Raw genomic sequence first — 72089 nt, 5'->3', positions numbered from 1 at the left:
TTGCCAGTGGGTGTGCGTGTGGAAACTACCTGCTCCTCTCCTCTGAAGCATAGGTTACTGTATCCTACTGACAACGTTACAAGCATGATTCAGAAATTAGGGAGATATGTTTAATTTGAGAAGAATGGATTAACTTGTTCAATGCTAGTTAAGGATACTATAGTCACCACGTTTCACATTGGATTTATTAACGACATAAAGGTACGACCTGTTTTTAATTCTAGTGCTACACTGCACTGCACAAACAAGGTTGTTAGCTAGCTAGCTAACATCTGCTCTGTTCCAACGTTAAACCAACTCTGAAGTTCCAAGACATTCAAAGTTCCTCCATAGAAGCCGCTCCTCCGTAGGTATAATTATGTGGGCCTAATTCAGATAATGCAGGTCATAACACGATGCCCAGCTCTTCAATGCAAGCTTCCTCTATCCTCTAACGAGCTCTCCACACCCGCAAAATGTCGCACCTTACACTGTGATTGGCAGCACAGTGTGCTCTGAATGATTTTCCTATACAGATACTCTGTGGTGTACTAGTGTATTTATTCTCCCACTCGGATGTCACTTCCACAAGCTTTAAATTGAGGGCCAGGTTGTCAGGATGGGTAATGTACTGTACACATTCATTACAAGTACTCCTAAAGATACACTTAATTTTAATTGGCTAAATCCTGTGTAACAACTAGTAATTACATTGTACTTGGCTAACATTACATGTTCTATGCTTTGAAATAGTGTCTTATTCTTCATCTGGGATTTGGATTTGTAAAATGTATTATAACATGTATTTAATATATGTCTGATCATGCTCAGGTAGCATCAGGTTTGTATTTTCATGCTGATCAAAGCTCTAATCAAAACCGGAGAAGAGTGATTTATTCAACATTTGTATAATATCGAGGAAATATTAAACCCTGATGCGCATACCAGTTGATTCACAAGACACCAACTAAGTAACTTACATATACGGTATCTTCATTAGGCCTAATGGCATTTCATGTCCATGATAGGAAGTTTGTTGTAGTGACTCAGTAAGGCTAATTGTAAAAGTAACCCTCTAAAGTGCCATGTTTGTACAGTTTATTATGTGGAGGAAACATTTAGGCAGCCAGGACCATAACCAGGACCGCTCCGTAGGCCGCACTGTAGGCCTAGCTCTTACTGCAGTCCAGTGCCATGGACATCTTTGAAGTTTGGCCTCTAGTAATTTAGGAGGGCAACTTTATGAAGGCCTCTTCACCCTGGTCTTATCGTACAAGGCTCTACAGACATGTAAAATAAAGACAGGCTATTTTTATTGTTCACGTTATTTGCGTTGAATATGTATTGAAGTCAAGTGGTTCAACATTAAAATATAGTTGGATGGACCACACAGGACTGCTTGGAAAATGCGACGGTCGGTGGAACACTTGCGCCACCAAGTGGACAATTGCTTCAGTTCCCTTGTGACATCAACGCTACCAGAGATATGTGATATAAGATCAAATGTTATGTCAATATTATTATCTCCAAATTGATTCCCCCACCCGTATTTCATATATTATTATTCCGCTTTAGCTGTTAATCTGGATTTAATTTATAAACGCTTTCTGTCATTTCCGATTGGAGGGCAGATGACCACGTGACTTACGATCCTACCAATTTGTTACTTTGTAACAGTCAAAAGTGGTTATTCCCAACGTTGATAAACTCCCAATCTATTCCAAGATTTTTTAAAAGCATTATCTTTATAGCATTATCACTGTACCATTCACACCCTGTATCCTGTGCATGTGACGAATAAACATTGATTTGATTAGATGATTAACGCACCATTCACATCAGCTATCATAGTCAATATAACAGTGACTGACTTCACCATCACTTTCTATCCATCATTGGCATTGAGATGAAGATGGTCAAACGTGAAAATATAAAATACATCGTGATCCTAATGGAATATAACAAAGCAATTCTGTTGTCTTTGCCTGCTTTATCTTTACAATGACAGGGGGTGCACCGTTCCTGGAGGTACTGCAATACCAGGTCGATGCGCGGAGTGGACGGAGCAAGCCCCTATTCCATCTCCCTGTTCCAAAAATCAATTTAATATATGGTCCCCAGATAAGGGACGTATCAGATATTAAACTGATAAGAACAGATTTTTGATTTTTGATTTTTTTTTGTGGAAAAATAATTTTTATTTTTATTTCACATTCAAATACAAGTACCAATTCAGTGCATAACGTTGTACATAACATGGATTTACAAAAACAGTACCTTAACCGTATCAAAATAACAAAACTCCTAAAAAAAAGTGCTGTTCTGAGGGACCTGACCAGCTAAAAGGCCTACATTCAAGAGAAGCATGTAAACAATTGCCTCTAACAATCTCCCAAAGCTGATCTTTCAAAGGAATAAAAACTATTATAGAAATAAAAACATACACATATACCAAAGGGAACTCTGAATAAACCTCAGTGTATATCAAATATTTACAAAGCCTACATTTCAATTTACATGACAGAATACAGTTATACATAGGCCTATATATAGGCTATAAAACACGTTTACAAAGAAGGGTATATCCCTTTCCATCTATGTTTAACAGATGTGATGCCCCACTTATCTATTTCGAATTGTATTTTTTTCCAAATTTCTTATTTTATAAATTTAACCAATCCCGTCGGTGACCACTTGAGGGTGTCATTGACCGCACCACATCTGGCCTCCCAAAGTTTGGTCTTGATAAGGGACACCAGAGTCACTAATTCTAATAATTGCACCTTTTCCACATGTTTTAGTTCAAATTTGGCTACCCCTTCATAATCAATGTTTTTTAAAATATTAAAATCCATTTTAATTTTCTTCCAAACTATTTGGGCAAAAGAGCATTCCCATAAAACATGGGGAATTGTTTCAATTGCGAAACAGTTGTCCCTGGGACAAAATTTATTCAGGGTCAAATTATGATCATATAATGTTGAATGGACCGGAAGACGTCTGTGTAAAACAAGCCAATTAAAATCTTTCAGTCTGTTGTCTAAACCTTTTAATTGTGCCCGTAGCCAGGTGGAAGGTGATATAGGTAATCGGTCTCTAGGACAACAATTTTCTATCAATTTCACATATAGCAGTCTGTGGTTGATTACATTTTCTTTTACTTTGCAGACAGGGTTTTTCCTTGCCCATTCAACTATTTTCTTAAAATGTAATGGGATAATTTCAGCTTTTGGCTTACTATTATCCCACTCCACCATAAACCTTAACGGTATGGACAGCCAGAATTTGATTAATATATGACATTTATGTACAGAAGACGACAAAAGACAACAAACATTTGAGTAGAACAACGCATCTAGTTTGAGAGGAATATGAGGGAAATCCCTTCCACCAGCCTCTATAGGCTGGTACATCCGATCTCTCCGGATGTACTCATATCCCCCCCAAAAGAAATTAAACAGTACACGTATGAACATTTTCCTTAGAGACACCGGCATGGGAAACACATATGCAAGGTGGAGTAATGAAGGCAGAATGTCCGCCTTCAGCACTAACACCTTGCCACTAAAAGATAGTCGTCTCACTTTCCACAGTCCCAATCTTTTATTAAGCGAAAGTAGTTTTTCTTTCCAATTAACCATGTCATCTTTAATTTCATTTCCGAAAGATATCCCGAGTACTACCATTGGTCCTGTGCACTCAGTCAAACCACATAACTGATCAGATCTCCATTTCCACTGTCCCATATATTTTATTTCTGTTTTATTCTTGTTAATCCTAGACCCGGAGGCAACAGAGAACTCATCAATGACTTTGATAACCTCTTTCAAGCTCAGGTCGTCTTGTAAATATAAAATGGTGTCGTCCGCGTATTGTGAAATTTTTAGAATATCCCCTCCAGGTAATATAATGCCTTTGATGTTGTAATTTGTCCTAATTGCACATGCGAAAGGTTCAATATATAAAACATACAATAGAGAGGGTCCCCCTGTCTGACACCTCGTAATTGCTTGATTACATTTCCAATATTCCCATTAATATTTACTCTGCTTCCCACATTACTATAAAGAATTTTTACCCATTTCATAAAATTCTTTCCAAAACCAAATTTTTTCAGAACTCTAAACAAAAACTCATGGTTTACCATGTCAAAGGCTTTTTCCTGGTCCAAATTTACAGTAATAGCTGGCAGGTACCTTTCCTCTAAATATGCTTGAACGTCTCTGTGCAATTGCAAGTTCCAGGTTAACTTTCTCCCTACCACACCACATGTTTGGTCTAAACCAACAACATATGCCATGGCAGAAGACAGACGATTAGTTAGTTATAATTAATAATTTATAGTCTATACACAACATTGTTAAAGGTCTCCAATTTGCTAGTGTCTTGGGGTCTCCCTTTTTGTAAAGTAGCGAGATTACCCCCTCGCACATTGAACCTCCCATATGCTCCAAACCAAAAATAACTCTAAATACTTCCAAAAGATGACATCCAATTAAATCCCAAAAAACAATGTAAAACTCTTTAGAGAGCCCATCCAGTCCTGGTACTTTGTTATCTTTCATGCTCTTTAGTGCCATATATATTTCATCTAAATTCAATTCCCCTTCTAATTGGTCTCTAATATCTAAAGGTATCTGCACATCCACACATTTTAAAAAAGTAGTCCCCTTCTCATAATTAATTGTTTGCTTTTGGAATAGCTGAGAAAAGTGCTGGGTAGCGACACCAAGCATGCCATCTCCATCCTCAACCGTCTCCCCGTCTTGATTCAATAAAGCCGAAATGGTCCTCCTCTTTCCCCGTGACTTAATTTGTTTGAAAAAATATGCAGAGCACTTCTCATCATTATCCCATTTATCTTGTTGACTTTTAAACATGAAATCTCTAGCTTTCTTTCAAAAAAGGCCTGCTGCTTTTTCTGCAGGTTACACAATGTGTCTTTATCTAAACCACCACCATTCAAATTACCTTGGATGTGCAGATCTTCTAGTTCGTTCTGCAACTTATACAAATCTTTGTATTTATTACGTGCTTTATCTTTGCAATAATTCTGAATAAAAATCTTGATTCGTAATTTTGTGCTCTCCCACCAGTCTATGACAGTAGAATAAAATGATTTCATGGTTACACAGCCCTGGAAAAAAGACCTAAATCTAGTCTCAAATGTTTTGTCATGTAAAATGCCATTATTAATTTTCCAACATATTTTTCCAAATTCAATTGTTTTTAATTCTACTGTCACAGACAGGCAACTGTGGTCAGAATAAAAAACTGGAGTGACGCGTGCAGAGGACACACCGAGTCCACGCAGAACAAACACATAATCTATGCGGCTCCTCGCGCCCCTGCTGTTTCCCCAGGTGAAACCGGGATCATTTGCATTCGCCACTCTATAAGTATCAACCAAATTATATTTCTCTATTAGGTTTTTTACAAGATGCCCTCCCAGATTACCTCGGTCATATGATACATTAAAATCTCCCCCCATAATAACCTGTCTGTTTGTCATAAAAAAAGCAAAAAAGCGTCTAGGTTGTTCAGCATTTCCCTCCTTTCCTTGGGTGTCGATGGTGCATATACATTAATTAACCGAAGACATTTGCCCCTCCAATCAATATCTACTATTAAAACCCTCCCGTGTACTGCCGAAAAACGTCCCACTATTTTTAAATCCCTATTTCCACATAGAACACCAACCCCTGTAGAATGCACCCCGCCAACACTCCACCTTGACTCTCCCTGAACCCATTCCCTCGTAAATCTCTCCACATCATTTTGGTCTTTTAAATGTACTTCTTGTAAAAAACACACAGAGAAGCAAATGGAGGACAAATGGGAAAAAACAGTCGCCCTTTTAACGGGGTTCCTAAGCCCTCTAGCGTTTATGCTAGCTATGTTAAAAAGGGACGAACTGGGGAAAGGAGGGAAGCAGACAACTATCTAAATATGACATGAATTTCCAGACTCACTTTAAGTCCAGTTCCTCGTTAGGAGGCCTGTCTGGGAAACGGTGGTCCCCAGGGGGAGGACTGTCCACAAAGATATGGGTCGGGAAAACCCTTTCCTCCTCAGTCAGTGTGGGTGCTGGAACACCGCTGGGTGCCAGACCGCTGCTGTCGGTAGAGCTCGCGCCTGACAGGGAAAGCAGAGTCTCCTCTGCGCTGCCCGGGTTTCCCGCGCTTTTCTCCTCAGACTCCCCGCTTGCAAAACAACTGAAACGATTCCCCCCCAGGGCGGACTCCTCCGTCGCCTCCATGCGGATGAGTGGGGAAACAGGGCTCATCTGCTTCCTCTTGACCGAGCACTTCCTCCTCTCTCCCACCGTGGTCCAGCTCTCCGGAGCAGAGGGCGCGGTGGGCTCTCCCGTAGCCTCCTCCATCTGCTTGCTCCAGCTCCTGTCCCCCGCTCCGCTCTCCTCATGAGGTGATGATGGCGCCTCACTCCCTCTCTCCTCAGACTCTCGCAGTTCTCTCTCCATCACTAGCTCCTTCACGACCTCCTCAATAGCGCGTAGCTCTATAACTTTTCCCTCATCTGCTCTTTTCCCGCTCACCGCTCTGGCGTAGGAGGGGGCTGCCTTTGGGCAGTGACGGAACAGGTGCTCCTCTGAGCTGCACAGACTGCAGCGCTTAGGCACGGTGCAATCCCTCCTTACATGGCCGAGGGTCCCACAGTTTCTGCACCTTGTCTGCAGAAGCGAAGCTGCCCAGCATACATGAGGTAGCCCCTGTCTGCACCGATTGAAAAAGACGCGGGAGGATGGAGGTAGCCATCATGACCGCTCTCGTCCTCCTTTAGCAGCACGCGAAACTGCCTCTTCCCTGTCCAGATGCCTAGGGCGTCCTTAATATCTCTCACTCCTGGCAAGATGGTCACGTACCGGCTGAGGTAGCACACTAGTGTTTCTTCAGTGACCCAGGGGTTGAACATGTGCACGGTTAGCACCCTCAGATTGTGCCTGGACAGGGACTCAACTTGAAAACTACTGAGGGTGAGTGCTGTCGCGTTCGTTCAGAAGAGCCCTCTCACCTCCTCCCCCCTGGTGATGGTGTAGAAAGACACATCGTAGAACTTCTCGGGTGTGTTTTGTTGCTGATAGTGCACCTCATCTGCTGTCAGCCGTAGAGGTCCAAAAATAACTTATTTTCCAAAACAAAATCTCTCCATCAAACTTTCTTTTCCAGTCCATTGAAAACGCAGTGTACTTCAGTCCTCTTCATCCATCTTCTCCTTTCTCCTCACCCTCATCACCCTCTTCATCCATCCTCTCCTTTCATATCACCCTCATCACCCTCTTCATCCATCCTCCACCTACCTTTTCACCTGCCTATCCATATCTCTGCAACCAATACAACCGGTAACACCTCGCCAGTCATCTCCAAGACATTTTTTACAGTTTTACATTTTTAGTCATTTAGCAGACACTCTTATCCAGAGCGACTTACAGGAGCAATTAGGGTTAAGTGCCTTGCTCAAGGGCACATTGACAGATTTTTCACCTAGTCGGCTCGGGGATTAGAACCAGCAACCTTTCGGTTACTGGCACAACGCTCTTAACCACTAAGCTACCTGCCGCCCAAGACCTTCCTAGTAACATATCCCAGTAATCCCAGTGCTTATCTCTTTCCTGTGTGTGTGTGTGTGTGTGTGGCAGTGTTTGGCCCCAGCAGGGGTTATTAACCTGCTCCATATGGACCTGGATGTACTATTGCAGGCCGCCACATCTCCGGCACCCAAGGTTGGTGTGTCTCCCTATTGGTCAGGCAGCAAGGTCACCAGGTCAAGGTTCATGGGTCAGTCAGACACAGGCTTGTGGTCCTGGTGGTTTGAACCCTTCCCCTGGTTCAGTGCACAGTCTTTGCATGCTATGCATGGGTTCACTCAACGCATGCAAGGGATGAACTGACAGCCTTCCTCACATGGAAGTAAGACCGAGGGTACCGTCTGACAGACTGGGTACAGACTGACACAAACAGGGTACTGGAAGACAGGGTACAGACAGACAGACAGGGTGCAGTCAGTGTGTCTCTTCAGTCCAACCACTGAGATGGAATACGATCCATCATTGCAGCATTACCAACAGGCAGGCCACTGGACTGGACTTTAGAAAGGACAAACGTTCAGTTATTCATGAACATTTGTTCCAGTGAACCAAAGGGAGATTGATGCTCTATTATTGGATGCTATCATAATATAAACAAAACCCTGAGAGGATAATAAGTAATACGAACACAGAAAATCAGTGATTAATATGGCATACAAACACAGAAAATCACAAATGGAACAGCTGGACTGAAGAACACTGCGTTTTCAATGGACTGGAAAAGAAAGTTTGATGGAGAGATTTCGTTTTGGAAAAGCAGACGCCTGTGACAAGGTGGTCTGTATGAAGTGCCGGGAGGTGGGCCATCGCTACGAGGAGTGCACGAACGGAAGGTCGTGCAACCTCTGTGGCGAGTGGTCCCACCTCATCCGCAGCTGCCCCTCCTCCTGGGCCAATAAGGTCAGGGCTGGCAGGATGTAGGCGGCGGCTGCGGACCGGGCTTCCGAGCGCCAGAAGGAGAAAGCGGCAGTTGCCAAGGTGGCGGTAGTGGAGGAGGTGGTAGAGGAGGTGGTGGTGGCGGTAGTGGAGGAGGTGGTGGTGGCGGTAGTGGAGGAGGTGGTGGTGGCGGTAGTAGAGGAGGTGGTGGTGGCGGTAGTTGAGGAGGTGGTGGTGGCGGTAGTGGAGGAGGTGGTGGCGGTTGTTGAGGAAGTGGTGGCAGTAGTGGAGGAGGTGGTAGAGAAGGTGGAGTGCGCGGAAGGTGCGGTGGTGGGAGAAGTGGGAGTGGAGGCAAAAACCCTCCCCACCCCAACCCACCCGCCCCAGACTGAAGTGACCCCTGAAGGAGAAAGGGCCGAGAAAGACGGCTCTGGAGAGACGGAGAGTGAGAGCTCCCCAAGTGGGTTTGACAGTATGATGACAGTGTCGGAAACAACACTGTCAAGTGGGGAGAGTGCAGGAGAGGTGGGAGAGACCCTGGGCGAACACCTTCCCCTACGGAAGAGAAACGCTGAGGAGCTCTCCGACCCCGAACAGGGCGAGGAGAAGAAGGGAAAGTTGGAGTGGGAGAGCTCCCAGGGGGAGGATGAGTCTAGGGTCTTTCCATCAAACTCCTCCAACCAGGAATCGTTTTTAAACCCTGTTTTCACCTCCTCTCCCTGCCACCCCCCCTTACCCCGCAGGAAGAGAGAGAAAGTTTCTTAAAAATAACCCCTTTTAAACTGTTTTAATGCCTTCTTTCCTTTTAGCACTGTTTACTAACCTCTTTTATGGCTTTTAACATCACCACCATTAATGTTAGGAGTATAAAGACTGATTTAAGAGCACAATCTGTTTTATCCTTTTTAGAAAGTTTTAATTCAGATGTGTTTTTATTACAGGAGTGTGGTCTACCCTTTTTAACCTCTTACAGCAAATGGGAGGAGAAGTGGCAGCACGGGCCCTCCATTTGGAGTGGATCCAATTTTAATAAAAACGATGGTGTTGCCATTTTATTCAAGACCCCACAGGTGGTGGTGAAGGGGAGCACAGTGGTGGTTGGGGGACGTGCTCTTTTAGCCAACTGTACTTTTATGGGGAGGGATTTTAACGTGCTAAATGTATATGGTTTTAATAACAAACACGACCGTTGTACACTTTTAGAAGACCTGCAGTCCCACATGCTGGGGAGGGATCCTCTAGTGGTGGGTGGGGATTTTAACTGTGTTTTAAGTAGAGCAGACAGGAGAGGAGCGGGAGAAGATTTTAAGGTAGATAGGTCCAGTGTTTTATTGCAAGGGTTGTGCAGGGATTTTAAACTAACTGACTGTTTTAAAACCCTGCATCCAAGAGAGGAGGGCTTCACCTGGACCAGTGGTGACGGTAACAGAGCCTCTCGCATTGACTATCTGTTTACCCACGACTGCCCGCCAACTGATGCTAGAATAACCCCTGCTTTCTTCTCAGATCACGTAATGCTTACGTGCACCCTCTCACTAACTTCGGGTGTGACTGTAGGAAGAGGGCCCTGGAAACTGAACTGCTCCCTTTTAGAAGATGATAGAGTAGTTAGCCAGTACAGGGAGCAGTTCAGCCAGTGGCAGACGCTACAGGACTTCTTTGACACACGAGCACAGTGGTGGGAAATGGTGAAGGGTAAGACGAGGACCTTCTTTAGAGAGATAGGAAAGAGAAAAAGCAAAGAAAAAGATAGACGCATGTTGGGACTGCAGAAGCGACTGGAACGGTATTTTAATCTAAACCAACAGGGCTTTGATTTTAACCAAGACATTAAAGAAGTTAAGAAAGAAATGGCATTTTTAGCAGAACAGAAGAGCAAGGGGGTTATTTTAAGAAGTAAAGAAAGGGAATTAGAAGAGGGGGGAAAATGTACCAGGTACTTTTTTAAAAAGATAGTCAGTAAGGGTAGGGTTATGACGGGTTTAAAAGATAAAGATGGGTTTTTAAAAACAGACACAGAGGGAATTAAAAAAGTAATCGAGGGTTTTTATGGGGAAATGTTTGGTTTTAAAGATGTGTGTGAGGAAACAATGGAGGAGGTTTTAACATACATCGACAGGACTATACCAAACACAGACGACCTAATAAAAGACCTGACAATGACCGAACTCGACGAAGGACTGAGACATTTTAAGAGGGGAAAATCACCGGGGGAGGACGGCCTCCCTTTGGAGTTTTATCTGACCTTTTGGGATGTTTTAGCCGACGAACTTCTGACTGTTTTTACTGACTTTGAACATCTCGACAGACTACCTGACAGTTTTAGAACCGGAATCGTGACCCTTTTACATAAAAAAAATGACAGGACTGACCTTAGGAACTGGAGACCGATTACCCTTTTAAACTTTGACTGTAAACTTTTTACTAAGGTTTTAACACTCAGAATGTCGTCTGTTTTAGGGGAGGTGATCCACCCGGATCAAGCCTGTGCCACTCCGGGAAGGAAGATCACGGACAGCCTAGTACTGATCAGAGATGCCATCTGTTATGCGAGAGACAGAAACATGCGGCTTATAGTCCTAAATTTTGACTTTGAGAAAGCATTTGATCGGGTCTCGCACCAGTACCTCTTCAAGGTACCGCAAAAAATTGGATTCCCTGAAAGTTTTCTAGCTTGGGTGGGATTGCTGTATGGGGACATCACCAGCAGAATCCTTGTAAATGGGCATTTGTCAAAAGCAGTGGGAGTACACTGCGGCGTCCGTCAGGGATGTCCATTATCTCCCCTCCTGTTTGTGGCCTACATAGAACCACTGGCACAGGTGTTGAGAAGGGACCAACGGATCAGTGGGGTGGGTATCCCGGGGAGTGGGGGGATGACCGCCAAGTGCGTTTTTTACATGACGTCAACATTTTATGCACCAACCTTTTATCTGTTGACAGGACTCTGGACAGGACTGACTGTTACGGACGAGCCTCTGGGGCGAGACTGAACAGGAGTAAAACAGAGGCCCAATTTTTCGGACCGTGGGCAGACTCAGACATGACCAGACTACCACTGACTATTAAAATGACGGATATAAGGGTGCTGGGGGTAAAATTTGACAGAGAGGGAGGAGGTAGTGGTAATTGGACCGGGATTTTAGCGACTGTTAGACAGAGACTGGGTTTTTGGGGACTGAGACGACTGACTTTTGAGGGAAAGGTTTTAATCATCAAGGCTGTGATTTTACCTGTCCTTTTATTAATCAGTTCTGTTTTTATCCACCCAAGATCAACTCTTTTAGCTCTGGACCGGATGCTCTTTTATTTCCTGTGGGGAAGCAAGTGGGAGAGGCTGAGGAGGGAGGTGGTAAAGAGGCCCAGGCTCAAGGGGGGGAAAGGCTTGCCTGACCTCTACTTGTTCCTGGGCAGCCGCTATACAGCGTTACATCTCACTCTTGCCACCTCCCCGGTCAGCAACAAGACCCAGGCCCTCGCACGGTTCTGGCTGGGGTCTTACCTCAGGTCTCTGAGGCTGATCCCAGTCGACCTGCAAGCCCCAGTCTCTTTCCTGCTCCCCACACATTATGTTCAGCTCAAAACGTTTTTAAGACATTTGTTGGGTTCTATTTTTCTCATAATTGGATCTGTATGTGATGAATAACTTAGAAGGAAGGCATTAATGAGGAGCATAGGTTTGAACTGTACTGATATGGATTGTTTCACATAGCAGGCTGTGATTCATGTGGGGAACGTTAGGGGCTAGGATGAGATAAGACTTGTATTTCTCACAGATACGAACACTCTTTGTTGTCTGTGAAACCGTCCTTGAACGTGGGTACATGGAGTACAGTGGAATGGTGTCTTTTGGGTGCTGACTCCACAGGTTATTATGATAGCAACTTATGCCTGGCAACAGTATGCAACAAATGGAGTGCCGAGGAGTTGGGACCAACCCCTGCGCCAACGGATTGGCTGAGTAAAGTCTAAACCACACTCAGTCCTTTACTCTGATTGGCCAACAGAAGAGGTGGGAACTATCTGTCAGAGTATTTGAGAAAAGAACCTGAAAAACAATGTTTTAGTTCTCTGAGTGCCCTGCGTGGTATTTCAGTGGACCCGTATATACGAACCTTCATACTTATCATACATACATTTTGCATATAATAAATTAAGCTTGGATTGAAGATCTCTTGATTCTTATTCCAATACCAGATTTGAATTACGCAATTTCTAACACATTTTAAACTGGAAAAAGAGCCTGTCACAGTTTTAACAAAACACCACTCTCTTCTCTCTCTTGTGCAGGAACGTGAGCCAGTGTGTCCAGTGCGCGGGCTTGCTATAGGCGAGCCCACAACGGTTTGGCACAACTTGGCCCATCCTGCTCTGCTGAATTGGCACCGTGACCTGTCCTGGATGGTCGCCCATGAGATCCTCCCGGTCAGGGCCGTTATGCACTCCCGGGGCATGGCGAGGACATCCGCGTGCCCCCAACCAGGCTGTGGCCAAGAGGAGTCGGTGAGGCACTTGCTCTGGGAGTGCAGAGCCGCACGGGACCTGTGGAAGGAAGCAGGCCCCCTGATCTCCCCACGCCTGCCAGCAGGGGAGGACCTAACGCCCCAGCTCGTGCTCTATGGGGTGGGCCGAAGGCCTATTCAACCAAAGGCCTTCACAAAACTCTGGCCCACCCTCACGTGTCTGAAGGACGCACTGTGGTCCTCCCGTAACCTGCTGGTAGGGAAACAGGTAGAGACCACCCCCCAGGCAGTGGGTTTGGTAGCCACGGAAGCCCTGGGGTGGTACGAACGACAGGGGGCCTCGACCCCAGGCGAAGGGTCCCCCACAACATCTAAGGTCCCGGCGGCCATGGCCTGACAGCGCTGCGGTGCATAGGGTGACGCGCCTAGGGGGGGAGTCTCCTCTGGGCCCCGACGGACGGGTATGGAGTCGATTCAGGAAGAGCAGCAGGAGGCTTTTTTTGATAAGGACTCACCCCGTTTTTGTACAAAGGACCGAAGACAGCTTTTTAACAAAGTGACTTTTTGACAGGCTTTTTATGTCTTAAAAATGTTTTAACTTTGTTAAATCATTTATGCACATTTTAAATGGCTTTTAGTAATTGGCTTTTACAAGAATGGGTACTTTTATGTAGGATTGTTTTATTGTTTTAAATAAACAACATGTACCTTTTTTAATTTAATTGTAATGTAATGCTGGTTTTTATGCACTTGGTGCCGTTTTTATGTGTGTAAATGTATTTCAAATGTGAGCTGTTTTAAAGGAAATGTACAATAAAAACTTTTCAAAAAAAAAAAAAATATGTTCTTTAATATCAGTTACGTCCCCTATCTGTGGACCATATATTAAATTGATTTTTGGAACAGGGAGATGGAATAGGGGCTTGCTCCGTCCACTCCACGCATCGACCTGGTATTGCAGTACCTCCAGGAACGGTGCACCCCCTGTCATTGTAAAGATAAAGCAGGCAAAGACAACAGAATTGCTTTGTTATATTCCATTAGGATCACGATGTATTTTATATTTTCACGTTTGACCATCTTCATCTCAATGTCAATGATGGCTAGAAAGTGATGGTCAAGTCAGTCACCGCTTTATTGACTATGATAGCTGATGTGAATGGTGCGTTAATCATCTAATCAAATCAATGTTTATTCGTCACATGCACAGGATACAGGGTGTAAATGGTACAGTGATATTGCTTTAAAGACAATGCTTTAAAAAAATCTTGGCATAGATTGGGAGTTGATCAACGTTGGGAATAACCACTTTTGACTGTTACAAAGTAACAAATTTGTAGGTTCGTAAGTCACGTGGTCATCTGCCCTCCAATCGGAAATGACAGAAAGCGTTTATAAATTAAATCCAGATGAACAGCTAAATCGGAATAATAATATATGTAATACGGGTGGGGGAATCAATTTAGAGATAATAATATTGACATAACATTTGATCTTATATCAAATTTCTCTGGTAGCATTGATGCCACAAGGAAACTGAGCAATTGTCCACTTGGTGGCGCAAGTGTTCCACTGACCGTCGCATTTGAATGTTGAACCACTTGCATCATCAACGCAAATAATATGAACAATAAAAATAGCCTGTTTTTATTTTACATGTCTGTAGAGCCTTGTACGATAAGAACACGGTGAAGAGGCCTTCATAAAGTTGCCGTCCTAAATTACTAGAGGCCAAACTTCAAAGATGTCCATGGCACTGGACTGCAGTAAGAGCTAGGCCTACAGTGCGGCCTACGGAGCGGTCCTGGTGTATGGTCCTGGCTGCCTAAATGTTTCCTCCACATAATAAACTGTACAAACATGGCACTTTAGAGGGTTGCTTTTACAATTAGCCTTACTGAGTCACTACAACAAACTTCCTATCATGGACATGAAATGCCATTAGGCCTAATGAAGATACCGTATATGTAAGTTACTTAGTTGGTGTCTTGTGAATCAACTGGTATGCGCATCAGGGTTTAATATTTCCTCGATATTATACAAATGTTCCATCCCGAGAATAAATCACTCTTCTCCCGGGTAACCCGGTATTTTCAGCCAAAACCGGAAGTGTCATTCAAAAGCATTATAACGCTTATAAATGTCTGGATTTGATTAGAGCTTTGATCAGCATGAAAATACAAACCTGATATTACCTGAGCCTGATTAGACATATATTAAATACATTTTATAATACATTTTACAAATCCAAATCCCAGATGAAGAATAAGACTCTATTTCAAAGCATAGAACATGTAATGTTAGCCAAGTACAATGCAATTACTAGTTGTTACACAGGATTTAGCTAGTTAAAATGAAGTGTATTTTTAGGAGTACTTGTAATTAATGTGTACAGTACATTACCCATCCTGACAACCTGGCCCTCAATTTAAAGCTTGTGGAAGTGACATCCAAGTGGGAGAATAAATACACTAGTACACCACAGAGTATCTGTATAGGAAAATCATTCAGAGCACACTGTGCTGCCAATCACAGTGTAAGGTGCGACATTTTGCGGGTGTGGAGAGCTCGTTAGAGGATAGAGGAAGCTTGCCTTGAAGCGCTGGGCATCGTGTTATGACCTGCATTATCTGAATTAGGCCCACAGAATTATACCTACGGAGGAGCGGCTTCTATGGAGGAACTTTGAATGTCTGAACTTCAGAGTTGGTTTAACGTTGGAACAGAGCAGATGTTAGCTAGCTAGCTAACAACCTTGTTTGTAAAGTGCTGTGCAGCACAATAATTAAAAACAGGTCGTACCTTTTTGTCGTTAATAAATCCAATGTGAAACGTGGTGACTATAGTATCCTTAACTAGCATTGAAAAAGTTCATCCATTCTTCTCAAATTAAACATATCTCCCTAATTTCTGAATCATGCTTGTAACGTTGTCAGTAGGATACAGTAACCTATGCTTCAGAGGGGAGGAGCAGGTAGTTTCCACACGCACACCCACTGGCAAAGGTTTCCATTCCAGCTGGCAGGCAGAAACTGGAATACGTTTCTAGAGTGAGCTTTGTTGCGATTTTGTGGGACTGGAGAAAAATACCCGGAAAGTAAAATAAGGTTATTACCTGGATTCCGTGCTTTTAAAATAACTGCTGTTCCTGAAAAGTATAGAACACTTTAGTTTCCGGTTCTTTTTAACGTTATTTTTCAGTTCTGTTCCCTGAACCGGTTCCAACCCTAGATAAATTATTTTGATGTAGGTCATGCTTAGGCTAATAAACTATAAAGGGAAATAAATTGCTACAGTTTACACTTTTTTAATAATTTAATGAAATGTTGTAATCTGATCTCGGAATGCACGGACCGTTAGTAGTGGGGGAACAGGAAGTTCCGGGCAGGCGGGCACCATTCTTCACAATAAAGAAAGCGCCAGAACTGTGCAGTCAAGAAGATAACCTTTGTGTCCGTTTCTATTTATTACTAGAGGTATGTCATAGCACGTTTAAACTTTCTAATGTCGAAAGAACATGTCATACCATGCTAGGTAACACACCCGTTAAGGTATTATCACGTTTGGTAAAGGTTTGATGTGTTATTTTTGTGTCAAACCAAGTGAAGAACGTGATAAAAACTATTTTACAAGTCACATAGCTAGAGACTTTGGGTTTGTCTGAGTGGATGTACATAATTCTATTTTAATTATCAGTTTTCTACATGTGTACTAATATTCAGACACATTCTGTTGTTTCTCTCTTTATCAATAAATGTTGCTATGGTGTGAACAGGAAATACAATTGGTTTTTGATTGAAGTAATACAGTGAAGACAAGGTTTAAGGAAATTAACACATAGTGCTGTCTAAAACAAACTGTAACCTTGTGCTAAATGGATTTTGAGTCATTTATGCATTCATCTACTATAGGTTAGGTATTAGCTCAAAAGTATTGTGGAGCTCCTTCTCCTTAATATAAACAGTACCGGCACCCAAAATGAGTATTAGCACCTATTTCAGTCCAATTCAAGCACTGAATTAGATAATTGAACAAGAAAAAAGTGAAAATATTTTTAGAGTATAAAGAAAGTCCAGAACTGTCAAGACAATAACTTTTTGTATCTGTTTCTCTTTATTACTACTGGCCGATTCAGGTAAGTCTGAGGCCGGTAACATCAACAGTGAGGACAAAACCCAGCCTGCCTCTCTCCTTCCACACTGAGTCCAAACCTACAGTCACTGGGTCCTGATTGTGACAGTGGAGCCCAGTTTACTGCAGGATCCAGAGATGGCATCAGTGAAGCTGGAAGACTGCAGTCAAACACTGGAGCTGAATGTCAACATTAAAGATGAAGAAGAAGAGGAGGAGAAGATTGGGAAATCTATTTCTCATGGTAAGAGCAGGTTCTATCTAATTAAGTTTGTTGGACATAATTTGGAAAGGCACACACCTGTCTATATACAGTGCATTCGGAAAGTATTCAGACCCCTTGACTTTTTCGACATTTTGTTACGTTACAGCCTTGTTGTAGAATTGATTAAATAGTTTTTTTCCCTCATCAATCTACTCACAATACCCCTTAATGACAAAGCAAAACCACTATATGCCTTAAATGCTTATGGATTGACAACCAGTTGAAGGGTTAAAACAGAGCAGAGACATTTCTTTAGTGCAAACTCTATGCTTTTGATAACTCCCTGCAGCTGGTCTGGGTATGTCAATGACATGTGATGGAGATACAACTCCTCGTGATGGCTGTGTGGAGATTGGAGTAACAATGGAACTAGTGTTATCATTTGTTTGTGCTTATGACCTGACACATAGCCACATGCACATCATCTCAAGGGTCCTGATTTCTCTAAGTGGGGCTTCTGTCTCTTATTAGTGGCATGACTCAAAAGATGATATACATACGTACGTTAAAGAACAATCACACTCTGTATTGACTATATTCACTATCCAGGCGTCCTGAGGACAAAGTATCAATCATGTCATTCTGTTTTACCCTTATCCTTTCATAACACATTATAAAACATATCAATTAATCCTTAAACATGGTTTAAACATGTCATCCGTAACCCATTCTCAACCACATACATCTAAGCATTTATCATTTACCATCCTCCCTGGCCCTTGAGATGATGTGCATGTGGCCATGTGTCAGGTCATAAGGTCATAAGCACAAACAAATGATAACACTAGTTCCATTGTTACTCCAATCTCCACACAGCCATCACGAGGAGTTGTATCTCCATCACGTGTCATTGACATACCCAGACCAGCTGCAGGGAGTTTATGAAAAACACATAAATGTCTCTGCTCTGTATTATCCCTTCAACTGGTTCTCAATCCATAAACATTTTAAGGCATATAGGTGTTTAATTCTACAACATATGTACTTGAAAATCGTCTATAGTATTCAGACCCCTTGACTTTTTCGACATTTTTTTATTTATTTTTTATTTATTATTATTTTTTCACCTTTCTTTATCCATGTAAACCAGTTGAGAACAATTTTGTTACGTTACAGCCTTATTGTAAAATGTATTAAATTGTTTTTTTCCCTCATCAATCTACACACAATACCCCATGATGACAAAGCAAAAAACAACAACAACTGAACAATCACATTTACATAAGTATTCAGACCCTTTACTCAGTACTTTGTTTAAGCACCGTTGGCAGTGATTGCAGCCAAAGTCTTAATGTGTATGACGCTACAAGCTTGGCACACCTGTATTTGGGGAGTTTCTCCCATTCCTCTCTGCAGATCCTCTCAAGCTCTGTCAGGTTGGATGGGGTGCGTCGCTGCACAGCTATTTTCAGGTCTCCAGAGATGTTCGATTGGGTTTAAGTCCCGGCTCTGGCTGGGCCACTCAAGGACATTCAGAGACTTGTCCCGAAGCCACTCCTGCGTTGTCTTGGCTGTGTGCTTAGGGTCGTTGTCCTGTTGGAAGGTGAACCTTCGCCCCGGTCTTGAGGTCCTGAGCGTACTGGAGGAGGTTTTGATCAAGGATCTCTCTGTACTTTGCTCCAATCATCTTTCCCTCTATCCTGACTAGGCTCCCAGTCCCTGCCGCTGAACAACATCCCCGCAGCATGATGCTTCCACCACCATGCTTCACCATAAGGATGGTGCCAGGTTTCCTCCAGACGTGATGCTTGTCATTCAGGCCAAGAAGTTCAATCTTGGTTTCATCAGACCAGAGAATCTTGTTTCTCATGGTCCGAGTCCTTTAGGTGCCTTTTGGCAAACTCCAAGTGGGCTGTCATGTGCCTTTTGCTGAGGAGTGGCTTCCGTCTGGCCGCTCTACCATAAAGGCCTGATTGGTGGAGTGCTGAAGAGATGGTTTTCCTTCTGGAAGGTTCTCACATTTCCATAGAGGAACTCTGGAGCTCTGTCAGAGTGACCATCATGTCCTTGGTCACCTATATAGACAGTTGTGTGACTTTCCAAATCATCTCCAATCAATTGAATTTACCACAGTTGGACTCCAATTAAGTTTTAGAAACATCTCAAGGATGATCAATGGAAACAGGATCTACCTGAGCTCAATTTCGAGTCTCATAGCAAATGTTGTGAATACTTATGTAAACAAGGTATTTCTGCTGTTTTTATTTTTAATACATTTGCAAAAATGTCTAAGAACCTGTTTTCACTTTGTCATTATGAGGTATAGTGTGTAGATTGATGAGGATTTTTATTTATTTAATCAATTTCAGAATAAGGCTGTAACGTAACAAATTGTGGAAAAAGTCAAGGGTTCTGAGTACTTTCCTAATGCACTGTACATATCCAAAAGTGGACCTAGAAGTTTGTCCTTAAATATCTATTGGGAGCCCATCTGGACCTTCCGCTTTACCTCCCTTCATATTGAAAATAGCATCAGATATTTAAACACCATCCAATCCCTTTTCCAGATCCAATTTAGTGTCTTCTGAAGTAGAGGGAAAATCAAGACCTGACTAGTTCAGTTCTCAGGAGATTCAGAGTTGTAAAGTGTGTTGTAGTAGGAAGCAAATGTTTGGTTTATTTCTACAGGATCCATTGATAATTGTCCTTGTAAATTATGAATTGCATTAAAGGCTGAATTTTACTTCTTAATGCGCCAGGCCAGCAATTTACTAGGTTTTTAACCTTGATCATAGGACTGTTTCAGCCTAGTTAAGCTGTTTGCAGCCTTTGAGGTGGGAAGTTCTTCATACTGAGCTTTAAGACCAAATCATTCCTTGTTTAGTTCTACTGAGTTATCCAATAAAGCTTCCCACTCCAATTCTCTGATTTTGCTGTCCATCGCTCTCATTTTCTGATTTATTAGATTTGAAACTGGTCAAACGTATAATTTGCCCCCAAATATGTGCTTTGAAAGCCTCCCATCTGGTACTCGCTGATGTTTGGTCAGTGTTCAATGTCAAATAAACATCTATATGCACTCCAACGTAATGTAAGAAGTCTGGGTCCTGTAACCATCTGGGATGCAAACGCCATCTAGAGGATCCTTTTACTAGTTTTGTATCCCTATAGAATAATGACACAGGGGAATGGTCATTCAAAACAATAGTATCATATCCACTTCCTGCTACATTGGGAAGCAATAAGCAAGAAACTACATGAGAATATGATTTAAATGTTGACGAGTAGCATGAATTCTCCCTTTTACTCGGGTTCTGAGTCCTCCAAGGTTCACATAGATTTAAATCCTTAATGAAATGCTGTAATTTCTTTCTACTCTGCGAGTGGGAAGTGTCTAAACCAGAGGAGCTATCTAGATGAGGATCAAGAGTGCAATTAAAGTCCCCTGCCATTAGGACTTTACCAGGAATGGAGGCTATCAATGGAAAATACATTCTCAAAGAATTTGGGATTATCATCATTAGGACCATAAACATTATCCAGATTAATATGCTCATTCAAAAGAGTTCCCTGTATCAAAATGTATCTACCAGCTGTATCAGTTATTATAGTATCCACTTGAAACGGAACAGATTAGTGAATTAAAAACACAACACCATGAGAATGAGAGGAGGAACAGGATGCTATTACTTGCCCTGGCCATCTCCTGCATACTTTAAGTAGCTCATCCTTCAACAAGTGAGTTTCTTGTAGGAACACAATAGATGAATGAAGTTGTTTAAGCCTAGTAATAACCTGTTTTAAGCTTGGATAGTTTACAAACTCCACAGACATTCCACAAAGTAAATTTAAGTTTAGCATTTGAAGTCATTTAACCAAAGATGTAAACATGGAATAAGCTATTAGTCTGTTTAGTAACCACAAGGACCGCAGGAATATTTTGTAGTGAGGAAAATATGTAAAGATCTGTTGGAAGAAACAGACATAAATCTATCCTAACAACACAGGGTCTTTTGCTAGTAGCCTATATAGTAGCCTAAATATCACAACAAAAGGCCTCTCTAGCAAGATGATATGTGAAATATCACGTAGTATTTGTTTGAAAAGTAGCAAAGAATAGCTCCACCTAAAACAGTAACGCTAGTTAGTGAAGCCTGAGACTAACGTTAACGTTACAGTATGGACCGTCCAAAATAGTGGTAAGATGATCCACAACACAGGGTCTGTTGCTAGTAGCTACCAAGTAACAATATGGCCCATACGTATAGCGTTAATGTAGTATACCATGATACGTTTATAAACCAGAAAAAGTATCAAAGATCAGAAATGAACAGCCTATGTGAGAAAAATATCATTGAATATGAGCTACGTTACCCAAAGGCCCTTTGCATGTGATGTTAGGCTTGCACCTGAGTGTCAAACATTTTAGTCCAAGGATATGATCGAAAGGCCTCCATCATTCTTTAAATGGAAAAAGTGTGGAACCACCAATCATTTTTCTAGATCTGGCAGCCCAGACAAACTAAGCAATCGGGGGAAAAGGGCCTTGGTCAGGGAGGTCATCAAGAAGCCAGTGGTCACTCTGACAGAGCTCCAGAGTTCTGTGGCGATAGGAGAATCTTCCAGAAGGACAACCATCTCTGCAGCACTCCACCAATCAGGCCTTTATGGTAGAGTGGCTAGACGGAAGCCACTCCTCATGAAAAGGCACATGACTGCCCGCTGGGAGTTTGCCAAAAGACACCTAAAGGACTCTCAGACCATGAGAAACAAGATTCTCTGGTGTGATGAAGCCAAGATTGAACTCTTTGGCCTGAATGCCAAGCGTCACGTCTGGAGGAATCCAGGCACCATCCCAACGGTGAAGCATGGTGGTGGCAGCATCATGCTGTGGGGATGTTTTTCAGTGGCAGGGACTGGGAGACTAGTCAGGATCGAGGGAAAGATGAACGGAGCAAAGTACAGAGAGAACTGAAAATAGCTGTGCGGCGACACTACCCATTTTACCTGACAAGCTTGAGAGGATCTGCAGAGAAACTCCCCAAATACAGGTATGCCAAGCTTGTAGCGTTATACCCAAGAAGACTTGAGGCTGTAATCACTGCCAAAGGAGCTTCAACAAAGTACTAAGTAAAGTCTGAATACAGTTATTTAAAAAAAAATATTATTATTTTTGCAAAAATGGTGTCATAAAACGTAGCGGTCAATCAGGGAAATGGTTCCAATCATTTTTCCTTTTTATTCATTTTAGAAACACTTAAAATAATGGCTGTGTTTCGTGTAGGCTTACCCTGGCGTGACTTTTAGCAATATTCGGCTCTATTTCCTCTCAGATTATAAAACTCTAATTATCATCAAAGTAGACATCATGCAAAACAACAAATCACTGCAAGCTCCTGCACATCATCTCTAGCTGTGACCTTTGATAACAGGTATTGTGTCAATTGAAAACTACTTAACTGTGGTGGCAGGTGCAGTGATGAACGCCGAGAAGGAGCTGAGTGTAGAGGGAAGCAGTGTGGTGAGGGAGGTTATCGTCTAGTGTATAAAGAGGGATACGTCCTCCAGTAGCTCAGAGATGGAACCTGGCGAGAGTGAGGATGAATTACCTGCGGTGAGGAACTCCGAGTTTGGGCCTCGTTCCAAGGATGATAAGGATGATTCTGGCCCAGTGGGAGTGAGATTTGTAGAGAGAATGGATCCATATGTGGTGTCAGGTTAGGTGGAGAAGAGGTTGGGGACTGTTGAGTTGGTGAAGGTAACTGAGTGGACTCGTGATGATTTATTGTTTCTCCTCTGTCCAGAGGGAGCGGGCGCTGCGGATTACGTGATTAGAGACAGGAATTGTGACTTGAATTGCTCTCCGGAACAGGGTGGCATTGAAAGGAGTGATAACGGGGTTAGGTTTAAGTGTTGAGGATGAGCAGTTGAAATGGAAGATTCCAGGTGTCTGTGACACCCTCCGTTTGGTGAGACGTAGATCCGGTGTAGAGCGTGGGGAAACAGAGAATACATTATCTGTCATGCTGGATTTTGATGCATAGTCTCTGCCAGATAAGATCAAGGTAGGAATTGTCAGTTAACCCGTGAGCGATTTTGTTCCGTAAATACTACAGTGTTTTACATTTACATTGCATTTTAGTCATTTAGCAGACGCTCTTATCCAGAGCGACTTACAGGAGTAATTGGGGTTAAGTGCCTTGCTCAAGGGCACATTAACGTCATTTAGCAGACGCTCTTAGCCAGAGCGACTCACAAATTGGTGCGTTTACCCTATAGCCAGTGGGATAACCACTTTACAATTTGGGGGGGGGGGGGGTAGAAGGATTACTTTATCATTAATTAATTAATGATTAATTAATTATTTTTAGGGGTGAAGTTTATGGGCCTGTTGCAGCAGTGTGTAGGCGTGAGATGCCTAGATGTGACAAGTGTGCAGGAGGGCATGAGATGAAGAAATGTGTGGTATCGGTGGAGAAAGTTCTGTGTGTTAGTTGTGGGGGTGCTAACGGGCTGGAGATCTGAGGTGTCAGGTGAGAGAAAGGCAGATTGTGGTCCTCTATAGCTCAACTGTAGCTCAATTGGTAGAGCATGGCACTTGTAACGGGTAGTGGGTTCGATCCCCGGGACCACCCATACATAAAAATGTATGTGCACATGACTGTAAGTTGCTTTGGATAAAAGCGTCTGCTAAATGGCTTATTATTATTATTATTATTATTATTATTAGATTGAGGTTGCCAGGGTTACAGTAGTACAGAAAGTGTTGTAGCAGAAGCAGTGAAGAGAGTGGTAGAGGAAGATGGGTACAGGGTGAGGGATCTTGAGAGGATTCCTGTGAGTAGGCAGAGACCAAGAGAGAGTGATGGGAAGAATATGTGCTTCAGTAAGGTGGGCTTTTTAGCATTTATAGTAATGGTTTTCAATTGTACTGCAGAAATTGATCAAAAAGTCCCAGAAAATAGAGGCTGTGGTGGTAGCGGCAGAGAAGTACTTGGGATTGCGAGGATTTACTGCAGAACAGCTGCAGGGGGTGTTGAGTGGTAGTGGTTTGGCGTAGGACTAGATGGTGTTAAATAGTGGAATGGGGTGGTGGGTTTTTGTCGTGGAAAATCGTCACAAAGGGACTCAAAGTCAAACTTACATGAATCGATATTTTTTTATCAGCAAGCTGGAGAGTTTCCAACAAATTTAAAAGCACCATAGTACACGTCAGTCGGGAGCTCTGCCGGGGCAGTCCCGTTAGTTGTCCTATATACTGCTTACACAGACAAGTTATATTTGCATGATTTTAGCTTTATTAATAATTAATTAATCGTTAACAGCGTACTGCCAATTGGTTTGAGGAGGTCAGTCATCTGCACAAAACAAGAACATTTACCCTCACATTTTTTAGAGCAGGCTAATACTGCAATTTTGTATTAATTACCATATCAATGAATTTAATGTATATAGGCTGTGAATGGCCTCACACACCAGTACAGTAGGTGGCGGTGTATTCACCTAAAAGTTGAATGCGCTCCGCCAACCAAATCCCGAAGAAGAAGGATGCAAATGCACGTCACTTGACCCGTATGGAGAATGTGAAAAAGGAGCAAAGTTCATCTTTATTATTGATGTTTGATGAAGAGTATCTACCACCCTATGTAAAGCTGGGATATATAATATACCCCATAAGAGAGTTTGTGTAAAACCTGATGCAATGCAAGAAATGTAAAAAGTTTGGCCACATGTCAAGTGTTTGCAGACGGAAGGAATATGTTATTGAAGAGCATGTGAATGTAAAATGTTGTAACTGTGGTGGGGGTCATATTCCTGAATTCCCAGAGTGCCCTGTTAGGGTGAAAGAGGTTGAGGTGTCAAGGATCAGGGCTGTACAGCAAATATCCTATGTGGAGGCGGTGAAGAGAGTTATAGTAGCAAGAGGCCACAGTTCTGAAGAAGATATGGCGGTGGATGCACTGCAACCAGTTGCAAATGTTGTACGTCAATCAAGTGATCTGGATACACTTATTTTGAAGGTGGATTTTTTTAGTGTTTATAGCCACAGTTATTAATTTTACTGCACAATAAGTCCAAGAAGCTGGACATCATTATATCTGCAGCTGAGAAGTTTTTGGGCCTCCAAGACTTCACGGCAGAAGCCCTGCAAGGTCTACTGTAGCCAGAAAATGTTCCGCCCTCACAGGATCCTTCTGAGCCTGTGTAGGGACCTGATTAGAACAGAAAAGCAGGCTGATTTAGTTCAATTTTAATATAGTTATTGATAGTTTGTATGATTTTTTAGAAATACTGTATACACTGAACAAACATATAAATGCAACATGTAAAGTGTTGGTCCCATGTTTCATGAGGTGAAATAAAAGATCTCAGAAATGTTCCAGACACAAACTTTTTTCTAAAATGTTGTGCACACATTTGTTTACATCCCAGTTGATATACCCAAAGGTGTGGTATATCAAGAAGCTGATTAAATAGCATGATCATCATTACACAGGTGCACCTTGTGCTGGGGACAAGAGTAGCTGAATAGGTTCTTGGCAGCATCTAATGGGGATCCCTAACAAATACAAAAATGCCACTCTAAAATGTGCAGCTTTTTCACAAAACACAATGCCACAGATGTCTCAAGTTTTGAGGGAGCATGCAATTGCCATGCTGACTGCAGGAATGTCCACCAGAGCTGTTGCCGGAGAATGTTAGGTTAATTTCTCTACCATTAGCTGCCTCCAATGTTGTTTTAGAGAATTTTGCCCAACCAGCCTCACAACTGCTGACCACAGTGTAATGGCGTTGTGTGGGCGTGCGGTTTGCTGATGTCAGTGTTGTGAACAGGGTACCCCATGGTGGTATCGGGGTTATGGTACAGTGGGGAAAAAAGTTTTTAGTCAGCCACCAATTGTGCAAGTTCTCCCACTTAAAAAGATGAGAGAGGCCTGTAATTTTCATCATAGGTACACGTCAACTATGACAGACAAAATTAGATTTTTTTCCTCCAGAAAATCATATTGTAGGATTTTTTATGAATTTATTTGCAAATTATGGTGGAAAATAAGTATTTGGTCAATAACAAAAGTTTCTCAATACTTTGTTATATACCCTTTGTTGGCAATGACACAGGTCAAACGTTTTCTGTAAGTCTTCACAAGGTTTTCACACACTGTTGCTGGTATTTTGGCCCATTCCTCCATGCAGATCTCCTCTAGAGCAGTGATGTTTTGGGGCTGTCGCTGGGCAACACAGACTTTCAACTCCCTCCAAAGATTTTCTATGGGGTTGAGATCTCGAGACTGGCTAGGCCATTCCAGGACCTTGATATGTTTCTTACGAAGCCACTCCTTCGTTGCCTGGGCGGTGTGTTTGGGATCATTGTCATGCTGAAAGACCCAGCCACGTTTCATCTTCAATGCCCTTGCTGATGGAAGGAGGTTTTCACTCAAAATCTCACGATACATGGCCCCATTCATTCTTTCCTTTACACGGATCAGTCGTCCTGGTCCCTTTGCAGAAAAACAGCCCCAAAGCATGATGTTTCCACCCCCATGCTTCACAGTAGGTATGGTGTTCTTTGGATGCAACTCAGCATTCTTTGTCCTCCAAACACAACGAGTTGAGTTTTTACCAAAAAGTTATATTTTGGTTTCATCTGACCATATGACATACTCCCAATCCTCTTCTGGATCATCCAAATGCACTCTAGCAAACTTCAGACGGGCCTGGACATGTACTGGCTTAAGCAGGGGGACACGTCTGGCACTGCAGGATTTGAGTCCCTGGCGGCGTAGTGTGTTACTGATGGTAGGCTTTGTTACTTTGGTCCCAGCTCTCTGCAGGTCATTCACTAGGTCCCCCCGTTTGGTTCTGGGATTTTTGCTCACCGTTCTTGTGATCATTTTGTCCCCACGGGGTGAGATCTTGCGTGGAGCCCCAGATCGAGGGAGATTATCAGTGGTCTTGTATGTCTTCCATTTCCTAATAATTGCTCCCACAGTTGATTTCTTCAAACCAAGCTGCTTACCTATTGCAGATTCAGTCTTCCCAGCCTGGTGCAGGTCTACAATTTTGTTTCTAGCGTCCTTTGACAGCTCTTTGGTCTTGGCCATAGTGGAGTTTGGAGTGTGACTGTTTGAGGTTGTGGACAGGTGTGTTTTATACTGATAACAAGTTCAAACAGGTGCCATTAATACAGGTAACGAGTGGAGGACAGAGGAGCCTCTTAAAGAAGAAGTTACAGGTCTGTGAGAGCCAGAAATCTTGCTTGTTTGTAGGTGACCAAATATTTATTTTCCACCATAATTTGCAAATAAATTCATAAAAAATACTAAAATGTGATTTTCTGGAGAAAAAAAATCTCAATTTGTCTGTCATAGTTGACGTGTACCTATGATGAAAATTACAGGCCTCTCATCTTTTTAAGTGGGAGAACTTGCAAAATTGGTGGCTGACTAAATACTTTTTTCCCCCACTGTATGGCATGGCGTAAGCTACAGACAACTAATACAATTGCATTTTATCGATGGCAGTTTGAATGCACAGAGATGCCATGACAAGATCCTGAGGCCCATTAAATATTTATTTCCCTAATTAAAATGCAAATCAATTTATAACATTTTTGACATGCGTTTTTCTGGATTTCTTTGTTGTTATTCTGTCTCTCACTGTTCAAATAAACCTAACATTAAAATTATAGACTGATCATGTCTATGTCAGTGGGCAAACGTACAAAATCAGCAGGGGATCAAATGCTTTTGTCCCTCACTTTACATGGTTTGACACCAGTATTGCCAGCATTGGTTTTATTCACTGGGCTATCTAGAGTGATCAGATAGTAGACTAAAGAAGTGAAGTAGACAAACTGCCAATGTTTTAAAGTTCTATTAAATGAATCTGTGTAGTTACGAACCCTTGTGATAGTGAGTGGAGGATGATATGTCTTCTACATCTGCAAGGCTTGCTCTTTGGGGTTTTTGGCTGGGTTTCTATAAAGCACTTTGTGACAACTTCTGATGTAAAAAGGGCTTCATAAAATACATTTGATTGACATGTATATCACACCAACTGACTGGTTCTTCTGATGATGTTCCCACAGGAGACCATGTTGAGACATTCTCTACATCCAGAGAGCAACAGCAGGAAGATCACAGAGCTAAGAGGTCTCACCACTGCCCACATTGTGAGGAGAGTTTCTCAATTCTATCAAAGTTAAAAATACACCTACAAGTACACACAGGAGAGAATCTGTATTCCTGTACTGACTGTGGGAAGAATTTCACAATATCAAAGGCTCTGACAGTTCATCAGAGAGTGCACATAGGAGAGAAGCCTTACTCCTGCTCTGACTGTGGGGCAAGTTTCTCTCAACTGGGCCACTTAAAAGCACATGAACGTATACATACAGGAGAGAAGCCATACTCCTGCTCCGACTGTGTAAAATGCTTCAAAACATCAACTGAGCTAAAAGTTCATCAGAGAACACATACAGAAGAGAAGCCTTACTCCTGCTCTGACTGTGGGAAGAGTTTCTTTCGACTGGACCACTTAAAAAAACATGAACGTATACATACAGGAGAGAAGCCATACTCCTGCTCTGACTGTGGGAAGGGTTTCTCTCAGCAGGAAAGCTTGAAAACACACCAACGGATACACACAGGAGAGAAGCCTTACTCCTGCTCTGACTGTGGGACAAGTTTCTCTCAACTGGGCCACTTAAAAATACATGAACGTATCCATACAGGAGAGAAGCCATACTCCTGCTCTGACTGTGTAAAATGCTTCACAACATCAACTGAGCTAAAAGTTCATCAGAGAACACACACAGGAGAGAAGCCTTACTCCTGCTCTGACTGTGTAAAGCGCTTCAAAACATCAACTGAGCTAAAAGTTCATCAGAGAACACACACAGGAGAGAAGCCTTACTCCTGCTCTGACTGTGTAAAGCGCTTCAAAACATCAACTGAGCTAAAAGTTCATCAGAGAACACACACAGGAGAGAAGCCTTACTCCTGCTCTGACTGTGGGACAAGTTTCTCTCGGCAGGAAAGCTTGAAATCACACCAACGGATACACACAGGAGAGAAGCCTTACTCCTGCTCTGACTGTGGGACAAGTTTCTCTCAACTGGGCCACTTAAAAATACATGAACGTATACATACAGGAGAGAAGCCATACTCCTGCTCTGACTGTGTAAAATGCTTCACAACATCAGCTCAGCTAAAAGTTCATCAGAGAACACACACAGGAGAGAAGCCTTACTCCTGCTCTGACTGTGTAAAGCGCTTCAAAACATCAACTGAGCTAAAAGTTCATCAGAGAACACACACAGGAGAGAAGCCTTACTCCTGCTCTGACTGTGGGACAAGTTTCTCTCGGCAGGAAAGCTTGAAATCACACCAACGGATACACACAGGAGAGAAGCCTTACTCCTGCTCTGACTGTGGGACAAGTTTCTCTCAACTGGGCCACTTAAAAATACATGAACGTATACATACAGGAGAGAAGCCATACTCCTGCTCTGACTGTGTAAAATGCTTCACAACATCAACTGAGCTAAGACTTCATCAGAGAACACACACAGGAGAGAAGCCTTACTCCTGCTCTGACTGTGGGACAAGTTTCTCTCAACTGGGCCCCTTAAAAACACATGAACGTATACATACAGGAGAGAAGCCTTACTCCTGCTCTGACTGTGTAAAGCGCTTCAAAACATCAACTGAGCTAAAAGTTCATCAGAGAACACACACAGGAGAGAAGCCTTACTCTTGCTCTGACTGTGGGACAAGTTTCTCTCGACAGGATAACTTAAAACGACATGAACGTCTACATACATGAGAGAAGCCTTACTCCTGCTCTGACTGTGGGAAGAGTTTCTCTCGACTGGGCCCCTTAAAAATACATGAACTTATACATACAGGAGAGAAGCCATACTCCTGCTCTGACTGTGTAAAATGCTTCACAACATCAATTGAGCTAAGACTTCATCAGAGAACACACACAGGAGAGAAGCCTTACTCCTGCTCTGACTGTGTAAAGCGCTTCAAAACATCAACTGAGCTAAAAGTTCATCAGAGAGTGCACACAGGAGAGAAGCCTTACTCCTGTTCTGACTGTGGGACGAGTTTCTCTCGACTGGACCACTTAAAATCACACCAACGGATACACACAGGAGAGAAGCCTTACTCCTGCTCTGACTGTGGGGCAAGTTTCTCTCAACTGTTTACCTTAAAACAACATGAACGTATACATACAGGAGAGAAGCCTTACTCTTGCTCTGACTGTGGGGCAAGTTTTTCTCAACTGGGCAACTTAAAACTACATGTACGTATACACACAGGAGAGAAGCCTTACTCCTGCTCTGACTGTGGGGAGAGTTTCTCTCATCAGAGCAGCTTAAAAACACACCAACGTATACACACAGGAGAGAAGCCTCATTAGTTCTCTTAGACCAGCTAAGATTAAAGTCACTCCATTGATTAATCCTCATATCATAAAATAAGTGGTAACAGTTAATTGGATCAAATGAAGAAAGCATAGAACACTACATTGTAATCCTATTGTTTCTCACTGTGAGAGAATTGTGCAGAGGAAAGGGAGCGTTATAGAATGTTAGCCTCTCTTTACTTTACTGATCAGTGTTGCACCTTGTCAGTTTTGGTGTGTTTTGTTTGCTTCTACTGTAAAGATATTGAGATTACCTTGGATTTGCCCTTAGGGTTGAATATGCTCTTTGAGCCATCTCACAATGGAGTCTGATGGTTGACTGGGTGGTACTGCTTCCCTCTGCAGTTTTCTGTGGGAATGAGCTAGTAGACACAACATACACTGAGTGTACAAAACATTAAGGACACCTGCTCTTTCCATGAACCCAGGTGAAAGCTATGATCCTTAATGATGTAGTTGTGGTGTATTTATTATGGATCCCCATTAGCTTTCAGCAGAAAACAAGAAACTGCAGTTGCAGTGGGCTATGGAATGAAAACACTAGACACTGGAAAAATAGAAAAACATAGCCTGGTCTGATGAATCCCGTTTCCTGCTGTTTCATGCTGATGGGAATATTGAATGTCACTGGAAATTATCTTTTCTCCATATTTTTTAGTACAAAACGTAGAAACGCGCCATTTTCACATATGTCGATGATGGGGTGGTGCTGGAGATGATGAACATGGAGTTGAAACATTTAGAAATGTCCCTTTAAGGCAAAAACAAAAGGAGGGGGGTTGGTCGGAAAATGGACCAACTGACTTGTTGGAAAAGTGGCATCCTATGACGATGCCACATTGAAAGTCACTGAGCTCTTCAGTGAGGTCATTCTACTGCCAGTGTTTGTCTATGGAGATTGCATGGCTGTGTTTGATTTTATACACCTGTTAGCAACAGGTGTGGCTGAAATAGCTGAATCCACTAATTTGAAGGGGTGTCTACATACCTTTGTATATATAGTGTACTTTGCATGTTAGCTTAGCATGCAACTTCTTAGCACGTTAATTGTAATGTAACATAACATACTGTATCATACTAAATTGAGTGGTATGTTTTTTTGTAACATATAGTACGTTTGTCTCTGACACCAAGTTGTCCCTCTGCAGTATTCTGTGGGAATGAGCTCGTAGACACATGTATCAGATAGAGATGGTGTGATGATCAGTTTTCACCATTACTTTGGGTGGATTAGTTTTTACTACATAACTTTTGTTTAATGATACACAGGCTATGAAACGACTACATGTGTTTATTAAATTGTCTTTTAAAACTAGATTCATTCTTTTTGTCATTGATAAATATATTTGGATAACCTTAATGAACGTAATTGATCTGGTAATGAAAAATAAAACATTCTACGTGAATTTGTGCTGGTCAACCTTAGTTTTTTTGGTTTATCTATACAGAAAATACAATGTTTTTGTTTAATTCATGGCATTCAAAATAATTTACGTGTCTATTATCTAGTCAAAACATGTCACTACACCTTTACACATCACCATTGGGACAAGCCAATTTGCTGGCCTCCATTATTTGCTACAATGCATAAAAATAGATGTTTTGCAGTATAAAGGACATACATATGTTTCTTCTAAAATAACAGTGAAATAAAATGGGGGGAAAAGTAGTGTCATTTTAAAGTGTTTTATACGGTACCAAAGTCCAGGGACAGCATTACCACAACAAATCAACAATGACCCACTTACTATTGGGGAGTGGAACCAGAGAGGAAGCTTGGGTTACCTTTCTCACACCACAATACTATTCATTTCAACAGACCCCATTGTTAGAGTTCAATATATGCCCAGGACTATATTGAGGTTCAGGCTGTTGTAATGTCCAGTTGATTATGTAAATAGTATTGTAGAACTGGTATTGATAGTCCATTTGAGGGTGATTCATTGATATGAATATTCAGAATGAAAGAGTTGAGAATTCATGTGATGGCCAACATCTAACACAATATTCTGTGTTAGTAAGGACCACAGAATTTTAGGCAGCAATTGTTCAAATCTGTCCAGAGTTTACAGATTAACAGTTACTACAAACCCAGCCTGCCTCTCTCCTTCCACACTGAGTCCAAACCTACAGTCACTGGGTCCTGATTGTGACAGTGGAGCCCAGTTTGCACTGCGGGATCCAGAGATGGCATCAGTGAAGCTGGAAGACTGCAGTCAAACACTGGAGCTGAATGTCAACATTAAAGATGAAGAAGAGGAGGAGAAGATTGGAAAATCTGTTTCTCATGGTAAGAGCAGGTTCATTAGTGATCATATGTACAGTACACCTCACCTGCTACTCATGAAAATACTTCAATTTATTTATTAACAAAGTCTACTAAAATGTATATCTGACACCATAAAGATGATTAAAATATGCAAGCAAGCATTAGGCAATGAGTTGATGTTGACTAGCAAGAATTGGTCTGATAGTGGAATACTAAAGGAAAATAGATTGAATTACATTGTAAAAATAACGATTCACTTACATTTCTTTATTTTCAGAGGATCTAGGGTTATGTGCCTTGCTCAAGGGCACATCGACAGATTTTTCACCTAGTCTGCTCGGGGATTCGAACCAGCAACCTTTCAGTTACTTTCCGCCCAAGGCGTAAAGCCTAAGTTACAAGTAAATACTGACATTAACAAAACATTAAGTATCTAAACATGATCAGACAGGAAGAGAAAGACAAAGAATCCATAGTTTGTGTCGTGGCCCATAGCTCATGGGATAGAGAGAATCCATAGCTTGTGTCATGGCCCATAGCTCATGGGATAGAGAGAATCCATAGCTTGTGTCATGGCCCACAGCTCATGGGAGAGGGGTAGAGAGAAAGACAGTGTACACTGAGTGTATTAAACATTAGGAACACCTGCTTCTTTCCCTGCCATAGACTGACCAGGTGAAAGCTATGATCCCTTATCGATGTCTCTTGTTAAATCCACTTCAGTGTAGATGAAGGGGAGGAGACGGGTTAAAGAAGGATTTTTTGTGTATGTGTTTCATTCAGAGGGTGAATGGGCAAAACAAAATATTTAAGTGCCTTTGAACAGGGTATGGTAGTAGGTACCAGACGCACCGTTTTGAGTGTGTCAAGAACTGCAACACAGTTTCCAGCAGTTTCAACAGTTTCCCGTGGGTATCAAGAACGGTCCACCACCAAAAGGACATCCAGCCAACTTGACACAACTGTGGAAAGCATTGGAATCAACATGGGCCAGCATCCCTGTGGAAGGCTTTCGACACCTTGTAGAGTCCATGCCCTGACAAAGTTAGGCTTTTCTGAGGGCAGAAGGGGGTGCAACTCAATATTAGGAAGGTGTTCCTAATGTTTTGTGCACTCATTATATATCTCACCACAGCAGGTCAAGAACAAAAGAGAAAGACACATTGAAGCTAAGACCTTTTTAGAACCATTTGACCATGTTTGGATTGAAAATCGGAGTTGTTGATCAATAACATTACAGTTGAGTTAACTTCCAATCAGATATCAGACCTACAGTATGTTATCACAACAGAAGCTCAGAGGTGTGACAGAATGGGGGATGGTGAGATAATGCATCATTCAGAATGGGGGATGGTGAGATAATGCATCATTCAGAATGGAGGATGGTGAGATAATGCATCATTCAGAATGGGGGATGGTGAGATAATGCATCATTCAGAATGGGGGATGGTGAGATAATTCATCATTCAAAATGGGAGATGGTGAGATAATGCATCATTCAGAATGGGGGATGGTGAGATAATGCATCATTAATAATGGGGGATGGTGACATAATGCATCATTTAGAATAGGGGGATGGTGAGATAATGCATCATTTAGAATAGGGGATGGTGAGATAATGCATCATTAATAATGGGGGATGGTGAGATAATGCATCATTCAGAATGGGGGATGGTGAGATAATGCATAATTAATAATGGGTGATGGTGAGATAATGCATCATTCAGAATGGGGGATGGTGAGATAATGCATCATTCAAAATGGGAGATGGTGAGATAATGCATCATTCAGAATGGGGGATGGTGAGATAATGCATCATTCAGAATGGGGGATGGTGAGATAATGCATCATTAATAATGGGGGATGGTGACATAATGCATCATTTAGAATAGGGGGATGTGGGGAGCAACACAGAGAAGGCTGAATTTCTGAGAAGACAGTAAAACCTTTGGGTTGATAAAAGAGAAGTCTGGGGTTGGGCCCGCCACTATAGTACTATCTACATCTAGGAGTTATCTCCAATAGTAAGACCTCCATAAGTTCATTCTGTCATTCTGACACACTTGAAGAACTCAACACAACAAAACTTGTTTTATCGTTGTGCATGAAAAGTTGTTATAGAACTGTTTCGATGATAAGATAGATGTTATTTCATGCTACTGAGACTTGCATGGATGACACCAGTATTGTCAGCATGTGTTTTATTAACTAGGCTATCTGGAGTGATCAGAGAGTAGACTAAAGAAGTGAAGTAGACAAACTGCCAGTGTTTTGAAGTTCTATGAAATGAGTCTGTGTAGTTGCCAGGGTTGGTGTCAATTCCATTTAAATTCCAGTCAATTCAGGAAGTACACTGTCATTCTAATTCCAATTCTATTCAATGTTTTTCAATCAGGAAAATTGGTTTACTGGAAACACCTTTCCTCTTTTGACCTCACCCTTTCCCAGTCCCCTCCCACTGCGTGACCCCATCTTCACTAGAGGCTGTTCTCCTACTAATCTCACTGCATCCCCCCTCCAAGTCTCTGACCCCTACTTTGTTTCCTTTTCTCTCCATCTCTCAGCCCTAACCCAGATGGTCATGCTCCTCCCACTCAGCCCTAACCCAGATGGTCATGCTCCTCCCACTCAGCCCTAACCCAGATGGTCATGCTCCTCCCACTCAGCCCTAACCCAGATGGTCATGCTCCTCCCACTCAGCCCTAACCCAGATGGTCATGCTCCTCCCACTCAGCCCTAACCCAGATGGTCATGCTCCTCCCACTCAGCCCTAACCCAGATGGTCATGCTCCTCCCACTCAGCCCTAACCCAGATGGTCATGCTCCTCCCACTCAGCCCTAACCCAGATGGTCATGCACCGCCCCAATCTTCACTCTCTCTCTCCCGCTTCTCTCGCCTATTTTATCCTATCCTCTATCATGACTCTGACTTTGCCTCCTAGTACCTACTCTACTCCCTTTCTGCACCCTAGAAATTGTAATTGATACGATTGTGATGCGTTGTTGTCTCACCCAGCTATCTGAAGATGAATGCACTATTGTAAGTCACTCTGGATAAGAGTGTCTGCTGAATTAGTCAAATTTAAAAATGTGCATTGATATGGAATTGGCCCCAGCCCTGATGGTTACTAACCCTTGTGATAGTGAGTGGAGGATGATATGGCTCGTAACACTTTAGAATAGTTGTATTCCCCTGTATTGTACAGCATACTTATATTAAGTCATTTGTTACCCAGTACAGCCAGAAGAGGACTGGCCACTGCTCAGAGCCTGGTTCCTCTCTAGGTTTCTTCCTAGGTTCCTTCCTTCTAGGGAGTTTTTCCTAGCCACTGTGCTTCTGCATTGCTTGCTCTTTGGGGTTTTAGTCTCGGTACCTGCACCCTCAGCGGAGTCAACAAACACCGGAAGCATCCGTGTTTCAGGGAAAAGGCAGAGAGGAAGGCAAAGCCTGAAAACCGGAAGCTTCTGGTTTCTGTGGACCTCGTTTAGGTATTTATTTTACGCCTGATACGTTAGGTTAGGGTATCTGTAAAGCACTCTGTGATAACTGCTGATGGAAAATGGGCTTTATAAAATAAATGTGATTGATGTAAATCACACCAACTGACTGGTTCTTCTGATGTTGTTCACACAGGAGACCATGTTGAGACATTCTCTACATCCAGAGAGCAACAGCAGGAAGATCACAGAGCTAAGAGGTCTCACCACTGCCCACATTGTGAGGAGATTTTCCCAATTCTATCAAAGCTAAAAATACACACAGGAGAGAATCTGTATCTCTGCTCTGACTGTGGGAAGAGCTGCAAAATATCAAGGGATCTGGTACTCCTGCTCTGACTGTTGGAAGAGTTTCTCTCAACATGGCCACTTAAATAGACACCAACAAATGCATAAATGTGAGAATCCTCATCAGTTGTCTGACTAGCTAAGATTAACATTTTACATTTACATTTTAGTCATTTAGCAGACGCTCTTATCCAGAGCGACTTACAGTTAGTGAATACATTATTTTATTTTTTTATACTGGCCCCCCGTGGGAATCGAACCCGCAACCCTGGCGTTGCAAACGCCATGCTCTATCAACTGAGCTACATCCCTGCCGGCCATTCCCTCCCCTACCCTGGACGACGCTGGGCCAATTGTGCGCCGCCCATGAGTCTCCTGGTCGCGGCCGGCTGCGACAGAGCCTGGATTCGAACCAGGATCTCTAGTGACACAGTTAGCACTGCGATGCAGTGCCTTAGACCACTGCGCCACTCAGGAATTAAAATCATTCCATCACTTAATTCTCAAGAAATCGTAGCACACTCTATTGTAATCCTGTTGTTTCTCACTGTGAGAGAACTGTGCAGAGGAAAGGGAGACATATTTACTGTTTTTCTAAAGCTGAACAAGACAGGAAGTTTAAATCAGCATCACAAAGCTAAATCTGACCCATTCACTTACATGTTTTGTCAGCATAAGCAGCTGTGAAACCTGCTAAAGTACTGTAACATTATTGATCTACTGAATCATTGTAGTTGTTGGGGGTTATCTTTACAGTAAATATAATGCTTTTGTTCAATTCATGGCATTCACAATAATATATGTTTTATTTATCCACTCAATACATGTCACGACACCTCTACACATTGGGACAAGCCAATTTGCTAGTCACCAATATTCTCTGAATCAAATCAGTGATGGCTGTTTAACAGTCTTCCGGCCTGGAGTTAGAAGCGGTTTCATTCTCTCGGTCCCAGCTTTGATGCATCTGTAATGTCTCCGCCTGTGAGATGGTAGCAGGGTGAACAGGCCGTGGCTCGGGTGGCTGAGGTTCTTCATGATCTTCTTGGCCCTCCACAGAGATCATCTACAATGCATATGTAATGGGTTGAACAACTTAGACACTAAAACAGACAACCCTTTAGTTCAGGTTTATTTGTGTAGCTAATCAATCTCACTTTTATATTCTACATGCTTTAGCAGTAGTTAGTCCATCAGTCTAATAGATATCGCTGTTAGGGTTGTACAGAGCATTTCCTATGCAGCAGCGGTTAAAAGGGTTGAGGGTTTGAATGGTGCTCCTGAAGAGTCCATGGTGGTGGATAGGCCTTCAATGCAAGCTGCAGGGGTTGCCTTTCATCAAGATGATCCTGACATTTTAAAGGTTAAAAAGGTGGACTTTGTGGCCTTCATTGCAATGGTGATTAATGACACTGCCAAGGTGGAGAAAAGATCTAGGAAGATAGAAATCATTGTGGTTGCGGCAGAACGGTTCCTGGGGCTGAAAGATTTCTCTGCAAAAGAGTTACATGGAATATTTTCAAAAGCCGTACCACCATCTCAGGTCCTAGAGACTGAGAAGGGAGATATGGAGATTTAAAGGAAGGAAGAAATGGGAGTTTTGTTTGTTTTGGCAATGAACTATTTTTATTAGGGTGGAGTAAGTTAGTATCACTATTAAGTATGGATTTATTTGTTATTTAATTGATTTTGTGGTTTCAACCCGTCCAGTTGGTGGCGGCAATGCAACTTTAGGAAGTAGTCTGCCATAAAACCCACAGAAGAAGAAGAAGATATCGCAGTTGCATTGTGGTAGTTGGGGAACAGGAACTTCCGGGGAGGCGCGCAACATTATAATAATAATAATAATAATAATAATATGCCATTTAGCAGACGCTTTTATCCAAAGCGACTTACAGTCATGTGTGCATACATTTTTACGTATGGGTGGTCCCGGGGATCGAACCCACTACCTTGGCGTTCCAAGCGCCGTGCTCTACCAGCTGAGCTACAGAGGACCATTCTTCAGAACAAAGCGAACGACAGGACTGTGCTTTCCGTTTCTCTTTATTACTACAGGTATGTAACAGTAGTTTTAAACGGTCTAAAATCGAAATAACATGTTAGATAACAAATCAGTCAAAGTATTATCACGTTTGGGAAAGGTTTTGTGTAATTTTTGTGTCAATCCGAGTGAATAAAATATTTTACCAGCACACGGCGCGGGGTCCATTACACGTTTTCATTTGTGAGGCATTCCAGGTTCGTATATAGGTCAGTGCGTTTCGCCTGGGCATGTTCAGTACAAAAACGTTTTGGAAAGTTGCAGATAGAAATACCCTGAATAGAAGTGACATGATTCATTAGAATCAGAAGCATGTTTGTTCTACATAATACATTTGTATCTGATCGTGTCCAACGTCTCTGTCCTCCTGCTGGACGCAGCCCTGGTACCCGCTTGTCCCTATGTATGTGAAGCTAGTCATAATAATGATTAGCCACAATAGTGGAATTTGCGGTTCGCCCTCAAAATAAAAGGCCCTCATTGAAAGTGATGCAAACTGATACAAAATATTGGAATCATGTCAAATGTTGTTACTTAATTTAAAATGAATTACAAAAACTAATTATTTTGAAAATAAACAGGAAGAAAGGGTTGAAATCCCACTGTGGAAGTATTAGACCACATAATTGCATTGGGGGCGTTCATATACGCACTTATACATTTACATTTTAGTCATTTAGCAGACGCTCTTATCCAGAGCGACTTACAGGAGCAATTAGGGTTAAGTGCGTTGCTTAAGGGCACATCGACAGATTTTTCACCTAGTCGGCTCAGGGATTAGAACCAGCGACCTTTCAGTTACTGGCACAACGCTCTTACCCACTAAGCTACCTGCCACCCCTTATGAAACGGGTTGGATTGTGCACCCATGGAACGGGTGACACCCACAGAAAACAATTCTCAAGAGTTTATACAAATATTAGCGTCTTCACTCTATTGCAGGACTCTGAAACCACTGTTGTCCGGGAGTTTAACCCTGTCAGCTAAATTGTCATGATAATCAGTGGTTTCAAGTTTGTCTCTGTACATTTTTGACGAGATGATCTTAGCAAAAAATTTAATATTTCTGCATGTCCCGCTGTGCAAATGCATTCTTTCTCATTGCAAATAGGCTCAGGATAACTCCTAATAAAGTTGAGTAGCTGATAGGCCTTTTCAGAGCTTAAATAGCCAAAATGATTAGTCACAGGGCTCCCGAGTGGCGCAGCGGTCTAAGGCACTGCATCTGTCACTACAGACCCTGGTTGGATTCCAGGCTGTATCACAATACGGCCGTGATTGGGAGTTGCATAGGGCGGTGCAAAATTTGCCCAGCTTCGTCCGGGTTTGGCCGGGGTAAGCCATTATTGTAAATAAGAATTTGTTCTTAACTGACTTGGCCCAAACATTAGACCGGACCAAATCTGAACCAATCACTCAGACATCATTAGGCAGGTTTCCATTGACCCAGGTGCATTCGATAAAAGCAATGTTGCTAAAAAATTATCTTTGCAACGTGTGTAATGGAAGCGGCAGATATAGGAGAAATGTTCTAAAGCGCAACAACATTTTTAATCGTTGGACGGGTGGGTTTTTCTTTTGTCAAAGTTTCTTTATTCTGACAAGTGAGGATTGAAACAGTGTTTTTTAAATAAATGATGATTGCCAAATCATTTTGATGTTACAGGGTGAGTCATTACGTCCAGCTGTTTTTATCGACACAAGATAGTTACATGGAAACACACCCTAGAGGGCAATTGTCCTATCTATTTTCTATGCAAACTTTTTCTAAATGTCCAGAAAAAAATCACTGGACAAGTTATTGGAAACATAGCTACTGTTTCACAAGATTGGAAAGTACAGTACAGCAGAGTACAGGAAATAAAAGTTTTTAGTTCAGTACAATAGTACAGTATAACGTAATGTACTCTGTTAGGGCGGGGTGATATGGACTACAAATCATACAGCTGTATCTTGAGTTTTTTCAAACGTATGGGTGATTCAAGATTTCTCAATTTTGTTTTTCTCTAAATAAGCGTTGTACAATTAAAGGTCAAATACACTGCATTTCAAACAGTCAGCTATAATCTAATGAATTCAGGGCTTGTGAAGTTATACCTAGGCTAAATATAAGCCATCCACAACCAATAAGACACACTAATTATTGTATTATTTTATACAAATAGTTTAACCTGCTTTTTTTGGCATTATTCACTGATCTGGCTTTCAAGTTGGTCCATGAAAATGCATTTTTTTGTTACAAATTGACAAACTTATTGTAGAAGGCATTTGGCTATAGAAAATTAACACAGGTCTCATCAACAATCTCTCAAGTGTTAGTGATTAACCAGCTAATCTTTATATTTCAAGTTTAGCCAACTTGGATCTGTTTGCTAACAAGGTTGAACAGTTTAGTTGTTATGAACACACCATTCTGTCTGTCTCCAACTGTTTGAAAAGCATGTTAGCCTGTCCATTTTGTTCAGATGTTGAAATCAAGTGGCCTACCTTATTTCTCAGAATGAGAACGAGTTGCCAATTCCTTACAGTGGATTCAGAAAGTATTCAGACCCCTCCCCTTTTTCCATATATTCAGACACATTCAGTTGTTTCTGTCTTTATCTATAATTGTTACTATGGTGTGAACGGGAAATACAATTGTTTTTTGATTGAAATAATACAGTGAAGACAACGTTATTCAGGAAAATATTACATAGTGCTGCCTAAAACAAACTGCAACCTTGTACTAAGTGGTTTTTGAGTCATTTATGTGAATTTATGAAATCTACTATAGGTTAAGTGCACTTATATGGTTTAATTTAAAGTGTGCAATTTGTGTCTAATGTGAAATTAATAAATGGTTTGTTGTCAATGCTTAGCTACCTGATCTAATATATTTTTAGAGAATAAAGAAAGTGCCAGAACTGTCAAGACTAACTTTTGTGTCCGTTTCTCTATATTACTACTGGACGACTCAGATTAAGTCTGAGGCCAGTAACATAAAAAGTGAGGACGAACCCAGCCTGCCTCTCTCCTTCCACATTGAGTCTAAACCTACAGTCACTGGATCCTGATTGTGACAGTGGAGCCCAGTTTGCACTGCAGGATCCAGAGATGGCATCAGTGAAGCTGGAAGATTGCAGTCAAACACTGGAGCTGAATGTCAACATTGAAGAGGAAGAGAAGATTGGGGAATCTGTTTCTCATGGTAAGAGCAGGTTCTATCTAACTATAAGTTATCTTTTTCTTTTGTCAAGCAGTGGCAAATATACAGCACCAGTCAAAAGTTTGGACACACCTACTCATTCAAGGGTTTTTCTTAATTTTTACTATTTTCTACATTGTAGAGTAATAGTGAAGACATCTAAACTATAAAATAACACATATGGAATCATGTAGTAACCAAAAAAGTGTTAAACAAATCAAAATATATTTTAGATTTTAGATTCTTCAAAGTAGCCACCCTTTGCCTTGATGACAGATTTGCACACTCTTGGCATTCTCTCAACCAGCTTCACCTGGAATGCTTTTCCAACAGTCTTGAAGAAGTTCACACACATGCTGAGCACTTGTTGGCTGCCTTTCCTTCACTCTGCGGTCCAACTCATCCCAAACCATCTCAATTGGGTTGAGGTCGGTTGATTGTGGAGGCCAGGTCATCTGATGCAGCACTCATCACTCTCCTTCTTGGTCAAATAACCCTTACACAGCCTGGAGGTGTGTTGGGTCATTGTCCTGTTGAAAAACAAATAATCCCACTAAGCCCAAACCAGATGGGATGGTGTATCGCTGCAGACTGCTGTGGTAGCCATGCTGGTTAAGTGTGCCTTGAATTCTAAATAAATCACCAGCAAAGCACCATCACACCTCCTCCTCCATGCTTCACGGTGGGAACCACACATGTAGATATCATCCGTTCACCTACTCTGCATCTCACAAAGACACTGCGGTTGGAACCAAAAATCTCAAATTTGGACAGATTCCCACCGGTCTAATGTCCATTGCTCATGTTTTTTGGCCCAAGCAAGTCTCTTCGTCTTGTTGGTGTCCTTTAGTAGTGGTTTCCTTGCAGCAATTCCACCATGAAGGCCTGATTCACGCAGTCTCCTCTTAACAGCTGATGTTGAGATGTGTCTGCTACTTGAACTCTGTGAAGCAATTATTTGGGCTGTACTTTCTGAGGCTGGTAACTCTAATGAACTTATCCTCTGCTGCTAACTCAGGGTCTTCCTTTCCTGTGGCGGTTCTCATGAGAGCCAGTTTCATCATTGCGCTTGATGGTTTTTGCGACTGCACTTGAAGAATCTTAAAGTAATGGTGGACTGTTGTTTCTCTTTGCTTATTTGAGCTGTTCTTGCAATAATATGGACTTGGTCTTTTACCAAATATGGCTATCTTCTGTATACCACCCCTACCTTGTCACAACACAACTGATTGGCTCAAGCGCATTAAGAAATTCCACAAATTAACTTTTAACAAGGCACACCTGTTAATTGAAATGCATTACAGGTGAATACCACATGAAGCTGGTAGAGAGAATGCCAAGAGTGTGCAAAGCTGTCATCAAGTCAAAGGTTGCTTACTTTGAAGAATCTCAAATATAAGATATATATTTTGATTTGTTTAACACTTTTTTAGGTTACTACATGATTCCATATGTGTTATTTCATAGTTGTGATGTTTTCACTATTATTATACAATGTAGAAAATAGTAAAAATAAAGAACCACTTGAATGAGTAGGTGGTTAGGTTAAGTACCGGCAGCTCAAATATCTAGTGCTTGAGCTCATGTTCCTCTTATAGAATGTTAGCTCAGTATTGTGGAGCTCCTGCACCTAAATATAAACAGTACCGGCACCCAAAATGAGTACCGGCACCTATTTCAGTCCAAGTCAAGCACTGAATTAGATAATTTAACAAGAAGTAATTTAGTATATTTGTAGAGAATAAAGAAAGTGCCAGAACTGTCAAGACTAACTTTTGTGTCTGTTTCTCTTTATTAATACAGGACGACTAGAATTAAGTATGAGGCCGGTAACATCAACAGTGAGGACAAACCCAGCCTGCCTCTCTCCTTCCACACTGAGTCCAAACCTACAGTCACTGGGTCCTGATTGTGACAGTGGAGCCCAGTTTGCACTGCAGGATCCAGAGATGGCATCAGTGAAGCTGGAAGACTGCAGTCAAACACTGGAGCTGAATGTCAACATTAAAGATGAAGAAGAGGAGGAGAAGATTGGGAAATCTGTTTCTAATGGTAAGAGCAGGTTCTATCTAACTAAGTTTGTGTTATTCATTCCAACTTCTCACTGTGCATCAAAAGTTGCAGTAGAACTGTTTCATGATGAACTGTTTCAATGAGAAGGTAGATATTATTTCATGCTACTGACCCTTGCATGTTTTACACCAGTATTGCCAGCATGTGTTTTATTCACTGGGCTATCTGGAGTGCTCAGAGAGTAGACTAAAGAAGTCAAGTAGACAAACTGCCAATGTTTTAAAGTTCTATTAAATGAGTGTGTAGTTACTAACCCTTGTGATAGTGAGTGGAGGATGACACTAACCCTTGTGATAGTGAGTGGAGGATGATATGGCTTCTACATCTGCATTTCTTGCTCTTTGGGGTTTTAGGCTGGGTTTCTGTAAAGCACTTTGTGACAATTTCTGATGTAAAAAGGGCTTCATAAAATATATTTGATTGACATGTATAATCCACCAACTGATTTGTTCTTCTGATGTTCACACAGGAGACCATGTTGAGACATTCTCTACATCCAGCGAGCAACAGCAGGAAGATCACAGAGCTCAGAGGTCTCACCACTGCCCACATTGTGAGGAGAGTTTCTCAATTCTATCAAAGTTAAAAATACACCTACAAATACACACAGGAGAGAATCTGTTTTCCTGTACTGACTGTGGGAAGAATTTCACAACATCAAAGGCTCTGACAGTTCATCAGAGAGTGCACACAGGAGAGAAGCCTTACTCCTGCTCTGACTGTGGAAAGAGTTTCTCTCGACTGGGCCACTTAAAAATACATGAACGTATCCATACAGGAGAGAAGCCTTACTCCTGCTCTAATTGCGTAAAATGCTTCAAAACATCAACTAAGCTAAAAGTTCACCAGAGAACACACACAGGAGAGAAGCCTTACTACTGCTCTGACTGTGGACATTTTTTTAAAACAACAACTGAGCTAAAAGTTTATCAGAGAACACACACAGGAGAGAAGCCTTACTTCTGCTCTGACTGTGGGGCGAGTTTCTCTCAACTGGGCCACTTAAAAACACATGAACTTATACACACAGGAGAGAAGCCTTACTCCTGCTCTGACTGTGGAAAGAGTTTTTCTCGACTGGGCCACTTAAAAACACATGAACGTGTACATACAGGAGAGAAGGCTTACTCCTGCTCTGAGTGTGTAAAATGCTTCACAACATCAGCTGGGCTAAAAGTTCATCAGAGAACACACACAGGAGAGAAGCCTTACTCCTGCTCTGATTGTGTAAAATGCTTCAGAACATCAACTGGGCTAAAAGTTCATCAGAGAACACACACAGGAGAGAAGCCTTACTCCTGCTCTGACTGTGTAAAATGCTTCAGAACATCAAATGAGTTAATAGTTAATCAGAGAACACACACAGGAGAGAAGCCTTACTCCTGCTCTGACTGTGGAAAGAGTTTTTCTCAAATGGGCACCTTAAAAAGAAACCAAGGTAAACATAAAGGAGATAAGCCTTACCACTGATCTTAATGTGGCAAGAGTTTATCCTGATTTGGGCAATGTAAAAACATACCAACGGATACACACTGGAGAGAAGCCTCATCACTGCACTGACTGTGAGAAGAGATTCTACAGATTGGGCCATTTAAAAAGACACCAATGTATAAAGGTGAAATCCTCATCAGTTCTCTCAGACCAGCTAAGATTAGTCACTCCACTTAATTCTCATCTCATAAAAGAAGTGGTAACAGTTAATTGGATCAAATGAAGAAAGCATAGAACACTCTATTGTAATCCTATTGTTTCTCACTGTTAGAGAACTGTGCAGAGGAAAGGGAACGTTATAGAATGTTAGCCTCTCTTTACTTTACTGATCAGTGTTCACCTTGTCAGTTTTGGTGTGTTTAGATAGCTTCTACGGTAAAGATATTGAGATGACCTTGGATTTGCCCTTAGGGTTGAATATCCTCTTTGAGGCGTCTCACAATGGAGTCTGATGGTTGACTGGGTGGTACTGATTCCTTCTGCAGTTTTCTGTGGGAATGAGCTGTTAGACACAACATACACTGTGTGTACAAAACATTATGGACACCAGCTATTTCCATGACATTGACTGAACGCTATGATCCTTAATGATGTAGTTTTTGTGTATTTATTATAGATCCCCATTAGCTTTCAGCAAGAAACTGCAGTTGCAGTGGTCTATGGAATGAAAACACTGGACACTGGAGAATTTGAAAAGCATTGCCTGATTTGAAGAGTTTCGTACTGATGGGAGGACTAGGGTATGACAAATAAATTAACATGAGTACATGCATCCATGCTGTGTGTCAGTGTTTCAGGCTGGTGGTGATGGTGTGTTTTCATGGCACATATTGGGCCTCTTGATAAAAGTGCAGCAACTTTTGAATGCCACAGGATATCTAAACATCATTGCCAATCAGTTGCATCTCTTCATGGCAGCAATGTATCCATCTGTAAATGAATGAGGAAAATGTGGAATTGGAATTTGGGTTACTATGTGAATTGACTAATTGAAATGGAATTGACCCTGACATTTGCTAACCCTTGTGATAGTGATTGGGGGATGATATTGCTAATCACTTTCAAAGGGAAGTTGGTTTTGAAGTTTCAATCCTATATTTCAGAGATTAATAAAGATAAGTAAAACATATATAGAAATTAACACCTTTTTTGGGCACTAAGTACTTCAATATTCACTTCCACAAATGTTTTAAACTGGTACCTGCTACCTTCAGACACTTGTAGGCGTCCTAGAGCGAAACAACAGACATGAACTTGTTGGTGAGTCTCACCTTTAGATGTGTAGGCCAAACTTCTCGGACGCTACAGACAGAAGTCTCCTGGTCTGACAAACAACACTGTAGTTCTTCCACCGCAGATGAGGAAGGCCGACCTCAGAGGATGTGGTGGATTGAGACGCAGCCCATGCAAAAAATACATCTCTAGCTTAAACAGACAGATTTTGATGGGGATTGTTATTATGATGCTAATTTGATTTCCACAGGGGTGCTCTAGGGTTTCTTAAAGCACATCAACGTATACATAAAGAAGAGATGCGGGTAACACTTCCTTTTATGGGGTCCTTATTACAGTGTAATTACATGTGTAACTACACTGTAAACAAGTATTGTAGTTAACTGTAACGACACATAGTTACAATGTAATAACATGTACCAGGTAGTAATTGTGGTCTGTGATTACAGAAGTGTAACAATGAATGCTTGTTACCATGCTTGTTACAAATGGGCAGGTTTCCACTAAATTCACCATCTTATTTTTTCGCTTCTCAGCTGCATCCGATTTATTAACAACTGTGACAAAGGTTGGGATCCCTTGTGGATGCTCTGGGTGTCTGAGATATTATAGCCTATGCTCAATAGGCTCTAGTTAATATTTGCCAGCAATATACTCCCCTTCATCACACTGCTAGCTAGCCTCTGAAGCTAAGCAGGGTTGGTCCTGGTCGGTCCCTGGATGGGAGACCAGATGCTGCTGGAAGTGGTGTTGAAGGGCCAGCAGGAAGCACTCTTTCCTATGGTCAAAAAAAAACACCCCAGTGCCCCAGGGCATTGATTGGGGACATTGCCCTGTGTGCCGTCTTTCAGATGGGACGTTAAACGGGTGCCCTGACTGTCTGCGGTCACTAAAGATCCCATGCCACTTATCGTAAGACTAGGGGTGTTAACCCCAGTGTCCTGGCTGAATTCCCAATCTGGCCCTCATACCATCATGGCCACCTAATCATTCCTAGCTTCAAATCGGCTCATCTCCCATCCTCTCCACTGTAACTATTTCCCAGGTTGTTGCTGTAAATGAGAATGTGTTCTCAGTCAACTTACCTGGTAAAATACAATTACTTAAACATTAATGTGGACTGTTCAAAATATATCTCCAGTCAATGTTGTTGCCATCACTTGCCTCCAAAATAAAGCATCCCATCTGGGTTAACTTGGTTGAGTTTATGAAAACCGATCTAATACAAGTGTCTATGTATGCGGATGACTCAACACTATACATGTCAGCTACTACAGCGACTGAAATGACTGCAACACTTAACTAAGAGTTGCAGTTAGTTTCAGAGTGGGTGGAAAGGAATAAGTTAGTCCTCAATAATTCTAAAACTAAAAGCATTATATTTGGGATAAATCATTCACTAAACCCTAAACCTCAACTAAATCTTGTAATAAATAATGTGGAAATTGAGCTAGTTGAGGTGACTAAACTGCTTGGAGTAACCCTGGATTGTAAACTGTCCTGGTCAAAGCATATTGATACAACAGTAGCTAAGATGGAGAGAAGTCTGTCCATAATAAAGCGCTGCTCTACCTTCTTAACCGCACTATCAACAAGGCAGGTCCTACAGGCCCTAGTTTTGTCAAACCTGGACTACTGTACAGTCGTGTGGTCAGGTGCCACAAAAAAGGACTTAAGAAAATTGCAATTGGCTCAGACCAGGGCAGCACGGCTGGCCCTTGGATGTACATAGAGAGCTAATATTAATAATATGCATGTCGATCTCTCCTGGCTCAAAGTGGAGGAGAGGTTGACTTCATCACTACTTGTGTTTATGAGAGGTATTGATATGTTGGGTGCACCGAGCTGTCTGTTTGAGCTACTGGCGCACAGCTCGGTCACCCATGCATACCCCACAAGACATGCCACCAGAGGTCTCTTCACAGTCCCCAAGTCCAGAACAGACTATGAGAGGTGCACAGTACTACATAGAGCCATGACCACATGGAACTCTATTCCACATCAAGTAACTGATGCAAGTAGTAAAATTAGATTTAAAAAACAGATTTAAAAAACACCTTATCGAACAGCGGGGACTGTGAAGCAACACAAATATAGGCGCAGACACATGCACACACGATAACATACGCACTATACACACACGTACTATACACACACGTACACATGGATTTTTCTACTGTAGATATGTGGTAGTGGTGGAGTAGGGGCCTGAGGGCACACAGTGTGTTGTGAAATCTGTGAATTTAAAATGTTTTTTAAATTGTATGAACTGCCTTAATTTTGCTGGACCCCAGGAATAGTAGATGCTGCCTTGGCAGCAGCTAAAGGGGATCCATAATAAATACAAATCCCAGATGAAGAATAAGACACTATTTCAAAGCATAGTAAATGTAATGTTAGCCAAGTACAATGTAATTACTAGTTGTTACACAGGATTTAGCTAGTTAAAATGAAGTGTATCTTTAGGAGTATTTGTAATTCATGTGTACAGTACATTACCCATCCTGACAACCTGGCCCTCAATTTAAAGCTTGTGGAAGTGACATCCAAGTGGGAGAATAAATACACTAGTACACCACTGATAGAAGAATTTGGTAATGACTAATTATTACACTCAGATTCTTTGTGAAGGAGCGGCTTCTATGGAGGAACTTTGAATGTCTGAACTTCAGAGTTGGTTTAACGTTGGACCAGAGCAGATGTTAGCTAGCTAGCTCACAACCTTGTTTTGTGCAGTGCAACACTATAATTAAAAACAGGTCTTAACTTTTGGTCGTTAATAAATCCAATGTGAAACGTGGTGACTATAGTATCCTTAACTAGCATTGAAAAAGTTAATCCAATCTTCTCAAATTAAACATATCTCCCTAATTTCTGAATCATACTTGTAACGTTGTCAGTAGGATAAAGTAACCTATCCTTCAGAGGGGAGGAGCAGGTAGTTTCCACACGCACACCCACTGGCAAAGGTTTCCATTCCAGCTGGCAGGCAGAAACTGGAATACGTTTCTAGAGTGAGCTTTGTTGCGATTTTTGTGGGACTGGAAAAAAATACCCGGAAAGTAAAATAAGGTTATTACCTGGATCCCATGCTTTTAAAATAACTGCTGTTCCTGAAAAGTGTATTTACACTTTAGTTTCCGGTTATTTTTTACATTATTTTTCGGTTCTGTTCCCTGAACCGGTTCCAATCCTAGAGAAATTATGTGGATGAAGGTCATGCTTAGGCTAATAAACTATAAAGGGAAATAAATTGCTACAGTTTATACTTTTTTAGTTATTTAATGAAATGTTGTAATCTGATCTCGGAATGCACGGACCGTTGCACTGTGGTACTGGGGAACAGGAAGTTCCGGGAATGCGGCACCATTCTTCACAATAAAGAAAGCGCCAGAACTGTGCAGTCAAGAAGATAACCTTTGTGTCCGTTTCTATTTATTATTAGAGGTATGTAATAGCACGTTTAAAATTTCTAATGTCGAAAGAACATATCATACCATGTTAACTAACACATCCGTTAAGGTATTATCACGTTTGGTAAAGGTTTGATGTGTTATTTTTGTGTCAAACCGATTGAAGAACGTGATAAAAACTATTTTACAAGTCACATAGCTAGAGACTTTGGGTTTGTCTGAGTGGATGTACATAATTTTCTCATGTTAGTTTAATAAATAATCAATTTATTTGAGATTTCTGAGTTCGTTTAGCATATTATTGGTTTTGTGTAAAATTCCCATGCTGGTAAAATGGCGGCTACTCTCGGTCAGCGTCAACAGACTTCATTGAGGACAGTGCGGGTGCATCAGATAGAGACAATTTCACGGTCGGACTACTGTTTTGAAGCTGAATGTAATGATTATCAGTTTTCTACATGTGTACTAATATGCAAACACATTCTGTTGTTTCTGTCTATCAATAAATGTTGCTATGGTGTGAACAGGAAATACAATTGGTTTTTGATTGAAGTAATACTGTCACGATCGTCTTGGAAAGGAGTGGACCAAAGCGCAGCGTTAGTAGCGAACATAATACTTTAATGGTGAATAAACGAAAATACAAAACAAAACACGACTCGTGACATCCTTAGTAACAATAACCAATACGGAACATGGAACAAAGACCCACAACCACAAAGTGAAACCACACAGTTTAAATATGGCTCCCAATCAGAGATAACGAGCCGACAGCTGACACTCGTTACCTCCGATTGGGAGTCATTGACCAAATAAGGAAACATACCAAAACCAAACACAACAAATGAACACACCCTATACCCAACACAACCAAATGAAAACACCCTGGCTAAACATAAAAAGTCCCAGAGCCAGAGTGTGACAAATACAGTGAAGACAAGGTTTAAGGAAATTAGCACACAGTGCTGTCTAAAACAAACTGTAACCTTGTACTAAATGGATTTTGAGTCATTTATGCATTTATCTACTATAGGTTAGGTATTAGCTCAAAAGTATTGTGGCACTCCTGCACCTTAATATAAACAGTACCGGCACCCAAAATGAGTATTAGCACCTATTTCAGTCCAAGTCAAGCACTGAATTACATAATTGAACAAGAAAAAAGTGAAAATAATTTTAGAGAATAAAGAAAATGCCAGAACTGTGAAGACAATAACGTTTGTGTCCGTTTCTCTTTATTACTACTGGCCGATTCAGATAAGTCTGAGGCCGGTAACATCAACAGTGAGGACAACACCCAGCCTTTCTCTCTCCTTCCACGCTGAGTCCAAACCTACAGTCACTGGGTCCTGATTGTGACAGTGGAGCCCAGTTTACTGCAGGATCCAGAGATGGCATCAGTGAAGCTGGAAGACTGCAGTCAAACACTGGAGCTGAATTTCAACATTAAAGATGAAGAAGAGGAGAAGAAGATTGGGAAATCTGTTTCTCAGGGTAAGAGCAAGTTCTATCTAACTAAGTTTGTTGGACATGATTTGGAAAGGCACACACCTGTCTATATACAGTGCATTCGAAAAGTATTCAGACCCCTTGACTTTTTCGACATTTAGTTACTTTACAGCCTTATTGTAAAATTGATTAAATTGTTTTTTCCCCTCATCAATCTACACACAATACCCCATAATGACAAAGCAAAAACGTGTTTTTATCAGTTGTTGCAAAAACAACAACTGAACAATCACATTTCCTTAAGTATTCAGACCCTTTACTCAGTACTTTGTTTAAGCACCTTTGGCAGTGATTACAGCCAAAGTCTTAATGTGTATGACGCTACAAGCTTGGCACACCTGTATTTGGGGAGTTTCTCCCATTCCTCTCTGCAGATCCTCAAGCTCTGTCAGGTTGGATGGGGAGCGTTGCTGCACAGCTATTTTCAGGTCTCCAGAGATGTTCGATTGGGTTTAAGTCCCGGCTCTGGCTGGACCACTCAAGGACATTCAGAGACTTGTCCCGAAGCCACTCCTGCGTTGTCTTGGCTGTGATGGTTGTCCTTCTGGAAGGTTCTCACATTTCCAGAGAGGAACTCTGGAGCTCTGTCAGAGTGACCATCGTGTTCTTGGTCAACTATATAGACAGTTGTGTGACTTTCCAAATAATCTCCAATCAATTGAATTTACCACAGTTGGACTCCAATTAAGTTTTAGAAACATCTCAAGGATGATCAATGGAAACAGGATCCACCTGAGCTCAATTTCGAGTCTCATAGCAAAGGGTGTGAATACTTATGTAAACAAGGTATTTCTGCTGTTTTATTTTTAATACATTTGCAAAAATGTCTAAGAACCTGTTTTCACTTTGTCATTATGAGGTATTGTGTGTAGATTGATGAGGAATTGTTTTATTTAATCAATTTCAGAATATGGCTGTAACATAACAAATTGTGGAAAAAGTCAAGGGGTCTGAATACTTTCCGAATGCACTGTACATATCCAAAAGTGGACCTAGAAGTTTGTCCTTAAATATCTATTGGGAGCCCATCTGCTATTGAAAATAGCATCAGGTATTTCAACACCATCCAATTCCTTTTCCAGATCCAATTTAGTGTCTTCTGAAGTAGAGGGAAAATCAAGACCTGACTAGTTCAGTTCTCAGGAGATTCAGAGTTGTAAAGTGTGTTGTAGTAGGAAGCAAATGTTTGGTTTATTTCTACAGGATCCATTGATAATTGTCCTTGTAAATTATGAATTGCATTAAAGGCTGAATTTTACTTCTTAATGTGCCAGGCCAGCAATTTACCAGGTTTTTCACCTTGATCATAGAAGGACTGTTTCAGCCTAGTTAAGCTGTTTGCAGCCTTTGAGGTGGGAAGTTCTTCATACTGAGCTTTAAGACCAAATCATTCCTTATTTACTTCTACTGAGTTATCCAAAAAATTTATTCTCAAAGAATTTGGGATTATCATCATTAGGACCATAAACATTATCCATATTAATATGCTCATTCAAAAGAGTTCCATGTATCAAAATGTATCTACCAGCTGTATCAGTTATAATAGTATCCACTTGAAACTGAACATATTTGTGAATTAAAACCAAATCATTCCTTGTTTACTGAGTTATCCAAAAAAGCTTTCCTCTCCAATTCTCTCATTTTGCTGTCCATCTCTCTCATTTTCTGATTAATTTGATTTGAAACTGGTAAAACGTATAATTTGCCCCCAAATATGTGCTTTGAAAGCCTCCTATCTGGTACTCGCTGACGTTTGGTCAGTGTTTTAATGTCAAATAAACATCTATATGCACTCCAACGTAATGTACGAAGTCTGGGTCCTGTAACCATCTGGGATGCAAACGCCATCTAGAGGATCCTTTTACTAGTTTTGTATCCCTATAGAATAATGACACAAGGGAATGGTCATTCAAAACAATACTATCATATCCACTTCCTGCTACATTGGGAAGCAATGAGCAGGAAACTAAAAAGTAGTCTACATGAGAATATGATTTAAATGTTGACGAGTAACATGAATACTCCCTTTTACTCGGGTTCTGAGTCCTCCAAGGTTCTCACAGATTTAAGTCCTGAATGAAATGCTGTAATTTCTTTCTACTCTGCGAGTGGCAAGTGTCTAAACCAGAGGAGCAATCTAGATGAGGATCAAGAGTGCAATTAAAGTCCCCTGCCATTAGGACCTTACCAGGAATGGAGGCTATCCATAGAAATACATTCTCAAAGAATTTGGGATTATCATCATTAGGACCATAAAAATTAACCAGATTAATATGCTCATTCAAAAGAGTTCCCTGTATCAAAATGTATCTACCAGCTGTATCAGTTATAATAGTATCCACTTGAAACGGATAGTTTAGTGAATTAAAACCATAACACCATGAGAATGAGAGGAGAAACAAGATGCTATTACTTGCCCTTGCCATCTCCTGCATATTTTAAGTAGCTCATCCTTCAACAAGTGAGTTTCTTGTAGGAACACAATAGATGAATGAAGTTGTTTAAGCCTAGTAATAACCTGTTTAAGCTTGGATAGTTTACAAACTCCCCAGACATTCCACAAAGTACATTTAAGTTTTGCATTTGAAGTCATTTAACCAAAGATGTAAACATGGAATAAGCTATAGCATAAAGGGGTAGCTAAAATCTGTTTAGTAACCACAAGGACTGCATTAATATTTTGTAGTGAAGAAAATATATAAAGATCTGTTGAAACAAGCATGGATATTTCCTAACAGTAAAACACTGAACCCCATTCCAATGTCTCCCTAACCGAGACCATCAACGCTTCCTCTCCCACCTCCCCCTAATCATAGTGTAGCCTGGTGGACGACTGATCCATTAAAGAGAGCAGTCTAACCTAAGCGACACTAAACAAAACAAAGTATCTCCTTCCTTCTCTCGGCCATTACTTCTCACGAACAAAACACATATCTTGCAAGATGATATGTGAAATATCACAACAAAAGGCCTATCTAGCAAGATGATATGTGAAATATCACAACAAAAGGCCTATCTAGCAAGATGACGTGAAATATCACGTATTATTTGTTTGAAAAGTAGCAAAGAATAGCTCCACCTAAAACAGTAACGCTAGTTAGTGAAGCCTGAGACTAACGTTAACGTTACAGTATGGACCGTCCAAAATAGTGGTAGATGATCCACAACACAGGGTCTGTTGCTAGTAGCTACCAAGTAACAATATGGCCCATACGTATAGCGTTAACGTAGTATACCATAATACGTTTATAAACCAAAAAAAGTATCAAATATCAGAAATGAACAGCCTACGTGAGAAAAAGAGATATCATTGAATATGTGCTACGTTACCCGAAGGCCCTTTGCACATGATGTTAGGCTTGCACCTGAGTGTCAATCATTTTAGTCCAAGGACTGGATCAAAAGGCCTCCATAATTCTTAAATGGAAGAAGTGTGGAACCACCTATACTTTTTCAAGAGCTGGCTGCCCGGACAAACTAAGTAATAGCGGTAGAAGGGCCTTGGTCAGGGAGGTCACCAAGAAGCCGGTGGTCACTGAGTTCCTCTGGTGATGGGAGAACCTTCCAGAAGGACAACCATCTCTGCAGCACTCCACCAATCAGGCCTTTATGGTAGAGTGGCCAGACGGAAGCCACTCCTCATGAAAATGCACATGACTGCCCGCTGGGAGTTTGCCAAAAGACACCTAAAGGACTCTCAGACCATGAGAAACAAGATTCTCTGGTCTGATGAAACCAAGATTGAACTCTTTGACCTGAATGCCAAGCGTCACGTCTGGAGGAATCCTGGCACCATCCCAACGGTGAAGCATGGTGGTGGCAGCATCATGCTGTGGGGATGTTGTTCAGTGGCAGGGACTGGGAGACTAGTCAGGATCGAGGGAAAGATGAACGGAGCAAAGTACAGAGAGACCTGAAAATAGCTGTGTGGCGACACTCCCCATCTAACCTGACAAGCTTGAGAGGATCTGCAGAGAAACTCCCCAAATACAGGTATGCCAAGCTTGTAGCGTCATACCCAAGAAGACTTGAGGCTGTAATCACTGCCAAAGGTGCTTCTACAAAGTACTGAGTAAAGTCTGAATACAGTTTTTTTTTTTATTGTTATTTTTGCAAAAATGGTGTCATAAAACGTAGCGGTCAAACAGGGAAATTGTTCCAATCATTTTTCCTTTTTATTCATTTTAGAAACACTTAAAATAAGGGCTGTGTTTCGTGTAGGCTTACCCTTGCGTGACTTTGCTGACAGGTATTGTGTCAATTTAAAACTTGCACAAGACAGTTCACAGAATTGACCATTTAAATAAATGTAGCCTATTTATTCATTACTAAATTTAGCTAACATTAGATAGTTAACCCAGAGATCCTTACCTTTGACTCGATTTGGCAATTTTGTCCAGATTCACCTTGTCCTAGAGAGATTTACACGGTTATCAAAACGCCACGCCAGGGTAAGCCTACACGAAACACAGCCCTTATTTTAAGTGTTTCTAAAATCCCCTATGGGAAAAATGAATGGTGGAAAAATGATTGGAACCATTTCCCTGTTATGACTGCTAGGTTTTATGGGTATTATCATTTATACTGTGGTACACAATTGGTGTGCAGCTACATGAAGCTAGTGGGGTGTGGATGAGCTGTGACACGTGGTTTGATGGCGGACAAGAAAAAAGTGGAATGGGGGATGCACAAACCTTCTGGAAGATCTAAGAATGAAGGAGAAGATGGTGGACAAGTGGTCTAAGGCACTGAGTGGCGCAGTGGTCTAAGGCACTGCATCGCAGTGCAAACTGTGCCACTAGAGATCCTGGTTCGAATCCAGGCTCTGTCGCAGCCGGCCGCGACCGGGAGACTCATGGGTGGCGCACAATCGGCCCAGCGTCGTCCAGGGTAGGGGCGGGAATGGCCGGCAGGGATGTAGCTCAGTTGATAGAGCATGGCGTTTGCAACGCCAGGGTTGTGGGTTTGATTCCCACGGGGGGCCAGTATAAAAATAAAAAAAATTCACTAACTGTAAGTCGCTCTGGATAAGAGCGTCTGCTAAATGACGTTAATGTAATGTAAAATGTAAATGACAAAGTGGAATATGTTTTGAGTGAATATGGAATGGAAGATCACACACAACTTTTAGAAGAGCTACAGGAGGAAAGTGAACGTGACGAGAGTGAGGATGAATTAACTGTGGTGGTAGGTGCAGTGATGGCCGCTGAGAAGGAGCTGAGTGTAGAGGGAAGCAGTGTGGTGAGGGAGGTTATCGTCTAGTGTATAAAGAGGGATACGTCCTCCAGTAGCTCAGAGATGGAACCTGGTGAGAGTGAGGATTAATTACCTGCGGTGAGGAACTCCGAGTTCGGGTTTCGTTCCGAGGATGATAAGGATGATTCTGGCCCAGTGGTAGTGAGATTTGTAGAGAGAATGGATCCATATGTGGTGTCAGGTTAGGTGGAGAAGAGGTTGGGGACTGTTGAGTTGGTGAAGGTAACTGAGTGGACTCGTGATGATTTATTGTTTCTCCTCTGTCCAGAGGGAGCGGGCGCTGCGGATTACGTGATTAGAGACAGGAATTGTGACTTGAATTGCTCTCCGGAACAGGGTGGCATTGAAAGGAGTGATAACGGGGTTAGGTTTAAGTGTTGAGGATGAGCAGTTGAAATTGAAGATTCCAGGTGTCTGTGACGCCCTCCGTTTGGTGAGACGTAGATCCGGTGTAGAGCGTGGGGAAACAGAGAATACATTATCTGTCATGCTGGATTTTGATGCATAGTCTCTGCCAGATAAGATCAAGGTAGGAAGTGTCAGTTATCCTGTGAGCGATTTTGTTCCGTAAATACTACAGTGTTTTAGGGGTGAAGTTTATGTGTGGTATCGGTGGAGAAAGTTCTGTGTGTTAGTTGTGGGGGTGCTAACGGGCTGGAGATCTGAGGTGTCAGGTGAGAGAAAGGCAGATTGAGGTTGCCAGGGTTACAGTAGTACAGAAAGTGTTGTATGCCGAAGCAGTGAAGAGAGTGGTAGAGGAAGATGGGTACAAGGTGAGGGATCTTGAGAGGATTCCTGTGAGTAGGCAGAGACCAAGAGAGAGTGATGGGAAGAATATGTGCTTCAGTAAGGTGGGCTTTTTCGCATTTATAATAATATAATAATAATATGCCACTTAGCAGACGCTTTTATCCTAAGTGACTTACAGTCATGCGTGCATGCATTTTTGTGTATGGGTGGTCCAGGGGATCGAACCCACTACCCTGGCAATACAAGCGCCGTGCTCTACCAGCTGAGCTACAGAGGACCGTTTATAGCAATGGTTGTCAATTGTACTGCAGAAATGGATCAAAAGTCCCAGAAATAGAGGCTGTGGTGGCAGCGGCAGAGAAGTACTTGGGATTCCGAGGATTTACTGCAAAACAGCTGCAGGGGGTGTTGAGTGGTAGTGGTCTGGCGTAGGACTAGATAGGGTTAAATAGTGGAATGGGGTGGTGGATTTTTGTCGTGGAACTTAAATGAATAATTATTTTTTATCAGCAAGCTGGAGAGGTTCCAACAAACTTAAAAGCACCATAGTACACGTCGGTTGGGAGCTCTGCCGGGGCAGTCCCGTTAGTTGTCCTATATACTGCTTACACAGACAAGTTATATTTGCAAGATTTAGCTTATTAATCATTAATTAATCATTAACATTTGGTTCCTGCATTTAACCGACCAATACCTCACAAGGCTTCTTCTCTCCAAGCTGAGACCTTGAAACTGAGATATCCCTTTTGGTACCCAGAACAATGTTCTTGGCGTATTGCCAATTGGTCTGAGGAGGTCAGTCACCTGCACGAACCAAGAACATTTTCCCTCACATTTTTTAGAGCGGGCTAATACTTGGCAGGGCAATTCTGTATTAATTACTGTATCAATGAATTTAATGTATGTAGTCTGTGTATGGCCTCACACACCAGTACAGTACGTGGCGGTGTATGCACCTAAAAGTTGGATGCACTCCGCCAACCAAATCCCAAAGAAGAAAAAGGATGCAAATGCACGTCGCTTGACCCGTATGGAGAATGTGAAAAAGGAGCAAAGTTCATCTTTATTATTGATGTTTGATGAAGAGTATCTACTACCCTATGTAAAGTTGGGATATATAATATACCCCATAAGAGAGTTTGTGTAAAACCTGATGCAATGCAAGAAATGTAAAAAGTTTGGCCACATGTCAAGTGTTTGCAGACGGAAGGAATATGTTATTGAAGAGCATGTGAATGTAAAATGTTGTAACTGTGGTGGGGGTCATATTCCTGAATTCCCAGAGTGCCCTGTTAGGGTGAAAGAGGTTGAGGTGTCAAGGATCAGGGCTGTACATCAAATCTCCTATGTGGAGGCGGTGAAGAGAGTTATAGTAGCAAGAGGCCACAGTTCTGAAGAAGATATGACAGTGGATGCACTGCAACCAGTTGCAAATGTTATATGTCAATCAAGTGATCTCACTTATTTTGAAGGTGGATTTTTTAGTATTTATAGCCACAGTTATTATTTGTACTGCACAAGAAGTCCAAGAAGCTGGACATCATTATATCTGCAGCTGATACGTTTTTGGGCCTCCAAGACTTCACGGCAGAAGCCCTGCAAGGACTACTGTTGCCAGAAAATGTTCCGCCCTCACAGGATCCTTCTGAGCCTGTGTAGGGACCTGATTAGAACAGAAAAGCAGGCTGATTTAATTTAAATTATGTTATCGATAGTTTGTATGCTTTTAAATAAAAAAAATACTGTATACACTGAACAAACATATAAATGCAACATGTAATGTTTTGGTCCCATCTTTCATGAGGTGAAATAAAATATTCCAGAAATGTTCCAGACAAAAACTTATTTCTAAAATGTTTTGCACAAATTTGTTTACATCCCTGTTAAGGAATGTCCACCAGAGCTGTTGTCAGAGAATGTTAGGTTAATTTCTCTACCATTAGCTGCCTCCAATGTTGTTTTAGAGAATTTTGCAGTATGCCCAACCAGCCTCACAACTGCTGACCACCGAGTATGGCGTTGTGTGGACGTGCGGTTTGCTGATGTCAATGTTGTGAACAGAGTACCCCATGGTGGTATCGGGGTTATGGTATGGCATGGCATAAGCTACAGACAACTAATACAAATGCATTTTATCGATGGCAGTTTGAATGCACAGAGATGCCATGACAAGATCCTGAGGCCCGTTGTCCTGCCATTCATCCACCTCCATCACCTCGTGTTTCAGCATGATAATGCACGGCCCCATGTCACAAGGATCTGTACACGATTGAATTTCGATGGAATTTCACACAGCCATTGAAGAGGAGTGGGACAACATTCCACAGACCACAATCAACAGCCTGATTAACTTTATGCAAAGGAGAAGTGTCCCGGAGGAGGCAGCGGCAGCTACCCACTTCTCCAGTGCTTCATTTGTAAATTGGGCGGTGCCGGAACCAAAAGTGAGTCCGAGAGGGGGGTGACCTGGGGGGCTCTGAGGTACCAGAACGGATAAAAACAAACAACCTTTATAACAAAGCATTGCATGCATTATCATGGCTTTCGCGTACGGGCATAGAGCAGTGGTGTGGAGCCGCTTGCAGAAGTTACACACATGGAGTACATTTTTTTTAGCCTAGAGTCCGGGGAAAATATGTTCTTTTTATAAATGGATTTCATGCAATTCTACATCATTTTAGATGACTGGAGTCTTTCACAGAATATTTTTTAATACCACACAAATGATCAAAATGAGAGGCTACTTTGACTCTGAGATCAATAAAAACGACCTTGTCTTGAATCCATCAATAGCCGAGGCCCCTAAGTGTGCAGAGAAACACATTGTATCTCATGGAGAAAGGAGATATTATTGGGACACAGTCTATGGATACTCATGGAGAAAGGAGATATTATTGGGACACAACCTATGGATACTCATAGAGAAAGGAGATATTATTGGGACACAGCCTATGGATACTCATGGAGAAAGGAGATATTATTGGGACACAGGCTATGGATACTCATGGAGAAAGGAGTTAAGCGGGCACTGTGTCAAGAAGCAGTGCGGCTCGGTTGGGTTGTGTTTCGGAGGACGCACGACTCTCGACCTTGGGCTCTCCTGTGTCCGTACGGGGGTTGCAACGATGGGACAGGGACTGTAACTACTACCAATCAGATACCACGAAATTGGGGAGAAAAGGGGGTAAAATACCCACACAAAAAAGAATATCATGCACGTTTTCACATTACGTTTTTTTAGGGGGCATGACAATTACAGAGGAATCAAAATGTAATTACTCTGATTGCTTTTATTAGGATTTCCATAAAGAATCCATTTATTTTAGATTTCCGAGTTTGTTTTGCATTTTTGGTTTTGTGTAAAATTAACGAGCTGGTAAAATGGCGCCGCCCACTCGGTCAGCCTCAACGGACTTCAGTGCAGCAGAGGGACACAATTTCACGGTTGCACTACTGTTTTGAAGCTGAATGTAATAATTTAACCGTTTTCTACATGTGTACTAATATTCAGACACATTCAGTTGTTTCTGTATTTATCAATAAATGTTACTATGGTGAATATAATTGGTTTTTGATTGAAGTAATACAGTGAAGACAAGGTTATTAAGGAAAATAGTACATAGTGCTGCCTAAAACAAACAGTGACCTTGTACTAAATGGCTTTTGTCATTTATGCATTTACAGTACCAGTCAAAAGTTTGGACACACCTACTCATTCAAGGGTTTTTCTTAATTTTTACTATTTTCTACATTGTAGAATAAAACTTTTGAAGTAGACAAACTGCCAATGTTTTAAAGTAATATGAAATGAGTCAGTGTAGTTACTTACCCTTGTGATAGTGAGTGGAGGATGACACTAACCCTTGTGATAGTGAGTGGAGGATGATATGGCTTCGACATCTGCATTGCTTGCTCTTTGGGGTTTCAGGTTGGGATCTGTATAGCACTTTGACAACTTCTGATGTAAAAAGGGCTTCATAAAATACATTTGATTGACATGTATATCACACCAACTGACTGGTTCTTCTGATGTTGTTCACACAGGAGACCATGTTGAGACATTCTCTACATCCAGAGAGCAACAGCAGGAAGATCACAGAGCTAAGAGGTCTCACCACTGCCCACATTGTGAGGAGAGTTTTTCAATTCTATCAAAGTTAAAAATACACCTACAAATACACACAGGAGAGAATCTGTTTTCCTGTACTGACTGTGGAAAGAGTTTCTCTCAACTGGGCCACTTAAAAACACATGAACGTATACATACAGGAGAGAAGCCTTACTCCTGCTCTGATTGTGGGAAGAGTTTCTCTCAACTGGGCACCTTAAAACAACATGAACGTATACACACAGGAGATAAGCCATACTCCTGCTCTGACTGTTTAAAGTGCTTCAAAACATCATCTGAGCTAAAACGTCATCGGAGAACACACACAGGAGAGAAGCCTTACTCCTGCTCTGACTGTGTAAAATGCTTCACAACATCAAATGATCTAAAACGTCATCGGAGAACACACACAGGAGAGAAGCCTTACTCCTGCTCTGTATGTGGGGCAAGTTTCTCTCATCTGGGCAACTTCAAAAAACATGAACGTATACACACAGGAGAGAAGCCTTACTCCTGCTCTGACTGTGTAAAATGCTTCACAACATCAAAAGAGCTAAAACTTCATCAGAGAACACACACAGGAGAGAAGCCTTACTCCTGCTCTTATTGTGGGAAGAGTTTCTCTCAACTGGGCAACTTAAAACAACATGAACGTATACACACAGGAGAGAAGCCTTACTCCTGCTCTGACTGTGGGGCAAGTTTCTCTCAACTGGGCCACTTAAAAATACATGAACGTATACACACAGGAGAGAAGCCTTACTTCTGCTCTGATTGTGGGAAGAGTTTCTCTCAACTGGGCACCTTAAAACTACATGAACGTATACACACAGGAGAGAAGCCTTACTCCTGCTCTGACTGTGGGGCAAGTTTCTCTCATCTGGGCAACTTAAAAAAACATCAACGTATACACACAGGAGAGAAGCTTTACTCCTGCTCTGACTGTGTAAAGTGCTTCAAAACATCAACTGAGCTTATAGTTCATCAGAGAACACACACAGGAGAGAAGCCTTACTCCTGCTCTGACTGTGGGGCAAGTTTCTCTCATCTGGGCAACTTAAAAAAACATGAACGTACACACACAGGAGAGAAGCCTTACTCCTGCTCTGACTGTGGAAAATGTTTCACAACATCAAAAGAGCTAAAACTTCATCAGAGAACACACACAGGAGAGATGCTTTACTCCTGCTCTTATTGTGGGAAGAGTTTCTCTAAACTGGGCACCTTAAAACAACATGAACGAATACACACAGGAGAGAAGCCTTACTCCTGCTCTGACTGTGGGAAGAGTTTCTCTCAACTGGGCAACTTAAAAACACATGAACGTATACACACAGGAGAGAAGCCTTACTTCTGCTCTGATTGTGGGAAGAGTTTCTCTCAACTGGGCACCTTAAAACAACATGAACGTATACACACAGTAGAGAAGCCTTACTCCTGCACTGACTGTGTAAAGTGCTTCACAACTTCAACTGAGCTAATAGTTCATCAGAGAACACACACAGGAGAGAAGCCTTACTCCTGCTCTGACTGTGGGAAGAATTTCTTTCAATTGGTAAATTTAGGAAGACACCAAGGTAAACATAAAGGAGAGAATCCTTACCACTGATCTAAAAACAACAGCTAAGCTGCAAGGTCATCAGAGAACACACACAGGAGAGAATCCTTACTTCTGCTCTTAATGTGGCAAGAGATTCTCCCGTTTGGGCAACTTAAAAACACACCAACGGTTACACGCTGGAGAGAAGACTTATCACTGCACTGACTGTGAGATGAGATTCTACAGATTGGGCAATTTAAAAACACACCAATGTATACATAAGAAGTGGTAGTGGATTGGATCAAATGAAGGAAGCATAGAACACTATTGTAATCCTATTGTTTCTCACTGTGAGAGAACTGTGCAGAGGAAAGGGAGCGTTGTAGAATGTTAGCATCTCTTTGCTTTACTGATCAGTGTTCACCTTGTCAGTTTTGCTGTGCTTGGATAGCTTCTACTGTAAAGATATTGAGATGACCTTGGATGGGAGGACTAGGGTATGGAGGAAACCCTGAGTACATGCATCCATGCTGTGTGTCAGCATTGCAGGATGGTGGTGGTGGTGTGGGGTGTGTTTTTATGGCATGTATTGGGCCCCTTGATAAAAGTGGAGCAACGTTTGATTGCCACAGGATATCTAAACATCATTGCCAATCAGGTGCATCTCTTCATGGCAGCAGTTATCCATCTGCAAATAGATTTTTTCAGCAGGATTATGCCCCATGCCACAAGGCTTGTCCAGGAATGGTTCCATGAACATGACAGTGGCCTTCCGAGGCACCAGATCTCAATCCAATTGTGCATCTGTTGTAGGAGATGGAACAAGCTATTCGGAGTAGAAATCCACTGCCAGTCAACTTGACACAACTGTGGGAAGCATTGCAGTCAACATGGGCCAGCATCCCTGTGGAACGCTTTCGACACCTTTTAGAGTCCATGCCCCGACGAATTAAGGCTGTTCTGATGACAGACTATCAGCTGTTCAGAAATGACAGGTCCAGAGAGTGGATGCGAGGAGGGGGCGTGGCTATGTATGTGAATCACAGTATGCAGGCAAAGAGAAGAATAACTGACCTAGAGAAAGAAGAGTTTGAGTGTCTTCAGCTCCGTCCTAAACAACACCCCAGCTCAGTTTCATCTCTGGTAGTGGAGTGCTCTAACATCCACCATGAGTGCTGTTAGTTGGATGAAGTAAAAAGCAGCAGACCCAACTAGACAGGGTGCAGAGGAGGGCCTTGAGGATCATCTCCAGAAGTGGAGCAGTCCAACCACAGCTCCCGTCACTGCAGAGCAGGCGAGAACAGGCTGCAGTGCACCTGGTGAAGGACATGCACACTCTTGACCATCCACTGAATGACCTGCTCCCTCCAAGAAGAGGTAACTGCACCACCAGGCTCCTGAGAAACAGCCACAAACTGTCCTGTATAACTGCCCGTACAAACCGCCTGCGAAACGCCACTCTACCCACTGCTTTTTTTAAATCACATTTTAATATTTCAATTTCCATCATGAAAAATGTCCTGTAATGTTTCAAGTGTTCTGTATTCTACTTATGTCACGTATTGTGTTATGTATTTAACAGGTAGCCTAGCGGTTAAGAGTGTTGGGCCAGTAACTGAAAGGTCGCTGGTTTGAATCCCGAGCCAACTAGGTCAAAAATCTGTCATTGTGGCCTTGAGCAAGGCAATTAACCCCAATTTGTCCTATAAGTCGCTCTGGATAAGAGCATCTGCTAAATTACAAATATGTAATGAAAAATCATGTTTGTACATGAATTTGTGCTGGGCAACCTCTTCTTCTCTTGTGCATAAATATAACAAAGTGTTTAAAGTGAAATAGTTAGTGTCTATACAGTGCATTCTGAAAGTATTCAGACCCCTTGACTTTTTCAACAAAAAAATAAGTTACAGCCTTATTGTAAAAATGTTTTTTTATTTTTACAAACAACAAAAGCAACAAAAATCCCTCATCGATCTACACACAATACCCCATAATGAGAAAGTGGAAACAGGTTTAGAAATTTTTGCAAAACCTTATTTACATTAGTATTCCAGACCCTTTGCTATGAATCTCGAAATTTAGCTCAGGTGCATCCTGTTTCCATTGATATTCCTTGAGATGTTTCTACAACTTGATTGGAGTCCACCTGAGATAAATTCAATTGATTGGACATGGTTTGAAAAGGCACACACCTGTCTATATAACATCCCACAGTTGACATTGCATGTCAGAGCAAAAACCAAGCCATGAGGTTGAAGGAATTGTCCGTAGAGCTCCGAGACAGGATTGTGATGAGGCACAGATCTGGGGAAGGGTACCAAAAATTGTCTGCAGCATTGAAGGTCCCCAAGAACACCGTGGCCTCCTCCATTCTTAAATGGAAGAAGTTTGGAATCACCTAGATTCTTCCTAGAGCTGTCCGCCCGGCCAACTGCGCAATCGGAGGAGAAGGGCCTTGGTCAGGGAGGTGACCAAGAACCCGATGATCACTTTGACAGAGCTCCAGAGTTCAGCCCGCTTGGAGTTTGCCAAGAGGCACCTAAAGGACTCTGACCATGAGAAACAAGATTATCTGGTCTGTTGTTACCAAGATTGAACTCTTTGGCCTGAATACCAAGCGTCACTTCTGGAGGAAACCTGGCACCATGCCTACGGTGAAGCATGGTCGTGGCAGTATCATGCTGTGCGGATGTTTTTCAGAGGCAGTGACTGGGAGACTAGTCAGGATCGGGGGAATAATGAACGGAGCAAAGTACAGAGAGATCCTTGATGAAAACCTGCTCCAGAGCGCTCAGGACTTCAGACTGGGGCGAAGGTTCACCTGGCCCAGCCAGAGCCCAGACTTGAACCCGATTGAACATCTCCGGAGAGACCAGAAAATAGCTGTGCAGCAACGCTCCCCATCCAACCTGACATAGTTTGAGAGGATCTACAGAGAAGAATGAATGAAACTCCCCAAATACAGGTGTGCCAAGCTTGTAGCATCATACCCAAGAAGACTCGATGCTGTAATCGCTGCCAAAGGTGCTTCAAGAAAGTACTGAGTAAAGGGTCTGAATACTTAGATATTTCCATTTTTTATTAATAAATTAGGAAAAATGTCTAAAAACCTGTGTTTTGCTTTGACATTATGGGGTATTGTGTGTAGATTGATGAGGGTAAAAAATGATTTAACCAACTTTAGAATATGGCTGTAACGTAATAAAATGTGGGAAAAAATTAAGGGGTCTGAATACTTTCAGATTGCACTGTATATAGCCAAGCTACCATTGACTAGGTATTGGCACTCATTTACATTTACGTCATTTAGCAGACGCTCTTATCCAGAGCGACTTACAGTTAGTGAATACATATATATAAATATTTTTCCATACTGGCCCCCCGTGGGAATCAAACCCACAACCCTGGCGTTGCAAACACCATGCTCTATCAACTGAGCTACATCCCTGCCGGCCATTCCCTCCCCTACCCTGGACGACGCTGGGCCAATTGTGCGCCGCCCATGAGTCTCCAGGTCGCGGCCGGCTGCGACAGAGCCTGGATTCGAACCAGGATCTCTAGTGGCACAGCTAGCACTGCGATGCAGTGCCTTAGACCACTGCGCCACTCAGTGGTCCATGTATATAGCCAAGCTACCATTGCTCATCGTGTATTAATTCCTTGTGCTACAATCTTTTTCCTATTATTATAATTGTTGTATTGTGTTCTCCATTGTAGGGAAGTCAACATTTCACTGTTAGTCTACACCTGTTGTTTACCAAGCATGTGACAATTAAAATGAAATGACTACGTGTTTAGTGAATTGTCTTCTAAAACTATACTGAAAAAATATATAAACTTGACATGTAAAGTGTTGGTCCCATGTTTCATGAGCTGAAATAAAAGATCTCAGAAAGTTTCCATATGCACAAAAAGCTTATTTCTCTCAAATCTGGTGTACAAATTTGTTTCCATATCTGTTACTGGGCATTTCTCCTTTGCCAAGATAATCAATCCACCTGACAGGTGTGGCATATCAAGAAGCTGATTAAACAGCATGATCATTACACAGGTGCACCTTGTGCTGGGTACAATAAAAGGCCTCTCTGAAATGTGCAGTTTTGTCACAACACAATGCCACAGATGTCTACATTTTGAGGGAGTGCGCAATTGGCATGCTGACTGTAGGAATGTTCACCAGAGCTGTTGCCAGATAATTGAATGTAAATTTCTCTACCGATAATTTGGCAGAACGTCCAACTGGCTTCACAGCCACAGACCACGTGTAACCGTGCAAGCCCAGGACCTCCACATCTGGCTTCTTCACCTGCAGGATCATCTGAGACCAGCCACCCGGACAGCTGATGAAACTGAGGAGTATTTCTATCTGTAATAAAGCCCTTTAGTGTGGAAAAATCATTCTTATTGGCTGATGGGTGGGCCCCTGTCATGTGAAATCCATAGATTAGGGCCTAATGAATGTATTTCAATTGACTGATTTCCTTATATGAACTGTACCCTTGTAAAATTGTTGAATGTTGTGTTTATATTTGTGTTCAGTTAGTTAAAATCTTACAAAAAAGTGATGATGAATATGTTTGGAAAACTGCATTGATCTGCCAATGAAAAATAACATTAGTACATGAATTTGTACTCGTAAACCTCTTTTGTATTCAGTTCTTCCATATTATATCTGACTGTATGAATGGTTCTTATGGTTGTATTCAGTTATTTTATTAGATCTAACAGTATGAATGGTTCTTATGGTTGTATTCAGTTCTTCCATATTAGATCTGACAGTATGAATGGTTCTTATGGTTGTATTCAGTTCTTCCATATTAGATCTGACAGTATGAATGGTTCTTATGATTGTATTCAGTTCTTCCATATTAGATCTGACAGTATGAATGGTTCTTATGGTTGTATTCAGTTCTTCCATATTAGATCTGACCGTATTAATGGTTCTCATGGGCTGAGTGCCTCGAGTGACTACATTCATACCAAGTTTTCTTTGACCCTGTGATCTCACCAGGACAGAACCACATGTCTCTATCACCCTCCAGCCCAGAAGGTGGCAGTGGTGCACCTTTGACGTTGGTCTGAACACCACCAATAAACACCATAGAAGAAGAATGCATGCTTAGCAACAACCAAGGGGCCATGCAGCTTTCCACTGTTCCAAAGACTGTCTATTATATGGAACAGATTGGCATGTGACCACTCTAACAATGTAGACACGTCCTCAAAGATTGGACATTAATCTGTGTTGGTCAAACTCTTCTCTTCTCTATCATTAAATACAACAAAACTATGTTTTAAGTTAAATATTTAGTGTTTGTCTGAAGCTGGAAGAAATACCTGAAATGAGCATCACAAAGATAGATTTGACCTATGCACTAACACGCTTTTTCAATATACGCAGCTTTGTCACCAGCTGCAGTACTGTAGCTTTATTCATCTACTGTACTTCAATCAATTGACTTGCAATGGATTTGTGCCACAAATGCTAAAAAGTTAGCATTAATATAAGATGAACAATAAATGACCAGGACTATATTGAGGGACAGACTGTTGAAATGCCCAGTTGATTATGTAAACAGTCTTGTAGAACTCTGGCATTGATGGTCCATCAGAGGGTGAGGCAAAAGTCTCACAGCGTTTAAGTTGTCGCTTACAAGACCTATAATTTGCTCAGTTCCCCCAAAAACTATTTTATATAAATAAATCCTGCGTCACTTTGGAAAGTAGAAGGAAGATTGTTCAAGCAACGCTTCTCCCAGTGCTTGATTATGGTGATGTAATCTACAGTCATACGGCTGCCTCTGTTTTAAAACCTTTAGCACTGTGTTGTATCACTGGGGAAAATGTTCATATAAAAGTTAAATAAAAAAAATGCAATATAAATACAAAATATGCCTTTTGAACACGGCACCCAAATATACATTTTTGACTAGAAACATTTTAAATGAGCCAATTTCTCTTCTATATTATTTATCTAGTCAAAACATGTCACTACACCTCTACACATCACCATTGGGACAATCCAATTTCCTAGTCCCCAGTATTTTCTATAATGCATATGAATAGATGTTTTCAGTATAAAGGACTTAGACAGGTTTTCTTCTTAGGTAACAATTAAATAAAACAACAAATATATATATATATTTTTTAAACGTTTTTAAAATGACCCACTTACTATTGGGGAGTGGAACCAGTTGATTATGTAAATAGTATTGTGAACTCTGGTATTGATAGTCCATTTGAGGGTGATTCATTGATATGAATATTCAGAATGAAAGAGCTGAGAATTCATGTGATGGCCCACATCTAACACAATATTTCCTGTTGTGTTAGTAAGCACCACAGCATTTTAGGCTGCAATTGTTCAAATCTGTCCAGAGTTTACAGATTAACAGTGAGTACAAACCCAGCCTTCCTCTCTCCTTCCACACTGAGTCCAAACCTACAGTCATTGGGTCCTGATTGTGACAGTGAAGCCCAGTTTGCACTGCAGGATCCAAAGATGGCATCAGTGAAGCTGGAAGACTGCAGTCAAACACTGGAGCTGAATGTCAACATTAAAGATGAAGAAGCGGAGGAGAAGATTGGGAAATCTGTTTCTCATGGTAAGAGCAGGTTCTTTAGTGATCATATACAGTGGGGAAAAAAAGTATTTAGTCAGCCAGCAATTGTGCAAGTTCTCCCACTTAAAAAGATGAGAGAGGCCTGTAATTTTTATCATAGGTACACGTCAACTATGACAGACAAAATAAGAAAAAAAATCCTGAAAATCACATTGTAGGATTTTTAATGAATTTATTTGCAAATTATTATTAATATTATTATTATTATAATTGTTATTATATAACTTAATTACCTACTTTGTTTCCTTTTCTCTCCATCTCTCCTCCAACCTACCATCTTTACGACCCTACTCTACTCCCTTTCTGCACCCTAGAAAATGTAATTGATACGATTGTGATGCGTTGGTGTCTCACCCAGCTATCTGAAGATGAATGCACTATTGTAAGTCACTCTGGATAAGAGTGTCTGATGAATTAGTCAAATTTAAAAATGTGAATTGATATGGAATTGACCCCAGCCCTGATGGTTACTAACCCTTGTGATAGTGAGTGGAGGATGATATGGCTCATAACACTTTAGAATAGTTTTATTCCCCTGTATTGTGCAGCATACTTAAATTAAGTCATTTGTTACCCGGTACAGCCAGAAGAGGACTGGCCAGTGCTCAGAGCCTGGTTCCTCTCTAGGTTTCTTCCTAGGTTCCTTCCTTCTAGGGAGTTTTTCCTAGCCACTGTGCTTCTGCATTGCTTGCTCTTTGGGGTTTTAGTCTCGGTACCTGCACCCTCAGCGGAGTCAACAAACACCGGAAGCATCCGTGTTTCAGGGAAAAGGCAGATCGGAAGGCAAAGCCTGAAAACCGGAAGCTTCTTGTTTCTGTGGACCTGGTTTAGGCGTTTCTTTTACGTCTGATACGTTAGGTTAGGGTATCTGTAAAGCACTCTGTGACAACGGCTGATGTAAAAAGGGCTTTATAAAATAAATGTGATTGATGTAAATCACACCAACTGACTGGTTCTTCTGATGTTGTTCACACAGGAGACCATGTTGAGACATTCTTTACATCCAGAGAACAACAGCAGGAAGATCACAGAGCTAAGAGGTCTCACCACTGCCCACATTGTGAGGAGATTTTCCCAATTCTATCAAAGCTAAAAAATACACCTAAAAATCCACCCAGGAGAGAATCTATTTCCCTGCTTTGATTGTGGGAAGATCTGTAAAATATCAAGGGATCTGGTACTCCTGCTCTGACTGTTGGAAGAGTTTCTCTCAACATGGCCACATAAATGTGAGAATCCTCATCAGTTGTCTGACTAGCTAAGATTAAAATCATTCCATCACTTAATTCTCAAGAAATCGTAGCACACTCTATTGTAATCCTATTGTTTCTCACTGTGAGAGAACTGTGCAGAGGAAAGGGAACGTTATAGAACGTTAGCCTCTCTTTACTTTACTGATCAGTGTTCACCTGGTCAGTTTTGGTGTGTTTTGTTAGCTTCTATTGTAAAGATATTGAGATTACCTTGGATTTGCCCTTAGGGTTGAATATCCCCTGTGAGGCTGGTTGACTGGGTGGTACTGATTTCCTCTGCAGTTTTCTGTGGGAATGAGCTAGTAGACACCACATGTATCAGATAGAGATGGTGTGATGATCAGTTTTCACCATTAGTTTGGGTGGATACTTTTTGTTTATTAAATTGTATTTTAAAACTAGATTAGTTGTTTTAGTCATTAATAGTCATTAAGGCTTAATTCAAGCCTGTTTAATTTATCTGCCAATGAAAAATATTGTGTATATGAATTTGTACTTTTGTTTTTCTTCTCTTTTGTGTAATGAATTACCAAAAAACTATGTTTCAAGTGACATATTTACTGTTGTTCTGAAGCTGAACAAGACAGGAAGTTTAAATGAGCATCACAAAGCTAAATCTGACCTATTCACTAACATGTTTTGTCAGCATAAGCAGCTGTGAGACATGCTAGAGTACTGTAACATTACTGATCTACTGAATCATTGTAGTTGTTGGGGGTTATCTTTACAGTAAATATAATGGTGGTGGATAAGCCTTCAATGCAAGCTGCAGGGGTTGCCTTACAACAAGATGATCCTGACATTTTAAAGGTTAAAAAGGTGGACTTTGTGGCCTTTATGGCAATGGTGATTAACGGCAC

This window comes from Coregonus lavaretus (assembly GCF_964263955.1).
Source record: "Coregonus lavaretus genome assembly, contig: HAP1_SCAFFOLD_189, whole genome shotgun sequence".
NCBI lineage: Eukaryota > Metazoa > Chordata > Actinopteri > Salmoniformes > Salmonidae > Coregonus > Coregonus lavaretus.
This window is presented reverse-complemented; position numbering follows the sequence as displayed.